This window comes from Peromyscus leucopus, chromosome 2 (assembly GCF_004664715.2).
Source record: "Peromyscus leucopus breed LL Stock chromosome 2, UCI_PerLeu_2.1, whole genome shotgun sequence".
Taxonomy (NCBI): Eukaryota; Metazoa; Chordata; class Mammalia; order Rodentia; family Cricetidae; genus Peromyscus; species Peromyscus leucopus.
In genome coordinates this window covers 117,170,937-117,241,402 of record NC_051064.1, presented here as the reverse complement: position 1 = coordinate 117,241,402, position 70,466 = coordinate 117,170,937, and the positions used below count along the sequence as shown (strand labels likewise).

The window sequence follows — 70,466 nt, the reverse complement described above, 5'->3', positions numbered from 1 at the left end:
ACACACACACACACACACACACACACACACACAGACAGACACACACACACACAGACAGACACACACACACACAGACACACAACACACATATATGAATGCAGGTTTTTGTGGAGTCCAGGAGAGGGTGATAGCTCCCCTGGAGCTGGAGTTCCAGGCAGTTGTGAACTTCTGGACATGAGTGTTTAGAATCAAGTTCAGATCTTCCATAAGAGCAGTAAGCGCTCTTAACCAGGGAGTCTTCTCTCTAGTCCCATCCCCCGACTTTCCTAACAACCTATATCTCCATGCACTGTTCCTGTGTCCTATCTATCTATCTATCTATCTATCTATCTATCTATCTATCTATCTATCTATCTATCTATCTATCTATCTATCCATGCTGCCCAGAAAGTCTGTTGTGGATGTCTTTGGTGGCTGTTAGATTTATTCATGCCTGCAGCTCCTGGGAATGTTTCCTCCCCTGGAATTGTCCTCAGGTGCTCTCCCAAGGCCATGCCCTCCTCAGGTACAGTCTATAGGTGACAGGGTAACGCAAGAGTAGGAAAACATGCTCGGCCCCGTCTCAATCTGTGGCAACTCTGAAAGGCCATCCCAGCACTAGACTGGGCCGAGGAGTTGGCTGAGTCTCTAATATTCACTGCATTACAACTGGACCTCCTCCTCCAATACTGCTGTCCCCCGCCATCACTGCCCAGACCACTCTCCACGAGCTTCCTGCACACAGCCAATATCTCAAAGTCTCACCCTTCACTTTCTTCTTTGTATCTTACATTGGAGGATGGAAGCAGATTAGACTGGCCCATAAAATTATGGTCTGGTTTCAGAAGTTCCTAACCTGGATGCTAGGTGGCTAGGTGTGGATCAACGAACCTTTTACTGGGCACCAATCCTCTGGGCTCCTTTGGTTTCGGTGGGGTAGTGTAGGGAGCCACGTGTACTGAAGCGAGGCCTAAGGTTCGGCCGTGGAGATCCACTCTGAGATCCTGGCCTGAGAGAGGCCTGGGGGAACTGATTGCTGAACCAGAAAGAAAATCCTCATTAAGGGTTTAATCTGGGGTGAAAAGAGCTCACCTCCTGGGAGTCTGGTATGAATGGAAAGGAGAGCTCTGGTTTGGGAATCAGTGCTGAGTAGGAGAAAAGATGCTACATACAGCTGACTCCGAAAGGCAACTGTACTCTAGACTGGAAGATGCAGGTTGACTCACCTGCCTACTGACTGGGCTCTGCCGCTATCCGCCCACCCAAGCCTTCCTCTGCTGGCCTTGGCTTGTTTCCCAAGGAGTCTCTTTTCAAATGTGGTGCCCCACTGTAGGGAAGATGGGGCTTCTGAGTTGGTGGTGGGAGTGTGTAAGAAGGGCAGGAAACACACCCACTGGCGGACTCCTTAGCTCCTCTTGCTTGATGCTCTCTGGGAAGCGAGACCATCCTGGACCCAGGGCCTCTGGGAAATTCTGGCCCTGGACTAACTGGAGATCAGGGACAAGGAACTGGATGGAGTGACCTTTGAGAGTCAGTTTGGGATGTGGTGGTCAGTGGAGGGGACCACTTCCACGCTACTCCCTACGTTTGATGGACAAATGCTAATGATATTACCAGCAATTGACCAGAAACAAATAAATAATTCAGTCTGGCCTGAAAATGGGAGAAAAGTACTTAAATGCTATTGACAAGCCAGTCCCTGGCCTCATTACCCATGCAGACTCAGGCCTCTACATCGACCATGCCCCCAGACTCCTTCCAACCCCACTGTGGGCAGCCTTAGGCTCCCTCCCACCCACCTGGCTCAGGTTGGTCATGTGAAGAGTGACCCCAGGCAACCAGGTGGGGGAGCTGAGGCTCAGGCCAATGGAGCTCCTACAGAAAGGAAGGTAGTTAGTGAGTTACCCAGCCTCCTTTTCTTCTCCCCAAACCCATAGCTGTCTCTATTCATAGAAAAGTGATCTCTGGTTCCAGCCCTGTCCAGGTATACATTCAGGAGGCAGACACAGACATGTGTTCATATGTGTGCATGCAGAGCCGGCCCACAGCTGCTGTAGCCTCTTCCAGGACACGGGAAGAGCAGTGACCCCCTGGGCATCTGTCAGTCACCACGCTGTCAGGGGAATACAAACTCATTAAATGTTTCCTTTCTTGTCACAAGGGTCCTTAGTTCCCAAGTCAGGCCCGAGGAGAAGGAAAACATTGTGCAGCTGATCCTCCGAAGGCACACCCAGTATTCCTGACTCTGGTAAGGCGAGAGGAGACTGTGAAGGCTGTGGGCTTCTGGGGAGCTGGCAATTTTGGCTCCACGGCACATATATGATACAGCTCCTCCAGCAGCAGCAGCTCTGCAGAAGGAAATCATTTCCTTCAAGTCACTGTCTTCCAGGGCCCGCCTGCCTTCCAAGGAATCTCTCTTGGCATCATCTGACCTCTTTAGGGGAACCAGGGAGGCTGGAACATATTTATGTCAGAATCAGAAGCCAACACCATCCACTGGTCAGAGTCTGGGGAGCCTCAGGGACTCCCTTGACCAGTGCCTGGGTTTCAAGCAAGGGTTCAGTGGAGGTGAATCTGGAAGGAAGGTCTGTGACCTGGGGGATGGATGATGTCCCCAAGTTCCTGTACAGTCCAGGCCAGGAAACCAGAGCATCAGACCTGCAGTATGTTGGATTCTGGTGTGTGTTAGGGCGTGTCTCGAGCCCATGCCTCCCTTTTGGTCTCTTCCCTGGTGCTAGAGGAATCCCACTTCACCAGGACGCAGCCCCAGTGTTTTCTAAACCAGCCATTTCTTACCACTTCCGCTACCCTATAGGCTCCAGGGGCATCTCAGTGCCCCTCACCCTGGCCTCTGGACTGGAGTGAAAAACTCCTCCCTGCTGCTCACCATTCATAATGCTCATGTTTCTTCCACCAACATGTCCAATGTGTCCCACGGGGAGTCATTTATCCGGATCGACTGGCTCTCCTCTGTGCAAACATTCGTAGAGCATTAACAAGCCTAAAACCCAATTAGCCTTCAATTACTCAGCCTTAGCCAGATTTTCCGTGGTAGGGACAAGGCTAAGGAATGTATCTGGCATTGCTTGGGTAAAAGCCTTCTATTCCTTTGAGTCAACCTGCTCGCCTTGGACCGCCAGTCCTGCCCTAGCCAGATCGCACCCCCCCACACACACACACTCTGCTTCCTGCCCAATGTAAACATTCTACGTCTAGCCTCTCATTTCTCTTTAAAATTTTATTTCATAAATGTACATAACCAATACATGGCTTGAGAAGACTCAAGAAAACAATGCAAAATAATACAAAATGAAAAACTGACCGACCTGTTACTTCCTATTCCCTAAATCCTACTGTCAGTAATTTAGGGTTCTCATTTCCTTCTCATGTTTGAGTTTATTTATTTTTATTTTTATTTTCTTTTTACATTTTATTTAGTTTAGTTTAGTGTGTGTGTGTGTGTGTGTGTGTGTGTGTGTGTGTGTGTGTGTGTGTACATGCTATGGCCGGAATGTATAAGTCAGAAGACAACCTTCAGAAATTGGTTCTCTCTTTCCATCATGTATGTTCCAGGGATTGAACTCAGGTCACCAGACTTGGTAGCCAGTGTCTCTACCTGATGAGCCATCTTTCTGCTCCCCTACCACACACAGTTTTATTTAAACAGTTATTTTGGTGGGTTTATTTTGTTTGTTTTGGTTTTTGGTTTTCGAGACAAGGTTTTCCTCTGTAGGTTTGATGGCTTGGAACTTGCTACATAGACCAGGCTGGCCTCGAACTCACAGAGATCCACCTGCCTCTGCCTCCCAGGTGCTGGGATTAAAGGTGTGCACCACTATACCCAGCCAATTTTAACATTTTAAAATTAGGACCCCACTATTAGTGTTGCTTAATGACCCGCTCCAGCCTCTGCCCAACAGTGTCTTATTTCTGTCTTTCACCCTCACCTGCCTGCCTTCTTCACCTTTTCCTCACTTCCACGCCTCCCCTTTTCCTGGATTGTATCACCCTCTCCTTGCTTCCTCTTCAGCTACTCTCTCTCCTAACCGCCTTCTCATCCACACCTCCTCCTCCTCCTCTTCTTCCTCCTCCTCTCATCCATATCTCCTCATTCTTCCCTTCCACAACCCTTTTCCCTCCTCCCTGGGTACTGTGGCCGTGGGGGAGGGGTAGCCAACGCAGCTATTAGCTCTGCACCCCTAATACTCCCGAGTCTCTTGCTGCCTCTTAACACCTCCCTGAGCCTGGGCCTCTAAGCCCCATCTCCCTCTAGCCTTCCTCTAATCACTAAGGCTTATTTCTGATTTCCTGAAGTGACAAGGAGCTGGGCTTGGGGGAGGAGGGCTGTCAGCAAGCATCTTCTAGGATTGAGGAGAGAAAGGATGCAGGGAGGGAGGTCTGACTGATGGGACAGCAGCCGCTGAAACCAGCTAGGCCCATCTTACTGAGCAGGTGGCCTTGATGTTCTAGTCCCTTCTGTTTTTGCTTGCAGGTGTGCCTTTAGCAGTGGCTCTCAACCTTCCCGATGCCGTGACCCTTTAATACAGTTCCTCATGTTGTGGTGACCCCCAACCATAAAAATATTTTTTTTGCTACTTTGCAACTATAACTTCGCTACTGTTACGAATCATCATGTAACATCTGTGTTTTCCAGTGGTCTTAGGTCAGCCCCCCAACCCCCCCCGAAAGGGTCATGCGACCCCAGGGGTCGCGACCCACAGATTGAGAACCACTGCTTTAGAGTGTTTGTTCAGGCTAGATTCTCTTTTCTCTGCCTTCCTCTGTAAAATGGAAAGTGACCTCCTCATTTCATTGAGTTCCTATGGTCAGAACCTGTCTTTCTACATCAAACTCTTCTCCCATCCTCACCAGGGGCCTGCAAGTGTCCCCGTCTCCCATGTCCCCACCCTTTGACTCTAGACCCAGGAGAAGCTTCCAGTCTTCTCCTTCCCGCCCTATAGAAACTCAGCCTCCCCTCCCCCATGTCTCAAATGCATTCCTCCCCAAAGGCAGAGAAGTGGCATAGATTTAGGGAGTGCAGCAACTCTCTTTCAGTTTTAGAGACATCTAAGGTTTAAAGCACATGCTTAGAGAATGGAGGTCTCAAGGGAGGTGGGATGAGGGAGCGGTGCCCTGGGGCCCAGTCCTAGCCCTGCTGAGTGACCTTGGATGCTCCCTCAGGTGTCCCCGAGCCTTGGTTTTCTCCTCAGTTCCCTGGAAGTTCTAAGAGGCCCAGCAGGAGTACCTGGCTCTTGCCTGGATGTTCACCCTGTGCTAATTTAATTACATGGCCTGACTGGGCCCAGGCTGGGAAGTGCTTTAATGGCAGCTGCAGAAACAGTGAGTAATCAAGAATTAATTAAGCGTTTCTGGGGATTCTCAAGTCTGGGGTAGGGATGCCTGGGAGCCTGGCTATGGCTGCATGAAGAAAGGTGTGTGTGTGTGTGTGTGTGTGTGTGTGGGGGGGGGTCCTTTGCTCCACTTCTGCCTCCTTAGGAGTTGGGGAAAGAGAAGGCTGCAGACTCAGGAGGCTCTGAGTTTAGGGCCACCCACTAAGGCAGTAGACTCTGGTCAGGGATGTGGAACACAGGGGACAGCAGGTGATGGTTCCTGTGAAGTTGGACAGGAGCCTCTTCTAGCGGATCTGGCCATGTCTATTAAGGGCTGAGCTTGGGTTGACTTTGAGGCTAGTCTAGATCAAGAAATGGAAAGGTTTGTAGTCAAGCAGTCCTGAGTTTAACTATGTACAAATAAGGTGTGCTTGGGCCAGGATCTTCCCATCCACCTTGTCTTTGCCCCAGGTTAGTCCCTTCGACCTTCTCAGCATTGGCTTTTTCCAGCCATCATGATTCAGCTAACACATCTCCATAAGGAGCCTAGGACCACTTCTTATTTACGCTCCCCAACCCCGGTTACTATCAGGTCACTTGGGGGCGTTATTTTTCTGCTCATTTTATTTTACATTTCTTACGTGTCCCTCTGCCTCCACCAGAATCAAATTCCACGGAGACGGAAACAGCTGGCTCACAGTTATATCTTCAGAACTTGAAGTAGGACAGGGCGGTGAGGTCTTCAGAGAATAAGGAAACCCCTCTGGATCCCTTTACTTGTCTCGAAAGTGGGGAGGATACTCTTACAGGTTCCAAGGTGTTGTGTACTGGGGAGGCGAGGAATGTAGTGCATACACAATGAAGGGGCCAGCACGGCGCCTGGCCAAACTTGCCCTCATCACTGCGGCCACAGGACCTGCTTGCAGACGATCACCGGCGTATCTTGGGCTCAACCTCTGGGCGCAGCGACAGCGCCAAGCCCCAAGCCCCCGCCCGCCGCGGGCCAGGCTCCTTCCCAGGCGCCCCCGCGCCGCCGGCGCTTTGAAGTCCCAATCCGGCAAATAGAGTCAATCAATTATGAAGGGAACAATCTGGCGGCCCCTCGGGGAGCGGCGGCCGAGCGATCCCGGGGGATTAGGCCGCAAATCGCGCTGAGCCTCCCTAAGTGACAGCGAGAGAATCGCGCGCGGCGGCGGCAGCGGTGGCGGGAGCGGGAGGGAGCGCGGCCGCTAACCCGATTATGCAGATCCGCAGGGGGCGCGGATTAGGCCTCGGGGGCGGCTCGCCCTAAGCGGCTCGCGGATTTGGGAAAAGTTTACTCGGGCGGAGGGGGCGGAGAAGAGCCGGCGGGCTGGGTGAGCGCCGGCCGGGAGGCCTAGGGAGAAGCGAGCTCCGCCGCAGCCGCGCTCTTCCGGGCACACGCGAGCACACGCGCAACCCTCGGGAGGGCAGTATTCACGCGCACACAAGCCCGCAGACGCGCGCTCTGGCTCAGCCGCCGGCCCGGCCACGGAATCACCCGTGAGCACACACCGGGCCCTGACACCTCACACAGCCAAGCCCACCCACTATGGCTCACACTCACCCTGAGCTGGTCAGGCGAGCCCTCACAATCACAGACGCGATTCAGATGTTGAGCCTCCGAGCAGGCCCGGCATAAAAACCCACCAGTGACACGAGAAGGCATACACAGGGGCCTTGCACCTGCCATTTCGTTTCCCTTAGATCTTTCCCGGCTCTTCTACTCCGAAGGACTCCAAGGACAAATGTGTGATAGTGTCTGTGAGCCTGTGCATTTCCTAATGCGGCTTCCATGGTCTCTGACACCTGGGCTCAGTCTTGGTTGGTTTCAGTGACGGAGGACTACTGGGTATGTGTGTGAGAGGGGAACTGTGGTCCAGCAGGCTTGGAAACAAGCACATTCCTTGGTGATTCAGGCGAGGAGGTCCTCTCTATAGGACCAGCCCAACCAAGATCTTCCTCCCTCAGCTTCTCTGGGCCTGTTGCTTCCTGGAGCAGCTGTCAAGGAGGAGGCTGGTGTGTGTGTGTGTGTGTGTGTGTGTGTGTGTGTGTGTGTGTGTGTGTGTGTGTGTTTCCTTTACACAGCTGGGAAAAGGACAGAGAACCCAGCTCCAAGTGAACTGAAGGCAGGCAGGCTGTCCCAAAAGCTTTTCATCTGTGAAGCTGTCAGGGTGATTTATACACATGCTGGCACTCAGTATATGTCCATTTATGTCTATGGTAGCAATAGGTTTGGGGGCAGTGTGTGTTTGTGGGCAGTAGTTTGTGTGTCTGTAGCTCCACAGCTCCACAAACATCCCAGTCACACACAAAGTCAATGGACACACACTGACTACACACACACAGGCACTCATCCGAGACACTTCATACACACACACCAAACGCCTGAGAAAGTCACCACAGACGACAGTGGATACAGAATTGCTGCCACTCTGGCAGAGAGCAGCTACTGTGACGCGGAGGGCACCCCACTCCATGCCCCAGGCAGCAGTGAAGTATCTTTTGGCTGACCAGATCGATATGGATGGAGGGGTCGGGGTCAATGTGTCTTTAGCAGGCAGAACTCTGGCTTCTGTCCCAGTTTCCCATGCTGTGTGTGTGTTCCCATGCATGTGACTGTGTGTACATTATAACCACCTTTGTCATCACTGGGAAGTTGTGTGTGTGTGTGTGTGTGTGTGTGTGTGTGTGTGTGGTGTTACCCCCAGCATCTGGAATTCAGAGTGAGGTGGTCTGGCTGACCATCGGATCTGGCCAGTAGGGATAAGTGGTACTCCCTGGCAAGGTGAAATGTGTTTTGAGTATTTCTGGTTAAGACTGTAATGGTGGAGCCGGGCGGTGGTGGCGCACGCCTTTAATCCCAGCACTCGGGAGGCAGAGCCAGGTGAATCTCTGTGAGTTCGAGGCCAGCCTGGACTACCAAGTGAGTCCCAGGAAAGGCGCAAAGCTACAACAGAGAAACCCTGTCTCGAAAAACCAAAAAAAAAAAAAAAAAAAAAAAAAAAAGACTGTAATGGTGGTGGTAGGACTTCCCTTCTCTGGTGTAACCACAGCCAAAACCTGACTCTGCAAAATCTGACTCTGTCAGGGTCTGGTTATCTTGTTGGTGTTTTTTTGTTTGTTTGTTTGTTTTGTTTTTGTTTTTGTTTTTTTGCCTCAAGCTTTCTGGATCTGAGTCCCTAGGAGGAGCAGCTGGAGCATTCAGACTGTAGAGGGGAAAATGATGTGGAATCCTCCTTTTCCAGCATCTTCATCCACTGGACAGGACCAACTGAAGTTCTGTCCACATGCCCATCAAGATTCCTGGCTCCACTCAGCATGGTGGCCCACACCTCTAATCCCAGCATTTGGGAGGCAGAGGCAGGCGGATCTCTGAGTCTGAGGCCAGCCTGGCCTACAGAACTGTACCAGGACGGCAGGGTGGTGGTGGCTACACAGGGAAACCCTGTCTTGAATAAAACAAAACAGAAAGATTGCTGTCTCCCCATGGGCTAATCATGCTGAAACAATACTCAGGAGGGATTCCTCTGGTCACTCATGCGACAGTTCTGGTAAGACAGCTTTAGAGAGTGCTTGGTCACAATCAATGACTGGGCTGTGAGGAAAAGCCCACTCAAGTAGAAGCCTCATCTCAGAGGTCTCCAGGGCAAGGGATTCTTCTAGCTTGTGCGGCTGGAGGAAAGAGGATAGGAAAAAGCATCCTCTTACATGCCCAGTCTCTGTGAGACCTTGGCATGTCTTCACAGTTCTTGTCTGAGCTGTGGACTTCCTTCTCGGCCTTGTCCTGGTCCGAATCCTGCTATACCATCTAATGAATGTGTACTCTCAGGAAAAGTCCTTAGCTTCTTTACATCTCTAGTTTCATGTTTAAACTTGGGATAAAAGAATGCCCTCCTCCTCCTCCTCAGATCTGTAGAAATGCTCCAAAAAGCATGTGAGAGAGGGCTTGGTACACAGTAGGTGCTAAAGCTGTGGGACTTTTATTTATTTATTTTGTTTGTTTGTATCCTTTGAGACAGGGTCTCTCTATGTAGTTCTGGTTGTCCTGGATTTCTCTATGTAGACCAGGCTGGCCTTGAACTCACAGAGGTCCTCTTGCCTCTGCTTCCCAAATGCTGGGATTAAAGGTGTGCACCACCATGCCTGGTGTGAGACTTTCTATTATTGTTACTATTATTTGTAGTTCAGAATAGGCATATCGCAGAAGGAATCCTATAACCAATCAGATCTTGACATTCCTTTTTACAAAGAAAGGTGGCTGTAGAGAAGAGACACTGGGGATCTTCGACAATATTCTTTTCCCCATTCAGGCTTCTCACGGAAGGAGAGCTAGGCTGAGCTCCTTGCCCTGTCTCTGCCAGAGTGCAAGCAGGTGGGTGGGGAGGAGAGGCTGGAGCTGCAGCCGCTCAGCGGCTCAGCGGCTCAGTTGGTTCCCAGCAGAAGCCATTACCTTCCTGGAGAGATGAACCTACGGTCCACCTGAGGCCGGGGCAAGGGTAAGGGAGTACAGATTGGAGTGGGACTCCAGGTCTGCCCTGAGGCCTCCTTGCCTTACCCTTTCCCCTCCTGTGCCCAGGTGAGGAAGCAAGGTCTCTGTCCACCTCCAGTTGGGGCGGGCGAATGCTCCACATTGAATCTAGGGGTGGGGCGGGTGGGGCAGCAAAGAGAGAGGGATCCCTGCTCACAGCACCAACTAATTGTGCCTACTGTGTGCTGGGCCCCAAGATTCCTCTGTTTACTCTGTACCCTAGACACAGCTGGAAGCCAGCAGGGGCCTTTTCAAAAAGCCATCCACTTATCTAGCCTGGGGGCTTAACTTGGCCTTGGAAATGGGAGGAATTCCACATGAGAAGGGGGAAGGAAGGCAGGTTGGAGGGGAGGGCTCAAGACCCTGCATCATGGCTTTGTAGAGCAAGCTTGCTATTTTATGAAGATTGCCTGCCTATTTGGGGCAAGAGGATTGCTGGTGATTGAAAGGAAGGCGCCAGGCCTCCCCACCCCCAAGAATTCTTTGATACCACCTCTGGATTTAAATGCAGGCAAAGCACTTGACTACTAGATTTCAGGCCTAGAACCTACTTGAATTCCAGATTTTCTCTCTCTCTCTCTCTCTCTCTCTCTCTCTCTCTCTCTCTCTCTCTCTCTCTCTCTCTCAGGCAGGGTCTCACTAAGCAGCTCTGGCTGGCCTGGAACTCATTGTGTAGAGCAAGCTGGCATTGAACTCACAGAGATCAGCCTGGCTTTGCCTTCTGAGTGGTGTTATTAAAGATGTGGGCTACTATACCTGCCCACCCCATGCTGCTGCTGCTGCTGCTGCTGGTGTGTGTGTGTGTGTGTGTGTGTGTGTGTGTGTGTGTGTGTGTGTGTTTACATGCACCTCCTTTCTTTTTTTCTTTTTTCTTTTAACTTTTTAAAACAGGGACTTACTCTGTAGCCCAAGATGACCTGGAAACCACTATGCAGCTCAGGCTAGCCTCTAACTCATGGCAATCCTCCTGCATAGTTTTCTGAGTGCTGGGATCACAGACATGAGCCACCACATGCAGTCAGTGTTCTCTCTCTCTCTCTCTCTCTCTCTCTCTCTCTCTCTCTCTCTCTCTGTCTTATTATGCAACCCAGATAGCCAAGAACTTAATTTTTCTGCCTTAGCCTTCTGAGTGCTGGGATTACAGGTGTTCACCACCATCCATGTCTTGCCAGGATTAAGATGGTGTCTAGAAGATTCTTTCACAGCCTGCATCCAGAACATTCTGAGAAGGGCTTCTTTGCCTCTTTAATAAGAGCTTCATTGGTCTTTGTCAAGGCTGTGGCTGCTCCAAAGGTAGACTGACTGGGGCCTCTTCCCAATGTGTGCACTGAGTCTGTCTCATGCCCTCCTGTCCCCTGTCCCCTTCCCGTCCCCTGTCCCCTTGACCTTGGCTGCTCTCGTCATGCCTGCTTCTCCTGAGAACGGGCCTGTGTGAGTCTGTCTCCTACTGAATTCCTGTCTATCTTTCTCGGTCTCTATGACCAGGCTTTACCTCTCTGGCTATCTGAGGCTTGTTACTGTTGACATGCCTCTGTGTGGCTCATCTTTACGCTCAGGTTCTAAGGCTGCTGTAGCTAAGAGTGGACAGAGAAGGAAGCTGGCCTTCCTGAGCCCTGCACGTTTAGAGATTCCCTGCGGGGCTCTACATTGCAGAGTCTCCATTTGGACCCAGGTCTGGCCAACACTATTTTTTTTTATCCATCAAGAAGCAGCAGAGATGGTGTTTAAAGGAAAAAAAAAAAAAAGCCAGGTCCAAGTTCTGGATTTGCTGTTCACAGGCTCTACAAGGCCAAATTATTTGATCTCTCCTAGTCATGGACAGCCCTTTCATCTTTAAAATGGGCATAAGAACAGTCCTTGTCTCTCCAGATTGAAATGAAGAGAAAATAAGATAACAACTGTAAAGCACATTGCCCAGAGCTTAACTCAAGAACTAGAAGCTGTTTTTATTACATTTCTCCATTTGTGCAGCTCAACACAAGCACAGCCCCCACAGGAGTCTTCCTGAATGCGTGCACATTTCTCTTGCCCACTTCCTTTTTCCTGCCTGACTCCATTTCCTTTCATCCTTCTCTGTTCCTGAGTGTTAGACGGGGACCATCAGCATTTTTCTTTTTCTTTCTTTTTTTGGAACCTTTTTAGTGATTTATTTATTTTATTTTACATGTATTGGTGTTCTGCCGGCATGTTTGGCGTATATGTCTGTGTTCGGGTGTCAAATCCCCTGGAACTGGTTTACGGATAGTTGTGAACCATGTTGGGTGCTGGGAATTGAACCCAGGTCCTCTGGAAGAGCAGTCAGTGCTCTTAACCACTGAGACATCTCTCCAGCCCCATAGAGGTGGACCATTGGGAGAAGCTCCCAAATCAGATGTGATGGTATATGCCTTTAATCCCAGCACTGGGAAGCCATCCAGATCTACATAGTGAAATCCAGGCTAGCCAGGATTACATAGAGAGACTCTGCCTCAGAAATAATAATAATAATAATAATAATAATAATAATAATAATGTGAGGTAAAAGAAGCATAAAAGCCAAAAGAAGGCCTCTAAATATCCAGGACTCAGAAAAGACCAGCTTCCCCTCTCCATTCAGCTCTTGAGCGCTCCATATGGTGACAGGCTCTACAGATACTAATGAGACCTAAATGTGGGGCTTGGCTCTGAAAATAAGAACAGCCTTAGTAACATCTTGGACTCTGAAAATGGTAACAGACTCTGCAAATTATCACAGTCTGCAACAGACTCGGGAATCAGTGATGAGCTGTGCTCTGTGGATGGCAATTGGCTCTGCAAACACTTATGAGCTTTGCATATGATTTCAGGCTCTGCAAACAATGACAGGCTCTGTAAGCAATGATGGGCCTTCGAAATAAGAACAGGCTGTGAATGATAATGGGCTTTGCAAACTGCGATGCTAAGTTGTGATGGGCTGTGGGAAAACAAAACAAACAAACGGGGCCTTACCTGTTGAGGACAAGAAGAACCGGGGGTCCCTAGAGATAAGCTGTATTAGTGTGTTGGCCAGTAAGATCCCTTTTCCTTCCTTTCTAGGTCCAATGAGAGGTCCTTTGTCCATTTACCTATTGGTGCTGGGGGGCTGGGTGGGTGGAGTGTGCAACAGAGGAGTGGCCAAGAAGACGGATGAGGCTGGTACCAATCCCAAGGCTTTGAGAAGATGAACCGTCAGGCAGGGAGGGGCTTGTGTCTGTGGTGATAAATTTGTTCTCAGCCTAGCTTGTCTCAAGGTGGAAAGTGTCTTTCTTCACCAGAAGCTCTCAGAATGCTAAAAGGGTGTTTAAAACCATTCTGGGCCCCCTAGGGGAGCTGCAAAGTCAGCTTTACAAAGCACATCTTACAGGCTCCAGCCAACCTTAAATTCCAGCTGGCACCTAAATACCTTGGCAGCAATTTAAACTCCTGTTTGTTCTTCCTAGGTCTGGCCAACTTGAACAGGGAGCGCATATACCTCTCAGGACACAGGATCGGAGGAGAGGGGTTAGAAGCAAGACTCTGTTCTTGGTGGGCTGTGAATAACAGTGCTGAGAAGCTGATGTTACTGAAAGCTGAGAGGAAGGTGATGATGGATGATCAGTCATGGAGGTGGAGATAGCCAAGGAGGAGGAGGTGATACTGGTGTGATTGCAGAGGTATTAGGGAAGTGATGGTAACAGTCAAAAGGTGACAATGCTTGCCATCTCTAGCTTGGTGTAGAAGTCAAGAGCACAGCCTGGGCTCAAGTTCTGGGTATGACATTTACTAGCTGTTGTGGCTCTAGGTGTCTTATTTCAGTTTTCTGTGTCTTAGTTTCCTCATCCATAATATAGGGGTAAAAAAGAATGTCTCTTACACAGAACTACCATGAGATTAAGTCAGTTAGCCTCTCTCTGTAAATCCTTAAAATAGCTCTTGGCATGCTGGGTGACAGCTGCCGTTACTATTAAGAAAGGCAGAGGAGCTGATGAGAGGAGTGTGTGGTAGGGATGACAGTCATAGTGGGAGTAGAGATGATGATGATGATGATGATGATGATGATGATGATAATGCCGGGGGTGGTGGAAGGCAAGCAGACCTCTGAGTTCAAGGCCAGCCTGGTCTACAGAGTGACTTCTAAGACACTCAGGGCTATGTAGTGAGACCCTGTCTCAGCCCCTCCCCACAAAAGGTTTAATGGCTGCACCTGGTTCACACTGGAATAATTCAAGCTATTTAGGAGGCTGAGGAAGGAGGTTACCAAGTTCAAAGCCTGCCTGGGGCCTGGATACATAGTAAATTAAAACCCAGCATGGCATGGGTAACTTAGTGAGACACTGTTTCAAAATAAAATGGGGTGAGAAGCTGAGTCCAATGGCTCAGTAGACAAGTTGCTTGCAGCACACGTATTGAGTTCAGATCCCCAGCATTCATGTTAAGTGAAAAAGTCAGTCCTGATAGCTGGGTTTATAATCCCAGTGCTAGAGGCAGACACAGTCTTCTCGGGGTTGGCTGGTTAGCTGATCTAGGCAATTGGCTAGCTCCAAATTCAGTGAGAGACTCTCAATGCAGAAGGGGAGAGTGATCCAAGAAGACAGTAGATGTCTTTCTACCTCTGCCCTCCATATGAGCATATTCCTACAGATGTGCATAGAAGCACACAGCACACACACATACACATATGCACACACACATACACACATGCACACACACTTATGTAATTTTTTAATTCTTAAAAATCTTTTCTAAGGGGTTGGCAGGGTAGGTGTGTTGCAGGATCTGAGGTCAATCCAGATCACTACAAAAGGGGGTGGTGGTGGTGGTGCAGAACAGAAAAGAAAGCTTGAGTATCATGTGCCTTGCACTGCTCTAAGCATTTCACAGGTGGTGACTTATTTAATTACTAAGCCCCTTAAAGTAGCTAATCCCACCTCCATGTTAACAGGGATGGCAATCCAGGCTCAGAAGGGAGCACAGTTAGGAACTGGAGGAGCTCTGGGGCTGTGTTCTTTATCACATGTCCGATCCGGTGATGGTGATGGAACCGGGTACAGCAACGGTAAGCGCTGTGTGTAAGTGAAGACAGGGTTGAGTTGCCGGTGGCAGGAATGCCCATGAGGATGGTGTGGGTGGTGGTTGGTGGCAGTTAAGGAGGTGGTGAAGGTAAGGGTACCGGTGTGCAGGGGCATAGGAACAACATTCATTGTCATCTATAATCCCAGCACCTGGGAGCCTGAGCCAGGAGTATTTTGAGTTTGAGGCCAGATTGGGTTACCTGATGAGACTCTGGAAAAAAATAAATAAATAAAAAACGGGAAAGGCAGTCAGTGGTTGAGCTCAGCTTAATGGATGAAGGGATAAGGCTTCCAGTATTTTTTTTTAAGGGCATCAGGAAGGACTCCTGGACTTTAGTAAGATTCTGAAATCAAGACGTGAGTAAAATATCACATTCTGTTCATCAGCTAAGAAGTGGGATCCCAGGCAGTGAAAAGGAGGAAGACAGACAGTGTTGCAGGGGCATAGGCTGGGGCTTGCCACGTTTCTTCCTGCTTCTCCTGGCGTTTGACACTCTCGGACCCCACTGACTTCCCTGTCGGTCTGCTCCTATCAGCGGTCCCCACTAACAGTGCAGACAGTGCCATAGGTAAGCCACTCATCCCATTATGGAACTCTGCTGGCCTTGCCTGCCCCGTGCAGGCCTGCCTGCCTCTTGCTGGCTGCTGCACTGAGCAGAAGTCTTAATAGAGAATCCGCCTCCGTGCTGCAGCTCCCCACCCGCCAGCCCATCCCTATTATCAGCACCATCAACGGCGGCAAATGACACTCTCGGAATCTTGACTCCAATCTGATGCCTGGTCCCCGGGGCCGCGGAGAGGCGCAGGCCAGCCAGGCTGGGGGGCTGGGGAGGGGATGTGCAGTAATAGGATGTGGCCGAGGATAGTCTATTAGCATCGCTGGAAACGCTGATGAGCCCCCTTCCTGGCCCCTTGTCGTCCCCATCCTCACTCAGCCAGACACCGAGGAGGCCTTGGTTGGGGTAGGGGACTAGTTTATGGGGCTGGGGCTGGGGCTGGGGTAGGCTATCTTTAAGTCCAGATACTAGGCTCCCTTGGGAGTCATGGACCTGAGAGGAAGGTCAAGAAAGAAGGCTATTCAGTCTTCCAGTCTTCTTCTGACTGCTAGTCTGGGAGGAAAAGAGAGCAAGGTCCTTTCTGGGAGACGGTGTGCGGATTTTCCCACTTGGGCTCGGGTCTGTAAGGAGCCTCAAGGAGCAGTCCTCCCACCCAGTCTCCCCTTTCCTGCCTCTTGAACATAATCAGCTCAGTTCCACCCTGGGACACTTTCTTCATAGCTAAATGCTTCCTCTTTTGAAGTTCTGATTGGCTTTTCTTCGTACCAGACTCCTGAGACCCCTAGCGGTCACTTACCCACAAGACAGCTTCCCTGGGTTCCGGAGAGGAAGTTAGGTCTCAAGCCTGCTCTGCTGGACTGTCATGGTTCCTCATGACCACAGATATTTTAGCCAGCGTGTAATGTGTGTACGGAAGGGTAGTAAAAGGCTGGACCCAACCACAAGGTACAAAAGAGGCAGGGGAAATACTGGGCAGAATCCTGGATGAACGGATGCAGACTACTGGCATTCTAACCCAGTCCAACTGCTTTGTGACCCTAGGAGAGCTACACATTGCCACTCTAACTGCCCTCTCCCCAAGTGTCCTTGTTAGAATAGCCCCCAGTGTTGCAGAGGTAGGACCACCAGGGGTTGAAGGTCATTATCAGCTACACTGGCAGTTCAAGGCCAGCCTGGGCTACATGAGACCTCATCAAACAAACAGCTAGACCCAAAATTTGAAGAGATGATGAAACCCCTCAGGAGACTGAGTATTCAATAGTTCGGTGCTCTAGGAAGCCATGCATTTGGGGTTCAATAGCCTATGATATAGTCTAGTTAACACCCTCCCTGTGAAAACATAGAACCAAGGGGATGGGAGAAAATGAGGCAAAATGTAGCATGTGATGTTGGGCCTGACTGTGTGTGACAGGCAAATGGGAGTGAGGTTAGCAGTCAGGGCTCTGTCCTATCCTGAAGGGTGTCTGACCAGCTGGAAGCCAGAGCACTTGGGCCATCAAGGACGAGCTGATCCAGGAAGGGGAGGGAGGAGCCACAGCAGCTCCCCCTCCCCCAAGTCTGGGCTTCTGACCGTCACACTGAACTCAATCTGTTCTGCCCACTGCCTCCACCATGCCCCATAGTCCAGAGGCTGCAGACGTTCAAGCTGTTTGCCTCTGCTGAGTGGCTGCCCCCGGTGCCCCCAGCAGGGGCCTGGCCATCAGTCACAGGACTGGCAGTCCTCAGGGCTGGACATAGAGTCTTATGGGCAGGGATAGATGTCGACTGTGGACGGCAGGCCGCAGGGGGCACTGGCTTCTGCTCATGGCCCCCTTGGTGGCCTCTGTTCCCTTTGCAGCTCTCCTGACCCACTTTGTTCTCCCTCACTTGTGCCCGTCTTTCCTCTGCCCTACCTCCCGGCACCCGTCAGCCTCACCTGTCTTGTGCAGTGTGCTCTTCTCTCTGTGACCCTCTGGCCTGTTCTTCTTCTTTCATTAGACCCCCTCCTCTGCTCCCTGTTCCACAGTCTGTGGGTCACACTCACCCAGGATTAGGTTTTCTTCTCTCTCTCTCTCTCTCTCTCTCTCTCTCTCTCTCTCTCTCTCTTCCTTTCCTTCCTTCCTTCTTTTTTTTTTTTTTTTGAGACATGGTATCTCTATGTAGTCTTGATTGTACTGTAGCTTGATATGTAGACCAGACTTCCCTTGAACTCACAGAGACTCCCTTGCCTCTGCCTTCCAAGTGCTGGGATTAGTCATGTACCACCATGCCTTGCCCTCCAGGCTTACTTAGTTTATAATGAGGTCTCTATTCAGCCTATCCATCTCCTCTTCCAGTTAACTGTGGAAGATTATGACCTCAAGATATGAGAGGTTTTTTTTTTTTTTTTTTTTTTTTTTTTTTTTTTTTTTTTTTTTTTTTTTTTTTGACCCAACCTAGGACTTCCAGAGGCCATGGTGCAAGAGGCCTTGTACCATGGAGGATACAGAAAAAGCCTCCCTGGGCACTTTGAGGAGAATGCATTTCTCAAAGTCTGACAGCAGGGGGCGCTGAATCCTTGGTACTTCTGATTTGTCTCTAGTCTCACAAACTATAGGCAGAATTTACCCAAAGGAACAAGTGTTGAGTATGTTGTAGGTGGAAACCTAGAAGGTCCTCAGCTGGAATGAATTTGTCCTACTCTGATGCTGGCCTCAGGTTGTTAGTATTTAAAAACAACAACAACAAACTTTTACATGCTCCCTAAGATTTTTTCTCCTCTGGAGACGAGTTCATATAGCCCAGGCTGGTCTTGAACTCTTGACCCTCCTGTCTCCGTTTCCTGAGTGCTGAATTACAGATATGTTATACTATGCCAGCTCATAAAACTTATTTATTTGGGATCTTGCAAAACATAAATAAGCTGGGGGCTTTGGACTCCCCCAGGGGAAACCAAAGTGTTATTGTCATTCTTCTCAGCCCTAAGGGAGGCTAGCCATTTGGGGGGAGAGATAGGTAGTACAGATTTCCACCACAAACCCCTAAGAATTCGTCCTGTTATGTATAGGCAGTGTCCTGGACCCACAGACCTCACCCACCCACATCAGCTTAAGAGGGAAGTAAGTCTAAGGCAAACCATGTCCAAAATGTCTCTGCAGACTTCTTGTCAGGTGCACAGAGGAGAAGGACAAGCCTGGGAGGGGAGGGACTTCTCTCTGTGACACCTTGACAGTGTGCACTCATAAGTTGTATGTGCATTATGTGCCTGTGGGGGAGGGAGGAAAGAGAGAGAGAGAACAAGCACCTGAACTTGGGGTGAGGTCAAAGCAACCGTGTGATGTGGACTCCAAGAAGAGGAAGCAGCCCCCAGGCCTGTATTGCCACTGTCTTGGTCCTCAGGGCCTGAAGGGTTACCATCGCAGTCCTCAGAAGAGCACCTCCTCTAGTTTTGAAGTATGGCATTATGAATACTGCTCTGTGATGGCCAGCAGGCAGGCCCAGCGAGGGCCTGGGGAGGACCCAGGCATCTGGAGACAGAGTGGCAGGGGAGACTTCCTGAAGAAGCTAGATTGATTGGGAGGGGGCTTCAGATAGCTCTGTGACCTGGGACAGTCAAGAAAGATGGCCTGCAACAGTCATTTCAGGGCATGGCAACACCTTTCTAGGCCTCCCAGGATGCTGGGAACTGGAATTGAGGCCCCCACCCTTCACCCTAAGCGGGCCATGAGAGGTTGGTAAATATTGTAATCAGATTAGTGAGTAGAGAAGGCAGAGGCGATGGTGGGAAAATACTCTGACTGGGCTAGCCCCCAGTTCTCTCCTGGGAATCCAATGCTTTTGACTTGCCTAACTAACCCTTCCCATGTGCCTCCAAAGCCACACTGGCTCCTTAGCACCCTCTACGGGCCTGGGTAACTCCCTGGCACCTGGCCCTCTCTGGGCCTGGTGGAGATTTCTATATCCTAGGTCTCCCAACCTAGGGAAGATGGGAGTCCGAAAGCCCAGCCCTGGTAACACTTGTTCCTCAGAATGCTGGACTCCTGGGAGCCTCCCCCTCCTCGGGCTGCTCTGCTGCCCCTCGGGGAGATTCCAGGACGCCATGTGTAGTGGGAGAGTTGGCTGGAGGGACACTTAGATTCCTCAGGGACGAGAGAGTCACTTTCCTCTTTGGCCTTGTCCATGGCTAAGCCGAGTTCAGGACAGAGGCACAGGGAAGCCTGAGCTGATGGAATGGGGTGAACCAGAAATATCCAGCGGAGAGACTGGGCCATCAGGCCATCATCCCAGGAGGAGAAGGGCCAGGAGAATAGGTGTTGGTGTTCTATGAAGCTGGATTTGAGGGACGGGGTGATGGAAACTGGAAGCATTGGGGTAGAAATGGGCTGAGCATTAGGAGAGGTAGAGATGGGGTACCTGAGGGCTTAGGAATATGGGGATGGGCTGAGAGGCTGAAGAATTGGAGGCCAAAGGGGTTGGGTCTAGAGTATTGAGGAATGAGATAATATTGGGAGCTGTAGGACTTAGGGTATCAGGAAACTTAAGAGCTGGATGTAAGAACTGGGATGTTAGTGGGTGGGCTATCAAGTCTTAACAGGAAAAGGTTGAGGTGTTTGAGGGACTAGGGGTGGGTAGAGGAGCTGAACCTGAAGAAAAGCAGAGAAGACACAGATTCTTCTGGTAGAGGGCTGCCCAGAGAGCATGAGAGTTCAGGGCAGTCCCCGGCCCGGCCTCCCTCAGCCCTTGTGTCCGTGCTGGGGCCACTGGGGGCAGGCTGCGGTCTCTCCTTGTTGGGCTGTCAGAGCGGGTTAGGCTTGGGGGAATTGGTTCTCTGGATCATCTCCTGGGGGCCAGCCCCTCCTGGCAGCTTTGTTTGGCAAAAGCTCAGGGATTAGCAGGGCTGCCCCCACACCACCTCCCAGCCCCGCCAACTCCGGGTGCTTTCATCCCCGAAAGTCTCTAAAGCCGAAGTGCTTTGAGATTAGGCCCCCACAAAGGGGCCCCTTGTGCTCCAGCCAAGCCTTGGGGGCAGGAAGAGGAGGGGGTCCCAAGAACTCAGTGCAGGCCAAGCCCTAGAGACAAATCCTCTCCCTTCCCGGAACATCCTAAGTGGTCCTCAAGCCAAAGGAAGAAGACCTCCTGTCTCCCTATACCAAGGCTGCCTCCAACAGAGCCTTTTGGAGGAGCATCCCAAGGGCAGCCTGCCTCCCACAACATTCAGCATCCACGGGTTGTCATCTCCAGGTACAAATGGGAGGTGGAGTAAGGCCGAGAGCACTAGGGGAGCGAAGCAGAGCTGGAGCAGAGCCAGATCACGGATGGAGAAGGGACATTGGTCTGGCCTGTTCCATGAGCAGTCAAGGAGACCGGCCTGGAAAGAGGGGCTTGTCCCGCGTGTGACAGAGCTGAGACAAGAATATGGAGGGTGTCGCTATTCACCAGGTGTCTGGGCCCAAGGACAACAAGAACCCTGGACAAAAAAAGATGGACTCGCAGAAGAGTAGCTCCTGCATTTCATAGGCCAATCCGAAAGTGTTTTAAATGTGGGTTCCAGTGTAAAGGTACCAGTTAGTATTCTTGCCATATAAAGGCACAAAGGGGAAACTCCCAACTGCTATAGGTATCATTTCATAAAGGAAAGGCTATTTTGGCATAAAAAAAATACTAAAGATAGAATCCCAGAATAGAGATGCTTCAATTAATGTACCTTTATGAAAAATTTCCCACCAAGGCCTTTCTTATAGTTTATTGGTATTTGGGGGACGTGTCCTTGGGACTCTAAGAGCTGATGACTCTGAAGAAGGTACCTGCTTCAAGGGGCCGAGGCTCCTGGGTCTGTGCACTCATGCCTCCTAGACGGAAACTGTCCACCCCTCACCGCAGCAGGAAGTGGGTAGGGGCAGTTGCTTGAGGCCTAGCGCTGGGCTCCCAGGAAAAGCTGCTGCTAGTTGAGCTCAGATGGTACTCTCAGCTTTGGCTTTCTCATTGCCACAGAGACTTAAGAGGAGGGGGAGGGAGCAGGTCTGACTGCGGTCGGTCGATAGAGCGAAATTTCTTCCTGTCTTCTTGCCCATAAAATGTTTGTGGTCAACATATTGCACAGCATTCCCAGAGAGGCCACAAAAGGCGGTGCCGGGCTGGCAGGGTCAAATGGAGCACGTGGAGTCTGGTCTGGGTAATCGCTCCACAGCTGGGTCACCTGTGGGGCTAATGATGGGGGCTCAGGGTAGTCGAGGTGGTGGTGGATACATGAGATCAGCAGGAGGAACATCAAAGGTGCCCAATGAGGCCCTCGTGAGAAGATGACCCTATAGGGGGCTGCCAGTGAGAGGTAAAAGCTGGTAGAATTCGCCATTATGTAGCATTTATCAAATACTAGGCACTGTGCTGAATTTCAACCTGGTTGAAATCCTTATGACAATCCTGAGGAGTAAGCATGGTTATTTGATTATTTCTCCCATTTTATAAGTAAGAAAAGATAAGCACAGAGATTAAGTGACTTGTTCAAGGTCATATGGCTATTAAGTAGCAGACCCTAGCTGGGCTGGCTCTGGTGCCCACATACTAGTAAGCAAACATGCCTTGCCAAGAGCCTAAGCAAAGGTTCCTTTAGAGTTGCCCCCGTTCCCTGGCCATGTCCTTCCATGGAGGACAGCTTCACTCTTTTCCTGGGGTTTAGAACCATCAAGAGCTATCATCTTGTAGGCACTGGGTGGAATGGAATGTATACTTGCCTCAAAGTGGAACTTAAAAAAAAAAAAATCATGTCCCCGGCAGTAGCGATGCACGCTAATCCTAGCACTAGGTAGGCAGAGGCAAGTGGATCTCTGTAAGTTCAAGGCCAGCCTGGTCTACAGAGCAAATTCCATGACAGCCAGGGCTACACAGAGAAACCCCATCTCAAGAAAACAGAAACGAAACAAAAATCATGTCCATACATCCTTTTTAAAAACCTGCTAATTGAAATTTTCTTTCGAGAATTTCATATATGAACACACTGTATTTGCATAATTCCCACCCATCTCTTTCTCCCACCTCCAACCCTTCTGTTCTTCACACACACACACACACACACACACACACACACACACACACACACTCACACACACACTCACACACACACTCACACACACACATACACAAACTTGTGCACAAGTGCGCACTGAGTCCATTCTGTGTTGCCATGTGTACACATGTTTAGGGCAGACCACTTGGGACTGGATAACTTTATCAGGGGATTTGTGCCTGGAGAAAACTGATTCTCCATTGACCATACCTCCAGTTCTTCACCTACAGATGGGCACTCAGACACTTTCCCCCAGCCCTGGAGGCATGTCTCATGTCCATAAATCTGTAATGTAACTTCTTTTGAGAGGTGGAGCTTAATTTTATTTCTTCCATGTATAGACTAGACTTAATTACTTGCTTATAATGAACATAATTGGGCCGAAGAAATTAAAATTACAAAATTACATTACATTGTGTGGGTGTCTGTGTGTGCATGTGTGCCATGGTGTGCGTGGAGGTCAGAGGACAATTTACAGAAACTGGTTCTTTCCTTCCACCATGTGGGTCCCAGGGATCAAACTCAGGTGGTCAGGCTTAGGGATGAGTGCTCTGACCACTGAGCTATCTCACTGGCCCAATAGATCACATTTGAGAACAGTTTGTTAACTTCACATTCTCTCTCTCTCTCCATACATATATATATATATATATATGCTATATATATGTGTGTATATGTAATTATACAGACTCCTTGGAAGACAGACTGAGCATCACAGCTGACAGTATTAGCTGATAGCCAGCACCAGCCACTAGCCACAGCCATATGGATGAGCCTTCCTGGAAGAGGACGGTCCTGCCCCAATGGAGTTTTGGGGCAAAACAGCCCAGGCTAACAGCCTGACTGCAGCCTCACAAGCTCCTGAGCCAGAACCACCTAGCTAAGCTTCTCCTGGATTCTTGACTCTCGGAAACTGATTTAATAAATGTTTGTTGTAGGTTTCTATGCAATCTTGTTTCTTTCTTTCTTTCTTTCTTTCTTTCTTTCTTTCTTTCTTTCTTTCTTTCTTTCTTTCTTTCTTTCTTTCTTTCTTTCTTTCTTTCTTTTCTTTTTTTTTTTCCGAGACAGGGTTTCTCTGTGTAGCTTTGTGACTTTCCTGGAACTCGCTTTGTAGACCAGGCTGGCCTTGAACGCATAGAGATCCGCCTGTCTCTGCCTCCCGAGTGCTGGGATTAAAGGCATGTGCCACCACCGCCCGGCTTGTTCTTGCTTTCTTGAGGTTAAATGTAATATAGCTTAGACTGACCTGGAGTTCGAGGAGAACCTCCTGCCTCAGCACCCCCTAACTGCTGAGTTATAAGCTTGTATCACCATATTTAGTCATAACTGTCCTGGAGGAGAGTTGAGTTCTTTGAGAGGTTTGAACAGGGTCCAGGCTCCATGGATCCTATTATGAGCCCCTTCTGTTCCTGGGACGCCCCCTTTTCCTGCTCTGTAATGCCCATAGCGGCATTTATGGGATCCCTCAGCATTTTTCAGCTTCCCTTTAGAGTCTCCACCCAAAAGTTCACACATGACTGTGTCTCATGTTATGATATGTGTGTCTATGTGTGTGTGTGTGTGTGTGTGTGTGTGTGTGTGTAGCAGGAGAGATGTGTGCAGTGTGTGTTAGTGGCCTTCATGTAGCATGGGTTTGATTTGTGAGTTTTAAATGTGTTCAGCTATATTTCTATATTATTTGGGAGAGAACATGGCTGTCTGCAGGACAGCTGTATCAGAGGGCCCAGGGTACTTTATCTATGTGTCTGTGTTTGTTAATTCTGGGATGTATGTCTGGATTTTCACAGGCAAGCATTTGAGGAACCTGAGCTGTGGTCCTCAAAGGGTTAAAGGAAACGGGAGCCACCATAACTCTTAATCATAGCTTTGCAAGCTTAGCCAGTGCCCCTGTTGAAAAATGTTTCAAAAAGCAAAATAAATGATCTTTTAGTTACAGAAGTATTGATTTTGCCCACATCTAGTAATAAAGAGCAAGTCACCTGTAGCTAAAACTCTTGTAAAATATATTTTATACTCTAATAGTCTGCAGATAGAGTCACCCGCTGAGCACAGATGACAAATCTCCCCAGTGCGGCCTGCGCCCCCCATATTTCACGTCAGGGACACAGTGGTGGCGCGGGCTGCAACAGAGCTGGGCCTCCCCTCGGGTGAAGACGTGGTCTGGTTGGCTGGAAGAAAAGAAAAAGAGCGCACGCAGTCTCCCCCTTTCCCCGCCTCTGCCCTGGGCCCTCAGTACCAGCTCGGGCCATGATGGAGGCTTGTAGCAGATAGGTCACTTCTCTTACATCTCGGTGTCACAAAAAGAGCTCCCCCATTTTCTCCAAACAAGGAGATGTTTCTCCGCACCACTCAGCTATAGAAGCTGATAGTTTGGGGATGTGGAGGCTGGATTTATGAGAATAAATTGTGTGTGTGTGTGTGTGTGTGTGTGTGTGTGTGTGTGTGTGTTAAAGAATATTGTCCTAGGTTTGCTCAGTCACGTTGTTCACACATGTGTCATGGTTCGGTCTTTTCCAAGCCTCTGTGTTTGCCTAAAGGGATATACTTGGCACCCAGTACACACTTGTACAGAATAACCCCTGCATACATTCAGAGGGACACACTTGACACTTTGGACATGTACATGGCACATGTACCACACTTGGCTTTATGCATTCATTCAGACACATTGGACTCATCCAGTCCCTTCATATAGATCTGACACTCATCTAAGGAACCAGGCTACTTCCACACTCACCTGGGATTACTCGGCGAATTAGACTTCTGTCTGAAACGATCAAATATCAGATAGTTACTTTAGTTTGGGGTCTGGAATGTGTCCACACTCTTCTGCCTCTCAGTAGACGGGAAGAGCACATACACCTGTCACACGCCCATCTCCCCCAGCCTTCCTTACCAGTCAAAGGAAATTGCTCAGTGAGGCAACCCGGCCTCTTTGTCCTCTTTGCTCCCCAGAGGGGATGCAGCCAGGGATGCAGCCTAAACTGGGAGGCCACACACTTGGCCCGACTCCTTCTTTTGCCCCAGCCTGATGTGTATACTAGAGCGGGTCTCAGCATTTCTGCAGTTTTCATTAAGTCCACCATCTTCTCCTGGCAGAGTAGTCTCCCCTCAGAGAAGGCTCATCCATTTTTGCCATCTTCTGGATGATGGCAGCTTTAGAGAAGCCAGCAATCTCCCCACCTTCCCGCCCCTGTGAATTCTTATATGTCTTCTGTCTGGAACACTCAGAAGTGTCTGCTCCATAGCATTAGATGGAGAGGTTAGGGGTCACCCCACCATTCCCACCGTAAGGTTATGTGGGGCGAAGTAGGCAGAAGAAACTTGGTACTCAAAAGCACTACAGGGTACCCCCAACATGGGAATATATAGAAGTTCCTAACCCTTGCTGATGGAGGCTGGAGGAATAAAGGCATGGAGTTCCAGAGGAGGGGAGGAGATGTTAGGTAGTATTGGAGGTCAGGGGTGGACAGGAGCTCCTGGGGGTTTGGAGCACTCCGGGAGTGGGAGTGGTGGAGCAGGCAGCAGTTTGAACGAGGGAGGAAGGCACCGGCAACTAACTGGGTGTTTTGAGGGTGTGTTATTGGGTGGAAAACATAGGAGAATCTTTAGCACCAGGGGCAGTAGCCGGTCTAAAGGAGGGGACAGAGCAGGTAGCTGCCCCGTGCTGGGATTGGTAGGTGTGTGTGTGTGTGTGGTTTAAAGGGGTGGGGAGGGCTGTTTAAGCGGCGGCCGCGCTAATAACCTGTCCAGGAGATGGCTCGTGGCAAATTGCTTTGTTAGTCTTGTCAGCGCGGCCAGGGCCGCCGTCAGCGCGCGCCATGGATCAAGATGATGAATCGCCGTGGATGGCGCAGATGCGGGCGGCCGGCGGCTGGGCCCCGGGTAGGGGTGGGCTGTGGAGGGGGCCGCAGGGGGCCGGGCCACCGCCATTAACTCCCGAATTAGCTCTAAGCCGCCCACCACCCAGCCACTGCCCTGGGGAGCACCCGCCGACCACAGGGGCGGGAGCGAGCCCCTGATGCAGAGAGGCGGCTTGCAGGCACACCCTGAACCTGGACCCTGGCCCACAGAATTCCGCGGCTCCTCTGGATGCCTGGGGATTCCCCTGAGCGCCCTAAAAGGGACAGGACCTCCTGTGGGCCGGCAAGTCTGCCTCCATTGCAGCCCTGTGCTTGGCTTCTTAGGATATCCTTTGCTAACCAGCTGGGTCCCACTCCCATGTACCATTTTGTAAGTCCCAAACCCCAACATAGTGGAGCAGATGAGGAATGCGGGAAGGTGTGAGTTGGAGTTCTCTTTCAGTGTGTGTGTGTGTGTGTGTGTGTGTGTGTGTGTTATTGTTGTTGCTGTTGTTGTTGTATTGGGATGGCTTTGGGGGGTGGCAGGTTTGGGGTTTGGCGTTGCTACTCTACATCCAGCAGCCCAGAGACCATAGATGGCAGAGTTTAGGGGGACTTAAGGCCCTCACTTTCCAGATATGTCAGTAAAGATTCCTGGGACCCCTAGAGTCCATGGGAACCTGTGGGTACTCACTTCTCCCACGTTCCTAAATGGGCTCATCCTTGACCACTCCTTCTTGGTTCAATTTAGAAACATTACATACATGCATACCTGAGCAGAGTCTGCAAGTTTCCATATGTACATATTTAAACACACATCACGTATAAATGTGTATATATTCATAACACATAACAGGTTAATGAATTGAGCAAACCTACAGGCACATCCAGAAATGCAACACTCACCTGTCTCTGTCTCCACCCCACCCCCACCCCTGAAGGCAGGGCAGTTTATTGGGGGTGGGTCCTAGTTTTTCTGGGGATGCCTTTCTCTTAAGCTCTTTGAAGGTATCAGCCACAGCCTGGGGCAGGTGGGTGAGGATGCTGTAGGAACAGTCTTGGGAGGAAGGTCCTGAACCATTTTTTATTTCTTAGCTTCTGTCTAGACAGTGGCATTTTCAAAGTGGTTTTGTTAAAGCAGTAGGACCCCCCACATTGTGATATGCCAAGTTTCCTGCCACTGCAGGTCTCCCCAAAAGGCACAGTCCCCTTTCCTTGCCCTATCCAAGCAACTGAGCTCATCAGGAATTTTGTGCCTCTCCTTTCTGATCCATAGTAAACTTAGGAGCCAGTACCTGGGCTGCATCGTCTATGGAAACCAGGGTGATGGGTAGGGATGTGACGGAGTGACAGCAGCTCCCTCTGTCCCCTCTATCTCCTTTGGAGGTCTTGCCTGGCAGTGTGGGCTTCTCCAGGCAGCTGGAATTTTGAGTTGTATGAGGCTTGCCTTGTTTAATGAGAATGAAGCATGGCCACTTAGCCACCATCTCCAGACCTGGGACAGCTGAAGGGATGGGGGTCTTGGCAGCCCGGGATAAGAGGAATAGAAGAGGAACTCAGAGTATGTGGCAGACAGATAGCACCAAAAGCAGGTGCTCGGTTGTGCCCAGTGCTTATCACCTGCAGCCCCCAGCATAGAATCTGTCCTAGCCTTAACCACTCTGGCCTCTTCAGCCCAGAAGCCATTGCCCCCAGCTTGCCCAGTGGTCCCTGGTCCTGTCCAAGGTGGGGAACTAGGGTACGGTTGGGTCGCTGAGTAAAGCAAGGAGATACTTGCTTCACTGGAACAAGATTTCACATTGGATAGGGGAGGGGAAGCTCCATTCCTGGCATTATCAAGTAAGGCTTGCTAGAAGGGAGGACTCCACATCTGTATTACCTTGGAAAGGGCTTGCACGTCTCTCTGCATATGCACTGGTGATCTGAGTTGTATGGTAGGATAACTATATGTGTGTGTGTGCAAAGGTCTACGATTTTCTCCGGGATGATCTGTGTGCACGCTGTGTGTGAAGGGCAGTTGGGTGGAGGTGCAATGTGGAGCTCCAGTGGCAGTCTTGATTATCTAAGCCAAAGAGGCAGCCTTCACTCTCCCCCACCCCCCACCCCTCTCTGCACTGGACCCAGATCCCTGAAGAGAAATTAAAAGGTTATTTAAAGTCCCGCCTCTGCTGTTTTTGTCCTTTTAAATCGAGCCTAAACGGTTTTGCTTTGGCAGAAGAAACCTTTTCTGGAGCATTGGGGTGGGGGTGGGGGGTCCTGGTGGGAGAGAAGGGCCTAAGCAGCCTAATCCTCTTATCCCTCCCCTTCCCTTTCTTTGGAGCCTGCCCCCCCTTCTCCCCTCAGGCACCCTGCCTCTAACGCTGGGCTGAAGATCGATCCAACCCTTAAATCTGCCACTCCTTCTGTTCCACCAAGGCCAAAATTTCTGACCCTCTCCGCTCAACCGAGGATTCTAAAATCTACTGTTAGTATGGCCGAAATCCGCATCCCCATGCCTTAGCCCCCGAGAAAACAGTCCAGTTTCTCCGGGCTAGAACAGAGAGCTTTGCTGGTAGACTGGAGCAATGCCAGGTCTTGGATCCAGCTGCCTACTTCCAAGAGAAGTGCCTGTTCTGTCCAGCCACCTGGACGACAGTGCACTTGATCTGAAAATCACACAAGGCTTCTTTACCAACACACAAGAAACCCCACAGTTATACATGGACCGGGTTGTGTGAGCACCAGTCACAAAGATACAACACACTCTGGGCACAGCCACTGAGGCCAAAGTTACGTTGCATGGAGTACTAGCCACGCAAGGATATAACACACATCCTTCACTGGCTTGGCCAAGGGTCTCTCCAGCTACCACCACCAAACAACCACATAGACACAGCCTCCCAGAGCTTCCATTGAGTCAACAGCCACAATAGCCAACCTCACATTCGAGGTGCCCACTACTAGTGTGAACACTAACCTGACCCCTTGGCACACACTTCAGACACACAAGGCCTTGCCTGGTTCCATAGCCTGCTCCAGAACGTCCTCTTCCTATGAATCAGTTGCACCTGGAAGAAGGATGCTGACAAGAACCTCAGACCCTATTCAGGGATTTCCCCCCTGTGAATCATTGGTGTGTGTGTGTGTGTGTGTGTGTGTGTGTGTGTGTGTGTGTGTGTGTCTTCCTCCTACCCGAGACAGATGCATGTATGTGCATGAAGAAGTGAGGACGACATACTAGGCCTCCCAGCCTCTCTCTCAAGGTGCATCTTGCTGTCGGAAGCTCCACCCTATTTGGGTTGAGCTTGGGTGGTGAGTACTGAGTGCGGGTTGTGTGCAGGTGTGTGTGTGTGTGTGTGTGTGTGTGTGTGTGTGTGTGTGTGTGTATTCCTGTGAGCGCACACGCGCCGCGCTTTCCCAGCTCAACCTCGATGTGGCAGCGAGGGTGGGAGACAGTCAGAGCGACCCTTAAGCCATTGCAGCGCACCCCAGGGGTCAATCTCCAAGGAAACCAAGAAGGGCTAGGTGAAGGATTCTCAGGGTCCTTCAAGTCCACAGGAATTGACTTGCGGCTTCGCCCGCCCAAGATCCCGAGACTGGGAGCCAGCAATGACCGACCGATGTTCTGGGGAAATGATGAACGCGGGCGGGGGTCCCCAGACCCTCTAAATGTTTGACCCTGGCTGCCTAGGCCCAAAGCTGGGCAGCAGCTCCAGAGGGGCTGGGCGGGGCCGGGGCGAAAGTGGCGTGTGATTGGCAGCCACGGGGGCCAGTAGGGAGCGCGCGGCCCGCGCCTTGCGCCCGGGAAACGCTGTTTAAAACTCCAGCTCCTGCCGCGACGCGCGTAGATGGCAGCGGCGGCGGCGGCGCGGGCCGGGGAGACCAGGTGCGAGCGGGCGGGGCTGGCGGGATGCAGCCGGGAGGGGCCCGGGGCCTGGCGGGGCGGGGAGGGCGCGGACGGTCAGCTCCGGGGACCTCCTCCCCTTTTGCCGTCCTTCAGTTTGGGACCGGGTGGGAGGATCGGAAAGTTTGCAGAGGGCGAGAGACTTGCAGAAGGCTTACAGACTCTCGAGAGCGGAAGGGGCGACGAGATCCGAGGGAGGCGGAGGGAGCCGCAGGGGGAGAAAAAGGGGGTGCACCCCCAAGGCTGAACATGAAGCTGGAGCTAGCAACCCAGGGAGACAGAAGGAAAGAACTAGAAATTCCGAGGCTGAGGGAAGGGCTAGTCGTGGGTAAAAGCGCTGAGGCGGAGACGGAAGCCTCGGCGGTCGAGACTCAGGCACCCGCAGAGAACGCTTCGGATCCGTCACGGTTTTGCCTCATTTGGAAGATATTACTTCGCCCCTGAAAAAAAATAAATACAAAAAAGGTTTGGATATTAAGCGGAGACAAATCCTTTTCAGTTTGGAAGGGGGCGGCGCGGGGAGGGGGATGGCCGGGGTAATGCAGAGCAGATGCGCCCCGAGGCGTCGCGCAGCCCGCGGCCCGGGCTGGGGAGGGGGCGCAGTCATCCGCCTAAATCTCCCCCGGTCGCCCCGGCCACCTACAGCTCCCAGTTTTCCTGTTCCCGCATACCCTGCAGTGCTGGGATCTAGCTCATGTCTCATCCTCCGTGGCTGCCGAGGGCTCCTTTTCTCCTGGGATTGCGACTTTATACGAATTCTTCAGCTGGGGGCGGTTCGGCGCTCAGCTAACCTCTGTCCTTCTAGACGCGACCTCAGGTTAGGATCTTTCAGGTGGGTTTTTGGTCCGCAATGGCCTTAGTTTTCTGGAATTCGTTTGGCCTCCCACGGCCTATTCTGGCGTGAGTCGGGCGAACTCCAGTAGGGAATGAGGGCTGGGGCGGCGCTTGGGGGCCGGGGATCAGAAAAATGAGGGGCTCTGCCAGGGTCTCTCCTCTCTGGGCCTCTCATTCCGGTGGCCATAACCCAATCTTGGACGGCAACAAGCTAGGGGCTCTAATGGACCGTTCTGGATCTTGGCTGAACTTTCCTAAGTTCCCAGACGTTGCTCGGGGGCCGCTAAGGCCTGGACGGTGCATTTACAGCACTTGAAAAACGAGCATCTTCGCTCTCAAATTCCTATCTGGGGACCCAAATCCAGGTAGGGGCTGAGGGCTCTCGGTGTGGAGACTTGTCGTAGAAAGGAATGCTGGACTCGGGAAGGATTGTATTCTGAAGCCCAGACTTTCGCCCTTTCCGAGTTGGAAGCATTCCAAAGCTGGGAACCCGCGGGGCCTCCAGCGTAGCCTCAGCGCGGGTTCTGCCTGGGACAGTAGAAGGACTTTTTCGTTTTAGAAAGGCGAGCGGAGGCCAGGGGTCCGCTGGGCTAGTATTGGGTTTCTGATAGCAACTCCGGTTTAGGGACGTCGCGGAGTGCGGAGGGCTATACTTTTTTGGATAGGCCTTGGGGCAAACAGTCTGTTCGTACCACAGAGGTTGCAGGCCTAGCTGAGGAAATTGTAGGGGCTCCTGGTCCGTGGTGCGAAAGTGGGAGTTGGAGAAATGTCTTTTCCCTTCTCTTGCGCCAGGGATCCCGTGCGTCGCAGGCGGGTTGGCTCTACCGAGCGTCGTCTTAGGAAATTCTGTGGCCTATCAGTTTTAGATGGGTTGCAGTTGGTTTCAGTTTTGCGGTGGATCCCCGCTTTACTTACCTGCAGCTTCAGGTCTTAGAAGGAGAAAGACACTCTCGCCTAAACATAAGTTCCTATTACCCCTTCTCTGCTAACCAGCTGTGCTCATGTGTGTGTGTACGCGGTCAGGGGGGGGAAAAAGTGGAATTTGCTGCCTAGTGAGAGCAAATTATCCAGATAATTGGCTCCAATTTCTCTCCTCTGTGTCCGGGTCTTTGGATAAGAAGCAAAAGCATCGCAACTCAGGACGGGGATGATCACCTTAACTCATCCCTTCAGACCCCAGGGGCACCGACTCCTGCAAGGACGCAGGGACTTGGTTGCGCAGTCCGAAAGCGGAACTGAAGGGCAAAAGTGCGAAGATTGGAAACCCGCCCCAGGCGAAGGGCACAGGAAAGTGAGCTCGCTGGTCTGGGTTTTAGGGTGGACTCTGTTGGTTCCAGGGTCAGTTTCCTGGGGCTGCGGGTGAATGCTTGTGGGACCCCCTCCACCATCCTCTCTGACATTTCAAATTACGATGATTCCACGTGATGGCGAAATTCAGAGGCGTTTTTCTGGTTAAAATAAACAGCATGAGTTAGGCATGTGGTCTGAACACACAGACTGAGCTGGGAGGAGGTTTCCACCGGAACCGCTGGCTAGGATGATCGCTAGGTCTGAAAAGGGGAACGGACCCTGGCTTTTGCTGGGGGATGTTCTGGTGGCTGGGGTGCTGGGGAGCCACGGAGATGGTAGGCTCAAGGGAGCTCTCCCTCCTAGAGTAGCCTGTGGGCCTTGAGAGCAAGGGCACTGCAGTTACTGCAGCACACTCCTCGCACGAAAATAATACGGAGCTTGCCTCCGCTTCCCCGCCTTTGAAAGGTGGCATCCACGTTGACTGCCGCACCAAGTGGGACTTCTGGCTTACCGTCATCTGGGCTATGGATAGCACATCGACACACTCAGGTCACACAAGAAGCAAGATCTTTTGGACTCAAATTCTCAGAGTCCCCTGAGAGACACCATTACAGGCTCCCAGGTTAAACTCTCACCGACACTCACTAGCAGGTAACCCTTAGGGACACCGGGCACAGCAAGACAGCCTGGACTAGTGACCTCGCCCTGACAGCCCAAGGACAACGCGCCTACCCTTTGGCCAACCTCCACTCGCCTATTTCTTTCTCTCTCTGGAGCCTAGCTGAAGCACTCTCTACCCCTCTACCCAGCGATAGTCCTGGAGGAGGAGGCATTCTCCACCTCCCCCGCGTTCCCATTCCACACCCCTCCTCCCTGGTTCAGCCCCTTCCCCACGTCCCGCTCGGCCGCCCCGCGGTGCCCATGTAAATGACAGCAATAAATATCTAATCAAGGCCGCGGGCGACGCCGCGGCCCGCCAAAGCCCATTACGAGCGGGGCAGGCTGGCGAAGTGGGAGGGGTACTGGGGTGATGGTGAGCCTTGGGAGGGGCTGAGTTCTGGCCTGCACATTCATCCTGTCTTGAGTACCCCTCATCTCTGACCTTGAATGTGTCTCAGTTTCCCCTTCTGTGAAAGGGCACCGTGCTGGGCTCTCCTAAAGCTGGTCTACTCCTCCCGTAGTCCTACTGGTTTTCTTTCGGTTTTCCCCTTCTCCCCCTGCCCCCGCCCCCCACTCATTTGGTTAGGCCCGGGTCCTGCCTGGTGGTCACTCTCCCAGCTCGCAGAACCCTGATCCCAGCTTTAGTCTGATCCCCGACACGCACACTTGGCCTTTGCCAGTCGCGGTCACTCCGGTCTCCGCTTAACACCTCTATGCGCGCGACAACCGCGTGCCTCTAGGTCCTGGGAGCCCACTCTGTCTCCTAGCCCCATCTCAGCGTCACCGCTCCAGCTATCAGGGTGTTGGCGACCGACCACTCCACCGGAACAACGATCTGCGTGCAGTGCGCGAATTGCGCGCCGCGCCGGGGCGCCAGGACCGCAGGCCCTTGCCGCGGACCCCCACTAGCTTCTGGAGAAACCATCTCCACGGGGCACTCTACAGTCAGGACAACCTTCTCCACAGGGGAACTCTACAATGACTGCTCCGGGTCTGCAGCTGGAGTCTGCCCAACTACAGAGCGGCCCGGCTCATGCCTGCGGGACTCCGGGTCAGGGCAAACCCGCCGAACCCAGCCGCCTTCCCGGAACACCGGCATGTCTGACCGGGTTCTCCTCCTCACCGCTGCACCCAAGTCTCATTGCTCTTGGTCTCCAGCGCTCGCTGCCTCTTTGGGAGAGGACATAGGAAGCGGAGAATCAAGCAGTTAACAGAGATTGCGGTCAAGTTCGTCCCAGGGTCCTCAAGAGCGGACACTTGACCAGACTTGAGAAATAAACGAAACAACAGTCTCTCCGCCCTTTTCCTCCCGCGGTCGCATTTCGCTGTTTTATTTTATTTTTATTTCAACCGCCTGAATTCTTAGCACCCCCCAACATTAAGGACCTCGGAAAATCGAGGACTATAGGCAAAAGGGCCTCCCTCAGTCTTGGCCCATTAGCCTGTGGGGGGCTAATTACACCAATTAGCGGCTGATTTATAATTAATGGCTCGGACCGAGGAGTAATTGGATGTTAATGGATAACAGTGTGTGTAGGGGACTTTAAGAGTCTGAGCTTCTCATGGGGACAGCAGGCTAGGTCATCCTGAGACACCCCCCCCCCACACACACACACACTCCCAGACTACTTCTGCTTCCACCCCTGAGCAAAGAGAGATGGTCAGAGTCTCGTGTGAGCAGTGTGCCGGTGCTGGGTGCCTGTGGAGTCCTGCACCTCCCCTGCCCTGCTCTGGTAAAGCCACACCTTATGCCCACCTGTCTGCTTTTTTGGCTTCAATTCCAGGACCACTCAGGAGGCTGGCCTGCAGTGAGAGGGTGATTGGGATGCTGCTACCTCAACAGCAGTGGCCAGAAGGCGGCTTGATGTCTGTCTGTTGGAGACAGTGGATTTTCCCTGCTGGGCTGAGACAGAGAAAGTAGAGTGGAGAAGAATCGGGGCCACCAGCTCACTGCTCTGGGTTTCAGGCTCTTCTCACATCCTAGCCGGTTTTCTTTCACCCAGAGCATCTGTCGGCCTATAATTCCTGTGTGCTCTGAACCCTCACACTGGAACTCATTACACCCAAGTGCACTGTAGGCCAAACAGTGGCTCCATGTTTATTTGTGGAATCAATGCCAGATACTCCATGTGCTGCATTCTGGGTGCTGAGTGCCAGCTGGGAATTCAGACCTTGCTGGAGAGGGAATCTCAGACTGGCCAGGACTTAGAACTCTGGTAGATATTTAGTTCATTCTTTGGAGTCAAATTTCCTGGATTCCACACTGCTTAAGCTGCTTAGTTATGTGGCTTTGGGCAGGTGATTTTACCTCCCCGTATCTTGGCATCTTTATCAGTTAAGTGGGAATTACAATGTTGTGGTGAGGATTCCAAGAGGGTTTGTGTGAACTTTGAGCTTCTGAGCTCCTCCAGGGGGTGGCAGGTCAGGTTGTTCGAAGACCTAACCACTCCCCAACCCACAACTTTCCCTACCTGTCAGGTATCTACAAGCATGGTTGGTAAAAAATTGTTGTTGCATCTTTGGTAGAGGACAGGCAAATGGGTCACTCACTGTACAATCTGGTGGAGTCAAGTTGTGACCGAAATTTAAAGAAGGCATCTGACTCTACCAAGAGAATCGATTGGGGGAGGCTTCTTGGAGAAGGCGAGTGGCTAAGCCTAGTATGAAGAAGCATGAGTTCTCCAAGTAATGCGGACGCTCTGGGGACAGTATCCCCAGAGGAGGAGGCAGTGGCAGAGTGGCTTTGGGGAACAATGCCTTCTTGACTGGGTGAAGGTGCAGTGCATTAGCAGGGAGCAGCAGAGGAGCAAAGGAGATGAGTCTGATTATGCAATTCAAGAAAATTTGGCTTTGACGGGTACCAGAGTTGACTGAGAGATGGATGATAGAATAGCATTAAATGTACACTAAAGATTTAGTGCCTCAAAGGTTGGTGGCACAGGGAGTGAGGGTCTGAGGGAAGTGACCATGCCCCAGACTTCTCAGTTCTTAGACAACAGAAACAAATGATGCCATGTTTCTAGCCGTTAGCTCTTACCTCTCTTTAGAATGTCTCCTTGTCCACTTCCTGTGACCGGAGCCACACTGGAGCACGCATTTATCCCATGTCCCAGTGGGGAACATGGCGGGGGGAGATCAGGTGCCTGGCAAGGAGAGAATGAGGCTGGCCTCCGGGCTTTCACCACCTTTGAGTACCTGATTTAGATTAAAAATTTGGGGAGCTGGGAAGGTTTGCAATGACATGCCAGACCTGGGGAATCACTGAACTCCTACAAAGCAAACAATATCTAAGAAAGAGTAACTGGAATGTCTCTCTGCCAAGCCTATACCCAGATGTTGTGCCTGAGGGTTTTTGGGTTGGGTAGGCAGGGGCTCCACATCCCGCATATCATCTACTCACTGCTGCTTCCTCACAACTGAGAACTAAGGACAGATGTGGGAATAGGGGCACTTACTGGGGTCAGACTCAGCTTTTCCAGCTTCTAAGCTGTGAATTCTTTCTTAGCCACAGTTCTTCATCTGCAGAGTGGGAGTAATGAAACTACCTACCTAGTTGAACAGGGAAAGAAATGAATGAGGTTCCTGAAGCCAAGTGTCTGGCAGGTGTCAGGCACAAAACTCTAAAAATCTTGGGCTAAGTGACTCCTAGGTGGAAGATGTAGAGCTTATCTTGTGTAGTTACTCCACAGTGCAAGTGCACTTAGGCACTCGCCTAGGGAAAAATCTCTCTTCTTTGGCCTCCCTTAGGAAATCTGGCCAGACTGAGTTAAAATACTTTCATCTCAGTCTTCCTTTCACAGTCTCTCAAGTGCTGGCGTTACAGGCATGGGCCACGACGCCTGGCTTGATCACACTTTTCATGATAAAGATCTCTTTCTGCTGGGGTAGCCCAATGAGTCAATGTCATATCAGAACAAGTAACAGGAACCAAGGTCACAAAGCGGGTCATGGTGGGTGTGTATGTGGAGCTCTGGCCGCATGTTCTATATTCATGTGTTTATATTTTTCTACCCACCTGGTGCAAAGGTCCTTTGGGAATTCAGACTGCTAGGTAGGAAAGGTAGCTGCAGAGGGGTTCTCCTAGAACCTCCAGGGCTAGCAGGACAGCAGCATTTCTCAGAGAAAGAATTCCCCGGCAATAGGCTCCACCGATTTCCTCCATCATTGGTACCCAGGGCTGGTTCTCACTGGGGCCTACCTGACTCTTGGTCCCATGCTAGAAATTAATGCTAGATAGCTCCTCAGAGACTCAGGCTCCTGTCCTGCCACTGCCACTTGCTAGCTGTGAGATCCTGGGCAGTGGACATTTATCTCCCCGAGTCTCATTTTCTCACTGATGTAATAGGGACAGTAAATTTCTCACTGATGTAATGGGGATGGTAGTACCTACTGAACAAGGCTTGTTTTGAAGTTTCTTCAGTGAGAGACCCATAGTGCTAGAACAGAACTTGGCTCAGAGTGAAGCCCAGTGAAAGATAACCATCATTGTTAATGAGGTGGCATGCCTCAGGATGCCTGGAACAGTGGAGGAGAAGGGATGCTTAAAGTGTTGTTTTCTACATGTTTTGCTTTCTTTCCTTGAAACAAAGTTTTTCTGCTCTGTTCTCCACCATGTGTGGGAAGAAGAAGAAACTGAGGGAGAATTAAACGTGCTGAGAAAGAGGCACAGAGAGTGATGGAGCTGGCCTTTGGGGTGGCTGAGCAGGGTGTGACCAAAGGAAGGGTCCACTTTCCTTTTAATCAAAGACGCTTCACATGTGGTTTCCTGGGAGTGCTGCTGTTAATTTATAAAAAATGCCCCCTAATAAAATTCTGCTTGATTCTTCGATTGGCTGGGCATTAGGCCGCAGCCAGCAGCGACGCGGGGACATAACGGATGCATTTGCAGATTTGGAAAATTAAAGCCATCTATATGGCGCCTGTGGCGGGAGATCCGCCGATCTGCTTGCTTAATGAAATATAAAGATTCTTTTAACCAATGTAAGCACAATTCGACAGCTTGTGAAACGCGGCCGCACCATGATGGATGGCTCTCCTGGCTCGCCAGGAATTGCAGGGCGGCACCTTTTAAATATATAATTGATTCTGTTTGGAGTGTGCAGTGGGCTGAGCCCATGCAAGGCCCAGCCTGGGGCTGAGAGTGCAGGCCCCGGTTTAGAGACTCCACCAGACCCTGCCAGGCCCTGCAGAGCTTCCACTTAGGTGGCTCTCAGCACTGGATGCGGAAGGGATTCTAGCTGCTGGGCGTGGCTGAAGAGTCTAAACAGGTCCAGGCTGTCAGTGTTTCGGGGAAGGGCCCACATAGCATGAACCTTTATCCGTCAACCATGATTCATGGAGACGGGGAAGGGAGTAGGGCTGGGATTCTGAATCATCATTCCCTTCCTGTGACCCGTAGTTTGCCATGGTGGCTTTGCTTCCCCCGTCATATCTTGATCTAAAACTCTCACCTATTTAATACTTATTATTTACAAAGTACAAGATACCTACCAGGCTCTGTATTAGATATTGCAGAAAAGAAAAAAAAGAAAAAGAAGGGTAAAATAAACCTGTGTGTTTTCTCTACATTGAACCTTCTACCTCCTAGATTCCTTTTTCTTTTTTCTTTCTCTCCTGGTCTCTTTCATACCCTGTTCAAGATAGGAAGAGCTGTGATACATTGGCAGGAGATGTGGACCGCATGATTTCCTAGAGTGACATTTAGAGTACATTCCTCTAGTTTTACGCACACACACACACACACACACACACACACACACACACACACACTTAGCTGCAGAGGCATGTAAAAGAACAACAGATACATAAGCACAGACAGATGCACATACAGTTCTGTGGTAGAGTCCTATGTGTGGACGCACATAGTTACTGACATAAGCTGTGAGTATGAATGCAGCTTGGATGGGAATTAGCATTCCTAGAAAAGGATCCCTCTGGGGCCTGAGAGGAGGCTGAATCCCTGATGTCCAGTTCGAGTGAGGAAAAGAATATGAGATTAGGCACTGGAGAGGTGATGAAGTGGTTAAGAGCATTTTCTGCTCCTGCAGAGGACCCAGACTTAGTTCTCAGCACCTTACATAGTGGTTCACAACCATCCATAATTCCAGTTCCAGGGGATCCAACATCCTCTTCTCACCTCCACAGGCATTGCACGAACATGGCACACATATATACATGCAGGTACAAATAGATACATAAGGTAAATAAATCTAAAAAGTATGAGACTGGAGAGACAGGAGCTCATCTGGAAGACACATGGCGTCATCTCAAAGTGACCATGTACATCCTTATGTACACACACACACACACACACACACACACACACACACACACACACGAGCATATGTGATGGTGGGGAACGAGCATTTTCTGACTGTCCTCCTGTTGCCTTGGATCCACTCAGAGATGACAGAAGTTGAAGAGTGGCATGTGCTGAGCTGACATCCTGCACGCCGGGCATGGGAGAGCCTGGCTGGCGAGAGAGACTTCACCTGTGGGAACACGCCATTACTTTCTGGGTGCTTGGACTTCAGCAAATTATCTGATCATTCCTATCTCCCATTTCCATATATATAAGATAGGGATAATAGCAGTTTCTACTTCATATGGCGTTGGAAGGATTGATGGTGATGTCTGTGTTTCAGAGCTACTTAATAAATAGTTGTCATTAATTCATTCATCAAATCTTAATCTCCTGAGCCCTGGTATTGTGTGAGACCTGGTAATCTGGGCTAGAGTTGGGGTGTCCTGAAATGCATGAGGTATAGTCTCTGCTACAAAGGCTCTGTCTAGTGGGGGAGCTAGAAGTATCCTGATCATATTCTGATGTGGGAGATAGAATTCAGAAAAGCTGTGTAAGGCTGGGAGTGTGGCTTAGTGGTAGAGCCACACCAGCATGAACAAGGTCTACAGTTACATCCCCAGCAGAGAAAAAAAAAATCCACGTGAGGTCCATAGTATTGTACTTGGTATAGAATGTGTGTTATGTAAATGGGAGCTGCTGTTGTCCTTGTCACAAGTTTTGTGCCTCTGGTGTTCTTGTCTGGAGCCTGGAGAAGGAAGAGATGCCTCCTCATAGGCTGCAGGGACAGCCTTTTCCAGGGAGGAGTCCTTGAGCTAGGATTCCTGAAGAAGTAGGCGTTTGTCAGTCGAATGGGAGGAAAAGTCTGCGTTTCCGGTAGAGGCCTATAGGAAATTGACAAGGAGTGGCAGGTTGAGGCATTGCTGGGTGCTGAGGAAGAGGCAGAGCATCAAGCTGGACAGAGAAGTGGATGGGAAGACAGACCGGCAAAGTCTTGGGGACCAAAGGCTGCTGTGTTGAGGCATTTATGGGGCTGAGTCATGTCTCTCTTGGCTTACTTCCTGAAGATGCTTTGTGCTGGGATGAGAGCACACGCCTTTAATCTCAGCACTTGGGAGTAGAGGCAGATGGATTTCTGAGTTTGAGGGCAGTTTGGACTACATGGGGAGTTCCCGACCAGCCAGGACTATACAGAAAGACCCCAGCTCAAAAAACAAAACAACAGAAACCCTGACTCTTTGTGCGTCAAAAACCGTGAGACCAGAAATCATTAAGTAAATTAAAATGCTGCTTACAATAGTATGCTATTTTAGTCAGTAAAGCCCTGAGTTTTGTGGGGGAGTGACATTGCAGTCATAGGGTGAGGAAGAAGATGGATAAAATCGCTTTTTCTTCTTCTTTAAATTTTGTTTCCTTGCCTCATCTGGAGCTTGTGACACCCTTTGAAGCCTAGTTCCATCTCTACATCCATGGGACATATAATAACCCTCCACTCACTCACTCACACCGCTCCCCAACAACAAGAAGAAGAAGATTATAAATATAATAAATATATAAATGTGGAAATTTCCTGTAATCCCATTTACTATCTCTTAGAGATAACCTCTGTCAACATTTCAGGGCATAACCTTCTAGACTTTTTCCTATGCATATGTATTCATACATTACAAAAATGAGATCGCATCAGGCATCCAGTTTGTTACCCATTTCTTCCACCCAGCCATATAGTGCGAACATCAGCACATATAGATACATATCGTTGTTTTAAGCTATGCGCTGTATTTCATTGTGGGCCGTGACCATACCCTCATTTCCTGAACTAATCCTTTCTCGATGGACAGTTAGTTTTCCAATTGTTTGCCATCATAAGCAGTGATGTGATAAATATTCCTGTACACATATCTCTGCATACTTGAGGGATAAATTTCTAGAAATGGGATCGTTAAATGAAAGATGATATACTCTCTGAAGGCTTTGGATGCAGAGAATAAAGAGTTTTTTCCATCACTGAGGTAGGAGAAGGACCATTTACCACTTCCCTGTGGAGTAGCCCTGGATAATAATTGTTCTCTGTGTTTGATAATCTAGCTGGTGAAAAATAAATTACTGTTCTTCTTTTCTGTCTGTGGTTGTCGCTAAGGGTTTTGTCGTATGTCAGTTGTGGCTCCTCCCATTATTTCCTTAAGGAGTTATTTCTTCATTTCCTTAACTTGACTTTTCTTAGGTATCTTACTTCAATACTAAAACTCCGTACATTAGGGCTGGAGACAACTCAGTTGGTTGAGTGCTTGCCTAGCATGCCCAAGGCTCTGGGTTCAAGTTCAACTGCACTGGCAGGTGGAGGCAAGAGGACCAGCAGTTAAGGGTTACAGAGTGAGTTTGAGGCTAGCTTGTCTCAAACAAAACAAAACAATAGTTTTGGAATATTCTTTTTTTGTTTGTTTGTTTTGTTTTTTGTTTTTTTCCAGACAGGGTTTCTCTGTGTTGTTTTGGTGCCTGTCCTGGATCTCGCTCTGTAGACCAGGCTGGCCTCAAACTCACAGAGATCCTCCTGGCTCTGTCTGATGAGTGCTGGGATTAAAGGTGTGTACCATCACTGTCCAGCTGGAATATTCTTTTAAATTTTCTATTTGCTATGTCATCGATATGTTTATCAATTTTCTAAGTTTGTTGAGCTTTGTGGCTTAGCCTATCATATTAACTTTTTTTCTTTTTAAGACAGGGTCTCTATGTGTAGCCCTGGCTGTCCTGGAACTCTCTCTGTAGACCAGGCTGGCCTCAGACCCAGAGATCCGCCTGCCTCTGCTTCCTCAGTGCTAGAATTAAAGGCGTACACCACTACCGCCCGACAATACTAATGTTTAAACATATTTTATCACCACGTCTTTCCTTCTCTTCTCTTAGATTTCTGCTCACGTTTGTGGCACGTAGCCACATCGATGGCTCAGTGGGCTTCTGTAACTGTTGGTGATGTCAGCCACCAGCCCCAGGCTACTACACCCAGCTGCCAGTCCATTCTTACTTGGAAGTTAGATTCACATTTCACATTTGCCGTGACGTCTCCCAACCTTAGTTCCTTCCTCAATGCTTCTGATTCTGCCAAGACAGCTTCACTCAGATGCTAGGGCCCAAACTACAGTTAAATCTACTCCCCACCCCCGCTGCACTCTCCTTTCCTCACCTCTTGTAACTAACCTATCAGCAATCTTGTCATGCTGCTTTCAAACTGTATCTAGAAGCTTACCTCCTGACACCTCCCTCCCACCAGTGAACACAGCGTGGATAACATCTGGGACTCTGCAGCAATTGTCTGGCTTTCCTTCTTGCCCCTCCAGTCTGTTCTGCATACAGTAACACAGTGGGGTGGAGGGGCTTTTTTGCTTGTTTTTGAGACAGGGTCTCACTATTTAGTCCTGGCTGGCCTGGAACTCACAGAGATCTGCCTGTCTCTGCTTCCTGAGTGTTGGTATTAAAGGCATATGCTAGGATGCCTTGTCTTACAATGAGCTTTAAACAAACAAACAAACAAGCAAGCAAGCAAGCAAGCAAACAAACAGAAAACAAAAACAAAAACAAAAAGCAACCTCCCAGGGCTGGTGGGATGGCTCAGTGGGTAAAGGTGCTTGCCACTAAACCTGGCAGTCTGAGTTTCATTTCAGATCCCAGATGGTGGAATGAGAGAATGACCCACAGATTGTGACCTACACACACACACACACACACACACACACACACACACACACACACACACACGGGGGGGGGGGGGGGGGAGGGAGCTCCACACTGGGGATTGAATTGAAGGCATTATGGGTACTCATCTTGAGCAAGTGTCCTACCAATGAACTATATGCCCAGCTCTTTTTTTTTTTTTTTTTTTTTTTTTAATTTCAGACAAGGTTTAACTAAGTTGCCAAGGCTGACCTTGACCTCATGATCTCAGGCCTGAGTGTCTAGATAGCTAAGATAACAGGCCTGTGACGTCAGATCTAGTACATTTATATATTTTTTATTTTATCATTACTTCCTTGAAATGTAAATTCTGTGGAGCTAGGAGCTTTTTTACTTGGTAGGTGGGTATTTAATAAGTAGTTGTTAAATAAATGTACAATGCGTGTGGTATAAAGTCTGTGTATAGATGAATCTGCTGCATGAATAGACACCTATGAAAATGTATGTGGAACTTGGAAAGATGACATTAAATTCTGTGTAGGTAAGATGGCTTCTGTGAATGCTTGGCCAACAATGCCTTTGTATATATGTCTGTGCAGGCTGTCTGTGATTGTATGTGTTTGTATGCATGCTGTGGATGTTTGGCTGTACGTACATATGTCTATTTCAATAAGAATGGGGAGCTGAGATGGCTGGATGTGTTCCCCTAGGAAAAGAACCTGCATTACCTCAGCCTTCCCTTTCTACCTCCTGTATCCAGGCAATAAAAACACCTTTGTGTCTTTGAGTGGCTGAAAACATGGAGTCACTTTCCAAAACGGACATTTCAAGTTGATGCAGGGTGGGTGTTCACAGATAAAGATTGCAATGTGTAGGTGAACTAGGGCTGATAGGGCCTGGACAGCCTCTTTCTCATACAAGACATCTCACTAGGAGAGATGTGTTCCTTGATGCATCCTTCTTGAAGCAATTGACTGTAAAAGAACACAACCTCAGTGACTTGTAGCAGGGCAGACCTTGGATTGGCTGTATGCCTTAACACGGCTCTTTTCTTTTCCAAAGCCTGCAAATGGGGTTTGTGGTTCTTGGCTTGCTTGCTTTTTGGAGATTTGTGAGAATAAAGGAGGTAATGGCGGTGAATGAGTAACAGTAAGAGCAATAGTTTTATGTCTGTGAAGCATATTAGGGTTTTAAATTACTCTCTCATCAGAGCAAATGCCTCAGTGGGGAATCCAGCTCTGGACTTTGCTCCAGGGAAATGCAGTGGTGTTGGTTGAATAGATACATGTGCGAGTAAGTCAATGCATGTACACATGAGTAAGTGCTGGGGAATTCAATGAAGAGAGGGTTATATAATGCAGCAAATGGACTGGGCAGTCACAAAGACTAACTTGTTTGTTTTATTTTGAGACAGGATCTCATGTAGTCTGGGCTGGCCTTGAACTAGCTCTGTAGCTGACGATAATCTTGAACTTTGATCTCCCTGTCTTCATGCCCAAGTGGTGTGATTAAAAAAATGGGCCCCATGCTTAGCTAATACGAACACTTTTGAGCACATAGTACCCCAGGCCATATCGTAAATGCCTCTTAGTCCTCAGTAACCCCAGGAGGTTAGTCCTACTGTTAGTGCCCTTTTCTGGATACAGAAACTGAGGGTCCGAGAAGTTAGGTGAATTGCCCAGAGTCACAAAGCTCCAAAGGGTCAAAACTGTGATTCCAGCCCAAGCCATCTAACTGTGCGTCCAAGGTCCTGCAGAGTCCTGGATGAGTGAGTGAATGAAAGAGGAGTCCCAGGGCCATTCTGTGGGCAAGGTCGGGCCGCCTTCTCATCTGGTGTAGACGTCCTTGGGATAAAGTTGGCATTGAGGCTCTGGGCTGGGGTTGGGGTCTCTCCCAAGATGGAATTCAACAGCCACACCTCATGATTCTTCTCTCTCTTTCCATCTGCAGGCGGATGCCGCCATGCAGCACTACGGGGTGAATGGCTATTCCCTGCATGCCATGAATTCACTCAGCGCCATGTACAACCTGCACCAGCAGGCAGCCCAGCAGGCCCAGCACGCCCCCGACTACCGGCCATCAGTGCACGCGCTCACGCTGGCTGAGCGCCTAGCTGGTAAGATCCCTGGGGACTTAGCCATGGGACAAGACACCGGGGAATGAAAAAGGAGGCTATAGAAGGCAAAAAGAGGAGCAGCTTATTCTCGGTATCTTAGAAAGCCTTAGGTCACTTAGTAACATAGATGATGAGTCAACATCTGTGCTGCGCTGGCTTTGGCAGCACATTTATACAACATCTGTGCGAGTCCCTGCAGAATACTGCTTGCTCGCCAGCACTGTGCTGGGGCCTGGAGCTGCCTCAGCCTTCAGTTTCCGATAACAGACCTGCAGAGAAGGTGTTCATTAGGCCTGTCTCATAGGTGCAGAGACTGGAGCTGCAGGTACAGGACTAGCCCAGGGAGCTTCCCCTGGGCAGCAGCTGGAAGACAGCTGGAGTGCCTCAGGAGGAGACTGAACATGGGGAGATACAAATAATGATGGCTCTCATGGTTTGAATACTGGTTAAATGCCAGGCAGCTGTGTGGATCACCCCCCCCTTCTCTTTTCTCTCTCCCTGTCTTCAAGCCCCATGAGAAGGTTACTACTTCACTTCATAGACAAACTGAAGCTCAGAGAGACTAAGGGCTGGAGAGGTTGGGGGTCGGAACATGGCCGTATGGTTGAAACTCTGGAGTCAGACTTGTAGTTAGTTGTCTGCCTATTCACCTCTCTTCTCAGAACTCAGGTTTCATTTCAGACAGCAGTAGGGCTTGGCCAGCTGGCAGGCGGTGTGAATTGGTCAGCAAAGCCTAACTGTGCCTACAGTCACTAGGACTCAATGCCCAAAGCAAGTCCCAAGCATCCAAGAGAAAGTGAGCTAGCTGTAGCCCGGTCCTGATTGCCTCTCCGCTGGTTTCAGTGCCAGCGCTTCCGTGGCTGTGATGAAATATCAGAGAGAAACAATTTAAAAGGAGGAAAGACTTAGTTGGGGTCAGTCTTACAAGTCTCTCGGCCATGGTTGACTGGCTCCATTGGCTGTGAGATTGTATCAAGGTATCCTGTCAGAGAGTGCATGGCATAGTAAAGCTGTTTACCTCATGGGAGGCAGAAAGCAGAGAGGAGAAGATGGGTCAAGGATAAGATAAGTCCTTCAAAGACATGCCCTCAGAGGCCCATTTCCTCCACCTTAGCCTTGTCTCTTAGCAGTCCATTCAGCCATGGATTCGACAATGGATTAATCCATTGATAAGGTCACCAATTTCATGATCAAATCACCTTTTACTGGTGCCACAGCCAGGGACAAAGTCTTTAACACACAGGCCTTCAGGCCATTTTATATCCAAATAATATCAATGGGTATGAGAAGGAGTTAACGACATCATGGCAGGCTGGATTTCCTGGGAAATGATGCCACCTAGTTCATGATGTTCCAGTCCAAGCCCATCCTGGTGCACGTGGGCTGATGTTCATGCCAGGCAGTGGTAAAGGACTCCACAGAACTCCTTGGAAGACCAAGAGCCCACAGATCATGAGAGAGCATGGTGACCAGAGCCACTGGTGGACAGCTCAGGGAAACATGATGGGCTAGTGAAGAAAGGAAAGCTGTTGGCAGGCCAGGAGGCAGACCCGTTCTAAAGCTGCTGCCAAGGGGGAGACTGGCATGAGACAGGGCACAAGAATGGGAGAGGGTCTGAGGACCATGCCTGCCTTGGGTACCAGACTGGCAGGGAGGATATGGCAGCCAGTCCTGAGTCCCTAGTCATCTTTCTTAGATCAGTGCAGACACTAGTGTCCAGTGTGGTAGTGGTCAGTGCAGACCTGCTCCAGCTAGGGTTGCTTCCCTAGTTTGGAGTGAATTCTCTTTGCCCAATGTGACATCTACCTCAAGGACTGTAGCACAGAGAGGAGTCAGGACAGAGGCTCATGCCCATGGAGAGGAACAGAGGAGCTGGGGTATTTAGCCCACTTTCAAATTGTCAAAATTAAGGAGGCAATGAGCCCTACTAGGACATTCTTATGGAAGTCTTACCTTCCATGGCAGGTGCTGCGCTAGGGAGCTGGTCTCCCCTAAACTACCCCAGTCCTTGAAGTCCCTGGAGCTAGCGGCAGGATGCTGAGCTGCCCTCTCCCCACCAGAATGGATGTGACTAAGTGGTCCCCATTCCCTCTTCTGCCCGAGAGTAACACCCATGACCTCAGGTCTGCCTGGGCTAGGATTGGGACAAGTTATAAAGGTTCCTCCCTTTAACTGAAGAAGTATCCAAAGTCTAGGGTTTGCTGTACATGTCCCATTTAGGGTTTTGTAGAAAGCTTCCCAAGCCCTGGGATACAAGAGGATGAGACTGTGGTACCGTTCAGAGGCAAAACCAACTTGGGTCCCTCCAGCATGGACAGGGTCCATTTTTGTGTGATTGGAACTTACAGCCCAGGTGCCAGTCAGGCAGAAGGGGAAAAGACCACAGACCCTAGCCTGAGAGAGATACCATCCTGGCTGGGTTTCATGTTACCAAACACAAAGACAAGTCTGCGGAATCAGTGGTTCACCATCTGCCACTGCCCTCCAAGCTTGCAGTGTGGGGGTTTGTTCTCTTTCCTTGAAGAAGCAGCCAGAGAGGGTCAAGACTGGGTGTACGAAGCCTTTCCCATGTGCTGAGGGCCCTGCCAGGGCTAAGCTTTTTGCTTAGGAAATGAGACCAGGAATCTCATGTTTTTCCATCAGAGATATATAGACCAAGGAAGAGAATGAGAGGTAGTGTAAAAGACAGAATCAGTATGCCCAATGAGACTTCCCCTAAACAATCCTTGGGCTCAGCACCAGTTGACAAGCTGACTTCTCATGGCTAAGGGTCAAATTCTGGTGCTAGGGAATCTTAATAGCCAGAACCTAAGGCCCACAGGGTATCAGAATCATTGAGACATGGTTTTTTAGATCATTTGCATCATGTCATCTTAGAATATTATAGCATCTTGGGGCTTTGTTTTTCTTTTTGAGATATGGTTCTACTGTATAGTTCAGGCTAGTCTTGAACTTGCAAGCCTTCTTGCCTCAGCCTCCTGAGTGCTAGGATTGCAAGTTTTCATCCTTGGCCTACTATGTTGAGACTCCAAGGATCTTGGAGTATTAACCTATCTACACACCTGATCTGCTATTTAGATCAAGAGGACACCCCCCAACACTCACGTGCCTGACAGCCATGCTTGGGGTTGAATTAGCCCTCTGTAATTCTGAGAGTGGAGGTTGATAGAAGGGAAAGATTTTCAATACCGACCAGTGGAAAGAGGATAGGTGTTTTCCAAGGGCCAGGGGTCAGCTCTGACGGTTGTTTGGGTGTCCAAAATGGGTCAGAGCAGGATCAGATTCAAAACTTATTTCCCATAATTAAATGGGCCCCCTCTGTTTGCCCTCCAACGGCTGTACATTTCAAGACATCATCTTGGAGGCCCGCTATGGCTCCCAGCACCGCAAACAGCGTCGTAGTCGCACAGCATTCACAGCCCAGCAGCTTGAGGCCCTGGAGAAGACCTTCCAGAAGACTCATTACCCAGATGTGGTGATGCGCGAGAGGCTGGCCATGTGTACCAATCTGCCTGAGGCCCGTGTGCAGGTAGGGTCTGGCTCCCCCAACTGTACCTTGTAGATGAGTGCTAGCCATCTGTCTGGTGTCCAGTTGTCCAGGAGCTAGCATTTGCTTGGGCGGTGCAGAGATACACACCTACTTCCCTCATGCCTATTTGGAATGGGGGATAGATGGGGTTGAGTACAGTCTTCCCCCCCCCCCCCAACTGCTTCTCTCTGTGGCCCACCAGGTCTGGTTCAAGAACCGCAGGGCCAAGTTTCGAAAGAAGCAGCGCAGCCTGCAGAAGGAACACCTCCAGAAGCAGAAGGAGGCCGAGGGTTCCCACGGAGAAGGCAAGCTGGAGGCCCCAGCCTCAGACACCCAGCTGGAAGCAGAACAGCCTCCCAGTCTGCCCAGTGGTGACCCCCCTGCTGAGCTTCAATTGAGCCTGTCGGAGCAATCAGCCAGTGAGTCGGCCCCTGAAGATCAGCTGGACCGTGAGGAGGACTCCCGGGCTGGGGCCGAGGAGCCCAAAGCTGAAAAGAGCCCTGGATCTGAGAGCAAGGTGCTGGGCTGCAAGAGGGGCAGCCCCAAGGCAGGTGAGGCTTGGGTGGGAGGTCACCCACAGGTCAGGGAAAGCAGCCAAGTCCAGCTGATGGGCCTGAGTATGTGATGTGGTCAGAGCAGGATAGTCAACCACTGGCGTTCGGGAGCATGACCAGTTAGGCATGACCGGTTATAGCAGATCCGTGACCCTTGTCCACCCTTGAGTTGCTGAGTCATTGAATGGTCTACAGAGATGGTTCCAGCAGAAGGCTTGGGTGGCAGGGAGGCTCAGGAGGGAGCAGGTGAGGGGCTGACTAGATCCACGTAGCCATTTAGCAATTATTTCAGCTATTCCAATATTTTAACAGCCGGTACAGATGTACCGGTGTGTGCTGGGTGAATACCATACCGGTACTTGGGATTCCCATGTACAGCAGATGTCACCCTGATTCAGACTTCCCTTAGGACTTGGCACACGCTTTTTCATGCCAGGGGTCTAGTTCACTAGGAACTCTTGCAGAAGAGGCATCTGTTGAGAGGTCTAAAGCAGTGGTTCTCAACCTGTGGGTCACAACCCACTGGCAGGTGGTCGGAAGACCCTTTCCCAGGGGTCACCTAAGATCATCAGAAAATACAGATATTTACATTATGATTCACAGCAGTAGCAAAGTTACAGTTATGAAGTAGCAACAAAAGTCATTTTATGGTTGGGGGTTACCACATGAGGGACTGGATTAAAGGGTCACAGTGTTAGGAAGCTTAAGAGCTTCTGGTCTAGATGCTTTTTTAAAGCTAGGGTCTCACTATGTAGCTCCAGCTGACCTGGAACTTCCTGTGTAGACCAGGCTAGCCTTGAACTCAGAGGTCCACCTGCCTCTACCTCCTGAGTGCAGGGATTAAAGGTGTGCACGATCACTCTAGGCTGGGGATAGTTCTTTATAGGGCTGGGCATATCCATCCACAAAGCTGCTCTGGGCTGGAGTCCCCATCCATAGCAATGGTTAAGAAGGAACAGAACTCTGGCACGAACTCTGTATATTCAGACACAAACCCTAAGCTAGGTGAGGAGGGTAGAGGGACTGTAAGCTGAGGAATGGAGGGAGGAGATGAGAGTCCTGGATATTCCTTGAAAAGATTAAGGGGCTCCCCAGGAACTCAGGCATGGGTGCCCAGGCAGGAATCCTGGAGCTTCATTAAGTCCCTCCCAACCAAATTCTGAGGGTCACTTCAGAGGATGCCCAGGCTGATATGCGGTGATGATGGTGTCAGCCAAAGACTATCTTCACTGCAGGACCAAGGGAATAGGAAGCCAAGGGACCCTCTCCCTCAAGGCCAATCCCCTTGTTCTGAGTCCTTGGTTCTTGTTCTGTCCTTGCAGATTCCCCAGGCAGCCTGCCCATAACTCCTGCAGCGGCAGGGGGAGGCCTCCTGGGCCCTTCCCATTCCTACTCGTCGTCCCCGCTCAGCCTCTTCCGTCTGCAGGAGCAGTTTCGCCAGCACATGGCAGCCACCAACAACTTGGTGCACTACTCGTCTTTTGAAGTGGGAGGTCCGGCGCCTGCTGCAGCTGCAGCTGCGGCTGCTGCGGTACCCTACCTAGGTGTCAACATGGCCCCACTGAGCTCGCTGCACTGCCAGTCGTACTACCAGTCCCTGTCAGCAGCTGCGGCTGCCCACCAGGGTGTGTGGGGGTCCCCATTGCTGCCGGCGCCCCCTACAGGCCTGGCGCCTGCCTCAGCTGCCCTGAACAGTAAAACCACGAGCATTGAAAACCTTCGCCTCCGGGCCAAGCAGCACGCAGCCTCCCTGGGACTCGACACACTTCCCAACTGACTGGCTTCCAACCCAGCCATGGTCTTGTGTGTTCCCCCGTCTCAGACCCATGGTTATTCCCAGAAGGCTCTCCAAGAACTAATCTTGAGAGCTCAGGGATGCTGGGGCCTGGAGTCCTCTCACCCCGTGCCCCTTCTTCAGAGTCCCAGCCCCAGGTGAAACCCACACACCCTCTGCATGACCCTGCTTGGACCCCGTGGAGGTCAAACGGGGAGGAGGTGAGCACCTGGCTAGATCCCCTCCTCAGTATTGCCTCCTCCCTCCTGGCCCTCCCCACTAGTAAGTTGATGTGTGGAATGTGAGATATAAATATAAATATATAAAACTATATTTTCAGGCATTGCCTGCCCCCGGCCCCTTTCCCTGCTCCCATCACATTGCCGTTGCTACCCTTGCCTCTGAAATTCTCTCTCTCTCTCTCTCTCTCTCTCTCTCTCTCTCTCTCTCTCTCTCTCTCTCTCCCTCCCTCCCTCCATCTTTCCCTCTCTCTCTTTCCTCCCTTGATTTCCCCTCAGTCCCACGGCCTCTGTCTCGATCCTGTCTCCCTGCCTACCTGGCTCTAACCGCTAGGCCATCCCTCCGCCTCTGGTTTCTTCTGTTGGTGCTGGCTGTGTTAGTGTCCTGTATTCTCAAATAGTGTTTTGTTTGGGGGTTGTGGCTTTTGGTTTTAGAAATTTCGTTTCTTCCTGTTTCTCTTCTGCCCTGCCTGCCTCTCTCGCCGCCTAGCCTGAACCCTCTCTAGGTGGCTCTTCCACTCTATGCCCCAAGATTCAAGTCCTACTCGGAGGCCCTGGAGCAACAGGCAGGAGGTAACCCCAGCCCCACAGCGTCTCCCAGATATTAGGAAGGGCTCCAGCCACTTTTTCTTCTCTTACTTCTTGTCTTGGAAGTACCAGCTCCCCACACTGTAGAGCGGCATGTGGCGGCATTGGCCAGGCTTGCAGTAGAACAGCTGACGTCATTGTAGGGCCCTAGAGGTCCCTGTCAGTGAGTGAAGCACGTGGTCTCAGGATTTGTTGCCTTTCTGTCTCAGAGGCAGTTGTGGGAGAAGGAGTTGTGTCTAGTTATCACTGGCACGGTAAGGGGTGTTCTTGCCCGTCTAGGCAACCCTGCTCTGCAGACTCCCTGTCAGGGTGGTGTGACCTTGGGCAGCACAGTGTTTCCTGGGATGGTCTTGGATAAGATGACGTAGAAGATTCTGTCCGTTTCCAACCACCCAGCATTCTGTGCCCACAGGTTTGGAGGGCAGGGGCTTTTTTATTTAAATTCAACAATAACGACTCAGCACAGACACTTAGAAAAGACTGATGTGTAAGTTAGAACATTATTGCTGTTTACTGAGGAACAATGCATCCTGTATACATGAAGCTCTCTGTGGATGCTGCCTCAGTTTCTCTGTAAGTGTAATGGATCCTTTCTAGGTTAGATCATCTGGATTTGAGCCTATTTTTCTTGGATTCCAGTGCTAGCCTTGGGGGCTACTCCATTTTCATGCCCATGGTGGGGGTGGGCTTAGATCCCTGGTTATGATTCCCCAGTCCTTTGCCTCGCCACTGAACCCTGAATCCCAGGCTTAGAGGGTGGCCTGGCATGTCTGGCCTACAGAGCCAACAGTGCCCACTTTAGCAAGGTCAGTCTGGACTAGGGTAGGAGGAGAAGGCTCCAGCCAGTAAAAAGCAGGGAGGTCAATAAAACCTGAGCTGGGAAAAGGACAAAAGCAAATAGGAGAGGTGAGCATGAGTGGACCGTTGAACAGGAGGGGACTGGCCTCGTGAGAGGTGGGCCAGAAAGGCCTAGAATCTAGCCTCACATCCCACTTCCTGGCAGCAAGCACCAAAGGCAGGCAGTCCAGGGTTTCTGAACAAGGGGTGTCTCCCTGGGATCTGGAATCTTGAAGTTGAGTCCAAAGCCATGGGAACATCAGAGAAGAAGAGACTTGGCCAGGGAGACAGAAGGGGCTCTGGGCTGAGGAGGGTTCCGTGGGCCATGACTAACGGATTGTGGTGAGCTTCAGGAAGTTGTGTTTCTAAAGCATCTCATCTGGACCAGGCACAAGGCTGAAACAGTTTGTCTATTCCTGGGTGCAAATGACTGTCGCTGGGACTTGGTTCGCAACATTTCTAGGCATTCATACCCAGAAGGAGCAAGGCCATCTGGAGTTGTATTCTGTCATGGCAGAAGCCAGGGCTCTCTAGGCTTTTCAAAGCTCTCTCCGATTTGGCTGGTAGTTCTCCCACAGTGCTGACACGAGCCCACAGGCCAGAGAAGAAAGGGAAGACACATGCAGCGTTTATCCTCGAGGATCTCAAGGGAGTTTAAGGTGCCAGAGTCAGGTACTTAAAGCAACTGAAAGAGAAGGGGTTCGTGAGATAGCTAACCATGCCTCCTTGGGAAAGGTTAGAGGTACAAGCTTGGGTTGGGCCCAGCTGACACTATTGATGGACTCTCTCCCAGGCCTTCTGGTCACCCAGGGCACAGAGCCTGAGGATCGAACCCTTCCAAGCCCCTCTACAAAAGAGTCTTGTAGCTTTCTGCTCCTCCTGTTTGAGGTCTCCTTCGCCTTGCTTCCTCACTTCCCTGAGCATGGTCCAGGGGCCTGGGTCCCCACCTCTAAGCAGAGGCTGATGCGCAATATAGACTGCTTTCCAAACCAGCTATTCTGTGACCATTTGTGCTTAGAGGTTGTACCAGCCCGTGGCAAAAACACCGTGTATTGTATTTATTTATTCTGTTAGTTGAAGAAACAAAACGCAAACCACTCTCTCTCCCTTATCCTGCCCCCCTGCGTAGCACAGCATGATGCTCTGTCCTGTGTATCTGTCTGTCAGTCTTTTGGTCTTACTTCCTGTGACTTTGTGACCTGTTCTTTGTCCTAATTGGCTAATAAAAGAGAACCTGGCAGCACAGCCCTTGACCCATATTCATTCCCGGAGATGCCTACAGTGGGCTGAGTAGGTGGCGTTTCAGAGTCTCACAGTGACTGAAGGGACACGGTGCAGGTTTGCCTTGTGACAGGCGGCTTCTCTGCTGCTCTTGCAACAATCTCCATGACTCTTACTTGCCCATAGCTCATGTGCCACTTTGGGGAAGTTATCAGGAGAGTATGGTACAGTTCTATTTTCTCTGGCCTTTTTGGGGTCTCACCCAAGGACAGGTGGCAGGGCAGTCTGGGGCAGGGCACACTTACCACTGTTTGGAGTAGCCTGGGGGATAGTTCTGCAGGGTGGAGAGACCAGAATAATATGTGAAGCCTCCAGCAAGCCAGAGCCAAAGCTGAATACCAGGAATGCACATTTGAATTTCTAGGCACGGTGGCCCACATGTGTCATCCCAGCACTTGATGTATGGAGGCAGGAGGATTCTGAGTTCAAGGCCAGCTATACAGGCTACTTGAGACCTGGTCTAAAAAAAAAAAAACGACTTTGGGTCTGGTTAATTTTGGTGTGTGATGTTTTTATTTATTTGCAAGAGTTTTTGTTTTTGATTTTTTTTAAAATAATAAAGTTAATAAAATTAAAAAAAAAAAAAGCCAGAGCTGCTCTCCAGTGGAACAGGGACCTTTGAGTGGAGTGAGTTCTTTGTCATCAGAGGCAAGCAAGAAACATTCAAGGCATGCAAGAGATGGAGAGGGTGTTGCTGCAGTGGTAAGGTTGTGTGTATATATATTGCTGGAAGTCCACATATAGGAATGAGAACCTGTGTGTCATGAGCTCAAGGGTCTGCTGGCATTTATGTACTTTGGATGAGAAGGAAATAGTGATAGCCAGGGGACAGGATATACAGGTAATAATTGCAGAAAAAGTGCACAATTCAGAAGTTTGTGTTAGGAAATATTGGTTTCTCCTACTTCATTTCAAGAAAAAAAAATCCAGGTTATGGTGGTACACGCCTTTAATTCCAGCACTCTGGAGGCAGAGGCAGGAGGATCTCTATGAGTTTGAGGTCAGCCTAGTCTACAGAGTGAGCTCCAGGACATCCAGGACCACAGAGATCCTGTCTCAAAAACAACAAAAGAGAATGAGAGATACCTGCCTTTGGGCCCTCATCGTACTGGCCCTACCTTCCTTCTCTGGGCTCCAGAGTGTCTGCACAGCACCCTTGACCAGGAGGAGTTGTGCTACCTGGAGCTTGGGGCTAGGAGTTGAGAGCTCCCTCTACCAGGTCTTCTTGGTAGAACCCCAGCAGGCCTGAAGAGTATGCAGGCAGGCTATCTACTGGATTTTCCAGGGTGGGTCCTGATCTTTCTACTTCCCAGGTCACTGTGACCCCAGGAGTTGCATTCCTCTCCCAAGTGGGCCTGAGGATTAGGACAGGAAGCATCCCACTTCACTGCCTTGACAGATCAAATGTCGCCCCAAATCTCCCACAGCTCCTACCAGGGCCTTGAGCCACCCAGTGCTTCTTACATACCTCTGCATTGAGAGACACACCTTCCCTGGCACAGAGGCTGTCTGGTAACACTGCAGTTCAAATCACTCATTCACTCTCTCAGCATTGACTGAGCACCTGCTCTATGCCTAGTCCCATGCTGGGTGCTGGGTACAGAGAAACAAGTATGAAAGAAACCGTGCCCTGACAATCACAGCATGGGGTGATTCAGAGTTCAAAAAACAAGGAACTGTGGACACAGAAAAGAGAGCCTTTATTTTAGCATGGGGGAGGTCAGAAAGGTGCTTTAGGAGAGAGACATAACCTGAGCACCACATGTCATGTGTTTCTTGGGAGTTCAAGAAGGAAGGGTCCTGGGAGAGGCGCAGTCCATCCAAGATTCAGGACTGGGTCCTGAGTTCAGAAGGAGCCAGGGTGGGACTGGAGGACAGTGGTGCTGTGCCACTAGATGAAGCCGGAAAGGGAAACTGGAAATATGTGTGGTATGATGCACACCTGTAATCTCAGCACATGGGAGGATGAGGCCAAAGAGGATCCTAAGTTGGAGACCACCCTACGATACATAGTAGGTTCCAGACCAGCCTGGGCTATAGTGAGACCCTGTCTCAAACAAAACAAAACAAAACAAAACAAAACAAAACAACCCAGAAAAAACAAAACAAAACCAAAAACCAAAAACTAGAAGACAAACAACAAAAGGAAACTGAATTTAGAGTCTAGCCCAGGCTAGAGCCTAGGACTTCGGAAACTGCTAAGTGGAATGATCAGACTTGTATTTTAGCAATTACATGTTCCTCATCGTTTGCATGATGAGTCAGAACAAGGAGCAAGATGGAGCGAGACGATGGAGCGAGACCAGAGAGGAGGCCACTGCTATGTCCTGATGAGGGACAGTAGCATCAGTCTGGCCTACAAGAGCTGGGAGGAGAAGGGCTGATGAGTGAGAGATGTGGGAGGTAAAATCACCATGGTGACAGCAGGTTGGGAAGGCCCAAGAGTGCTCCCAGGCCTTTGGCTCAGCTACAGGGTAGATGAGTGCCCTACTGTACCGGAGATGAATGACTGTTGGCTCTTGTTGGCATGAAGGAGGGGCTTTCCACATGCTTAAGGGAAGATGGTAGTGTGGACTCTGCTGTTGGACTGAACTTGATTCGACATGTTCTTCGTGCAGCCGCTTACTCCTGGCACAACTGCGAGGCAGAGTTTATTATCATGCCCATTTGACATTTGGAGAAACCGAGGTACAATGTGATTCCATAGCTTATCCAGGCCCACCAGGCAGCAATGACCACCTGAGGTCAGGACCCAGCTGACATCCATACTCTTAACCTTGGTGGTTGTCAACACAGAGATGGCCATGGGAGCCACGTGACCAAATGAAATGACACAGAGAAGTTTGAGGTCAGGTCCTCCAGGACAGAGTCAGGGCAAGCTCATTACAACTTGCTGTTTACTGTGGGCCCTGCTCCGGCTCTCAGCCTCCTTCGTCTGTTGAATGGGAACCGTTAACTGTGTCTAGCCTGCTTCATAGGATTCTCAGATGAGGTAAAGAGTAAGAAGGCATTTGAGGAGACAGAAGCTGAGCAATGGTGTGCCCCACCATAGTGTTAACAGGGAGCGAGTGGGCAAGAGTTTTCCTCGAAGTGGAACCCGCAGTCTCCCTTTTTTCTTAAGGCTTGGCCCATGTTCCTTCAGAGTAGGAGCCTGGTTCCTTAGCCCAGGTGGAAGGAACACCTGCTGACAGGGCCTGGGCTGGATCCCTTTAGGGCTGGGGAACCCTTCCCCATCTCTTTCCCACAGAGCTGCCCTGGGCTCGAGCCCCCACCCCTAATCTCTCATTCTCCTTTCGCTTCTGGGAAAGCCGATTAGGAGGCGGCCTCCTGCCCGCCCCCCTGACAAGTTTGTCTGAACTTCCAACAAAGGCTCTCAGAGGGCTGAAGAGAGAGGGCTGGGGCACAGGGAACCTGACACCACTGGCCTGGGATCACCCCAGCGGCCTAGCAGCTTGCACTGTGGCTCTGCCCACCCTGTGGTGTGCAAGAATGTGCCTCCAAGGGGGCCGTGGCCCCACAAAGGCCTGGGGGCTGCGGTGGGGGTGGGGCTCTTCACCTGAGAACCCCTCATAATGAGGAAGACAGCAGGGAGGGGGGCAGCCAGTACCTAGGCAAGCAGTCAGGGAAGTCATGCATTCTCATACACACTTCCAATTACACACATACTACGCCCCCCACGCCGCACCCCCTCCCCCATGCACCCATATGCTGACTTCCAAACTGAGCCACAACTTCCTGGGTAACTCTCTGTGTCTCACACTCGTGCATGCATACTCTCCACAAATATCAGACACAGCCGGCTGTCTGCCATCTAGACACTCCCGCCCCCATACCTGCATTCTTCCTGGTTTACTCCCATCCAGACAGCCCACTGAATGCTCAGAGGTAACTGTAAGGTCCCCTCTCTAGACAGGCCTCTTGAGCAAGAGGCCTGCTTGGGCCCAACAGTTCCTTGGTGATGGGTGCCCTGTGCTGGTGAAGATGATGTCCTGGGGCCCATGTGAGGGCCTACACCAGCCCTGTTGCTATTTGTACACCCACAACCACTCCCACACACCCATCCAAGGGGCTTCCCGGAACCCACCCCTTCACACACAGCAGCCTCCCCTCTTGGGGCTGTCTTCATGGCCCCAGTGAGGGGTCACAAAGGACCCTGGGCTCAGGGGCCTCATGACATTCAGATGTGGCTGTCTTTGAATTCCTTATTTTTTAATTGGCTTTTAGAGATTTCTCTTGCTTATTGTTTGTGTGTGAAAGAGAATGCACACGTGCCCGGTGTACATGTGGACGTCCGGTGATGAGCTCTCAGGAGTTGCTTGTCTTCTCCCACCTGTTTTTCCTTTTTCTGAAGCAGGGTCTCTTGTTTCCGCTGCTGTGAGTGGAAACATCCGAGATCCCCTTGTCTCTGTCTTCCATCTTGTCAAGGGGTGCTGGGATTGCAGACAAGAGCCACCATATCCAGGGATTGAACTCAGGACTCAGGCCATTAAGCTTGCGCGATTTGCCCTGAGGCATCTCCTGCCCCCCTCCCCTTGTTACAGACAAGATCTTACTATTACAGCCTTGGCTGGCCTGGAAATCACCATGTAGACCATCTAGCCTTGAACTTAGGGAGCCCCTCCTGCCTCTGCCTCCCAAGTGCGGGGACTAAAGGCGTGAGACAGTGACCTGCATCTTCATTTTATAATGGCCCCACGGATTATGTAGTTTCCCCACAGCTTGCTCCTCGATGTCTCTCTCAGCTGACTCACTAGGCTTTTAGGAACCCTTGGCTTCTCTTTGTTACCCAGATTCCTCCATTTCCCCTTCTAGCTGGGCTTCCCTCTCTACTCCCACACCTTACCATACAACTGAGTCTAATGAGATGGGAACCACTAAGGGCCTACTATATAGAGTCACTTGGGGCTCAGGGTCCTCATCTGCAAAATGGGGCTAATAATGATGCCAAACACTAGGGGTTTTGCCAAGGTTATTTCATGTCTAGTAGATTGTCTGTAGACCCTTTAAGATGCTTCACGGGGAGAGATGGCTCCGCAGTTCAGAGGCCCGGGGTTTGATTCCCAGCACTAGCATGGTGGCTCTCAACTGTCTCTAACCCTGTCTCCAGGAGATTCGAGCCCTTTTCGCTTTCTGCAGGCACCAGAAATGTGTGTGGTGCACACACATGCGTGCAGGTGAAACACCTACCCATAAAATAAAATAAAAACGAATTAAAAAGAAGCTGCCAGGTTTCTGGGAATTTGTTTCATGGCCTGTAAAATGGGGAGTTCTCTACTGCCCTGCCTGGCTTGTGAGAACCCAGAGAGCTGATCATGGAAATGAAGGATTAAGCTGCCTGCTGTCACTAATGATTCTAAGCCTCACTTTGGGTTTCCTCCCCCTTCCAGGGAAGTTGTGCAGCCCTCTACCCTGCCTCCAGCTGCGGGGAAACTGCCACCTCAGCCTGGGATCTTTTCCAAGACAAGTCTGGAACAACAAAGGCCACAGGAGCCGTATTTCCTCCTGAGGGCTGACCGCCCGGTGGCTCCTTTATCTTGGCAAGAAAGCTGAAGAGCGGTTCATGGAAAGAGCTCGTGTGGGGCGTGTGTGTGGGTGCGTGTGAGCCTGAGCGTGTGTGCACAAAGCTGCTCATTGTTGCCGTCCCTACCTGAATGGGCTGATAGACCTGCAAGTTTGGGTCCTTTGCAGGTCATCCCGATCATCTCAGGGATTCCTCTCAGCATGTGCTGGGCAGCCAGGAGGGAGAGGAAGCGTTCTTTCTCACTTAAGAGTCTCCAGAAGAGGACAACTGGAAACTGGAGCCACAGTGCTTCAGAAAGAAGCCAGGTTAGCCGAGGTGGATGAATGACTGACTCTAGGGAGAGATGAAAGAGTGATTTCATTCTTTGAGAAGGGGCAGGGCACACCTCAGTCCCGGGTCTTCCCAGCACACACCGACCTCTGGCGGCAGGGCCCACCAGAACTGGATGGCTCCCTTCATTTATTTTACCTTCAGCCTGCCCTTGATGAGCTATGTAGAGAAAGACTATGCAGCTGAGAGTCTGGCCTGGCTCCAGGACTGAGGGCTGCCAGGGAAAACCTTCTGTGGGCTCATGTCTATTGTAAGTCTGGCGTGGACTTGAACAGCTTTGTGACCCTTGCTTAAGTTCCCTGGACTCAGGGAGTGGCTGGAACTGTCCATACAGTGGTTTGGCTTGTCTCTTTTCTTCTTTTCCCTCCCAGCAGCCACCTGAACACGGACAGGTGGGGCTGAGGTTGCCTGCTAGAGGGTCAGGTCTGTTGGTAGTCTGGGGAATGCTAAGTCAGATCTTCAGAACCGACATCTTCAGGGCTCTCTTCAGCCCTAATCCAGGGCAAGAGTCACCAATACCCTAACTACAGACCTAGAGGAGTGGGGATCATCTTCCACCCTCCACCTTCCTGGACAGCCTGCTTCAGGAAATTTCTTTACACTGAGCCGAAGTCTACCCACCTAGCAGTCTCCTTACTGGGCTTGACCTGGTCCAGTCCAAGGACCATGTAGGACCAACATGCATATGTAAACTGTTTTGGGACATGCCACTGGACTGTACCAGGCGGTGTTTCACATACTTAGTGCATCCTTCCCCATGAGTCTTTGATTCTGCTGATTTCTCCTCCTGGGGAAAACATATTCACTCTTCAGATCACCCACTCCAGGAAATACTGCCCATGGGTGAGAGATGGTGTCCCCTCCTTCTCCTGCCCTTCTTGGCTGCTTGTGTGCAGTTCTTGCCCACTACCCAGGTGAAACTCCATGAGCAGCACTTGGCCTGGCACAGGTCCTGGCCCAGAGCTGGTGTCCAGCCAATACCAAACTTGTTAAGCTAAATTGGAACAATCATGTGACAGATAATCTTGCCAGTCCCCTGGTGAACCTGGTTCCTGTCCTGGCTTTGCAATATGGCCTTGGGCAAGTCCTGACTTTTATTGGGCCTCTGGCTTTTGGGTAGAAGTTGGACAGAGTGCTCTCCACCTGCCTCAGACAGACTTAGTTTCCAAGTATCTTGCTGGATCTTTTTTCCTTCTGTATGATAATCACCTCCAATCTCCCTCCTTGTTCTGTCTAGGATCTCTGCCCGGGCTGGGTACTCCCAGGTGTGTCTATAAATGGGGCTTAGAGGTACATACGTGGCAAAGCCCAGTGGTGGCTTGACAAAGCAGGTCAAAGCAATCTCAAGGGATGGCACTCGACGACAAGCGAGTCTGTCTGTCCTTTTTCTGGCCTGCCTCAGTAATAGCATTCTTAAGTGATGAGGCTGGGCCTAAGGCAGAGGTCATATCACAGTCCCCATCTCCTTCTGAGGACATGGCCTTATCCTAGCATAGGCTTTAGCTTTCTCCTTTCAGTCCTAAACATCCATGTCTGGTGTTTAGAGACCACATGTCAGCCTGCAAGGTAAATGGGAGTGGGTTCAGTGAACTAATAGTTATGGAGCATCATTCATTCACTGGCCAGATGCATTCCATGCACTGATAAGTCAGCAGTGAACGGGATAGAGTCCCTGATACTATTATGCTTTTGTATTAGAGAGGATCCAGACAGCAAATAGGTGAGCAATGAAATATATACATTTGGGGTACTGATTGAAGGTTATAAGGACTTGGGAGATGGAGGCATGAGGATTGAGGTTGAAATCAGCCCGGGCTACACAGTGAGACCTTGTCTCAAAGTGAAAACACAAGAGTATAAATATATTAATATATATATTAATATATTAAAACAGAACGTGAGGTCAGGTCTTAGCCCAAGAGACAGGCAGAATGATTAGACCAATAATTAGAGATGAATAGACAGATCAACAGCCAGGTAAACAGGCAGTGGGGGAAGAGGCTGGTCCAGGCCTGCGGCAGGATGGAGCCTTCAGGGGCAGAAAGAATGGAGAAGGGAGGCAGGGTCTATTAAACTGATGACTCCAGGCCCTAATCCTGTGCCAGGCCCAGGAGGGCAGTGTGTGTAGGGGGAGGGGAGAACCCCTGCTGGGGTGTAATTTCACGCTGAAGGGCCTGATGGGGCATCCCATGGACTGATCCTTTCTGGATCAGAAAACCTACTTCCCTTTGTCGCATGCAGGGCGATTAGCGCCTTAACCCTTTGTAGGCTGGCTCACAGCCAGTTCTGCCCCATGTTGCCTCCTGGGGACCTAGCCCAGAGCCCTTCTTTGCTTCTAGCCTAGCCAACTCCTGGATCTGCTCTTGTATGTGTGTGTGTAAGGAAGGATGAAGCTTCTTGAGTAAGCAAGGACTGAGCAAGTCCAGGGGGTGGATTCTAAACAGTTTCTGTCCATGTGCCTGTTCTCCGGCACCCAGCTTCCTCTGCCTGCCGTTACCTTAGACCAGCAAGCTGGCCACCCTATCTACAGGGTCCTCCATTTATTACATTTAAATTTACTTAGTGTGCATGTGTGTGGGTGTACATGCATGCCACAGTGCACATGTGGAGGCCAAAGGACAGTTTGTCTTTCCACCATGTGGACTTTGGGGATCAAACTCAGGTTATCAGGCTTCATGGCAAACCCCTGTACCCACTAAGCCATCTCATTGGCCTCATAGGTGCCTCTAATGGCTCAGTCCAGTCCACACGCCTTCAGGAAGTCTGGAGTCCAGTTTCCTCCTCTGCCTTACTCAAAGACTGCAAACCCAAGTTCACAGCCTTCTCACACACTTTGCACTGGGCAGCTCACTAACTCCCAGGCAAGAAAGCCAGAATCTTCTACTCCCAAGGAGTCCCATTGGCCCTTTAGGTCAAGCCCTCTGAACACTCACAGGCCATGTGTCAGTAACATCCCGGAGACACCCCTGGCCACTTTTTCCAACAGTGACATTCCAGGACTAAGCAGACCATCACAGTCAGCCTCCCGCATTTATGTCCCCTTTTGCTGATGATCTCTTTGTGTCTCTGCTCAAAGGCGCACCAGGAAGTGGCCTCACCTTTGCCTCTGTGTGTCCTTGCACCCTTCCCAGGCTAACTTCAACATAGCCAGGGCCGCTCCCTTAGCTTGGGGAGAAGGGCAGGGGCCAGACTTGGTGTTTTTTAAGCTCCCTGGGTCTCTAAAACCCCAGCCCCATTAAAAGAAAGCCCCTAAATGTTATTTACACTTCGGAGTCTTAAAAACCATTAACAAAAGCCACTTAATTCAATTATCTTCCCGGCTGGCTCGGTTCTCAGCACTGAGCACTGGCCTCCCCTTACCACCCCTCCCCACCCCCCCACTGTCATTGTGTCGGGCTAATGAGGTAAACTGAAGCGAGCCCTGTCCCCCCTGACAGGTTTATGAGAATTTAATAAAGCGTGGCCGGGACCAAATGAGTTGCCTCAGCCTTGGAGAGCTCATTGTCTTCAGCGTCAGCGTTTTTTGACTCAAGCTGCCCCCCCCCTTCTCCGCCCCAGCTCTTGCCTGGCTCAGCCCCCACCCTCACCCTTAGTACCTCCCTAGGTGAACCCAAAGTCCTGTGTGCCTGGCAGAGCCTGGTGTGGCCCTGCAGGGGCAGAGCACCCATCCCAGTCCCCGGGAAGGGTAGAAATGAAATCTGTCAGGGTCCCTTTGTGGGCCTCCCATCCCTAACACACATCAGACCCCAGAAACAGAGGCCTTGGGAGACCTGGCTCAAGCCTCACTTCCTTCTTGGCCTGCTTGGAGTGACCAGGCAAAGGGAGCTTCCAGAATGAGATTTCTCTTCCTGCAAGGGCACGTGGCGGGGATCTGGGGTCTTCATTATGGCCTGGATTTCTTCTTGACATGGAATGTCACCTCACATTTTCTATGAGAGTGGAGCCCAGGAAGCAGCAGGGACTTGTCCGAGGTTCCAAGGCAGCCATAGGTGCAGAGAGAAGAGGCTCTTATGCGGCTTCCCACCAGCACTTGGGATACCTTGAGAATCCGAGCTGCCCCTCTTCCTTTGTATTCCAGATGTCGTAGAAGCAGTCTTTCTCTGCTTACCCTGCCAGAGACCCAAGGACCTGAAGCTTCTGGGCACACCAGAGCTCTAGAATTCTTTTTGGTCCCTGCAGAAGTGCTTTAGGCGTTACTTACTTTGGGGGAGGAAGCTTGACCCGACAGGAGTCTCCGCCTATCTTCACGTCAGTGGAGTGTCAGGAGAGCAAGGCATAGTGATCAAGACTGGGTGTGAGCATGATAAAAGTTCCATCTTTGTCAAGTGTCAGAGGTCTATGACCAGAGTCAGGATTGGGGTTTTGTCAGTCAGGGCTCAGCATAAGGACCAGGGTCAGGGCTTTTTTTTTTTTTTTTTTTTTTTTTTTTTTTTTTTTTAAACCAGGGCCAGAGCTCAGTCTATAGCCCAAACAAAAGCTGATGTGTGTTCATGAGCAAACCTCAGTTCGTATCTAGGTCCCAGTTCAATATATAATAAAGGTTGGGGGACCAGGGCATATAATAAAGGCCTATGGAATAGGATCAGAGAACTTGGTAATAAGGACCAGGTTCAGAACACCGACAAAGCAGGATCAGGGCTCAGAGTGTGACCAGACTCAAGTTCATCTTAAAATCAAGGACCAGGGCTCAGTATGGACCAGGGTGAGCGTTCAAGATCAACGTTAGGATTCAGTCTATGATAGACTCAGGACTTATTTGTGACCTTGATGAATTCTATTTCCAGGTCAAGGCTTCCTCGGTATCATCTAGTCACAGAAATGGATGATTTACTTAATACAGTTAGGTGACTAACGCCCACCTCTGTTCCCTTGATTTCCCAGTTCCTCTGGGTCTTCGGCCTTCAGAAGAGAAAAAGTCAAAATTCCGGAGGCTGGAATTCCCTGTCATGTACTCAGGGTGCCCTCTGGTGGCAGTCTCTAATAGTGTTGATTTTTCTCAGGCTTAGCCTTCTTTCGCTTTGGGAAGCCTGCTCCTCTGGAATAGCCATGGAAGCCTATCCGGCCATCTATATGCTCTTGCATCCCGGCACACAGATGTGGACACACAGGAATCTGCAAGTGGGCAGTGGACACTCCCACAGCTTGTCTACCTTCCTTGCCAGTTGGCATCTATAACCTCTGTTGTCAGGGACCCAGGTCTTAGCTGTGTGATGAGAGTCACATCTTTAATTCACTGGCTTGACAGGTCTTATTGTTCACCTACCTGTGTCATGTGTAGCTGTGAACATGATGAAGATCTCCACTTCCTGGTTCTCAGTCCTCGTCTTAATCCCTAACTCTGGCCACCATCCTCATAGAAACTCTCTGGCATCGGCTGAAGGTTGACAGAGCTTCAGAACATCCTAGAGTCCTTCTCCACCAGGTCTACAGGTTAGAATAAACTAGGCTGGAGGTCTCTGTCTCTGCCTCTCCTCGCACACTACAACTCATAGGCCGGAGGCTCCTAGGTCTACATATCTGGGTCCTTTTCTCCAGATTCCAGGCCTGCTCCTTCAGGACTGCTCTTCTGGGCTGACAGCTCCTAAGAGTCTCCCAGAATATGGCCCTCCAACCTATACCCCAGGGATTGTGCCAAATATTAGTACTTCCTCCCAGAGCCCTTTTTTTCCCTTCCCCAGGAAATCCAGCAGGTGACTGTCCCATTTACCTCAGAGACAGGTGCAGTTGCTCACAGTGACCGCTCAGCCCCCATCCCCCTCTCAACTTTGCAGCCACCTCCTAACCTACCCTGTCATTACCACGGCTCTCCCCTCAACACTGTCTCCATACAGCAGGCAGGGCAGTCTTTACAATCATAAATCAGCCCAGGCCACTTCCCTGCTTAGAGCCCTCCAGTGACTCCCATCTCACCGAGAATACAATCCTGACTTCTCACCCCAGCCTTACGAAGCTTGCCGTGGGCTGAGCAATAACCCCTCCACCCTACTCTAATTTCACTCCCTCCAATCTCCATAGCCTTTCTCTCTGTTTTGACACACAAGTTCATACTTCAGGGCTTTCTCAATGGCCATTTTCCTGAACTTGAAATGTTCTTTCCCTAGACATTAGCATGGCTGACTCTTGCCATTCCATTCAGAACCTAGCTTCTCTCAGAGAAGACCTCCCAAACTACCCAGGTCCCTAAGACACACACCTTCCCATTGTGATTTCCAGCAGAGGACTGTTTACTGGTGTCTCTTGGTCTTGTGTGTGTGTGCACGAATGTGACATATGTGCACATGTGGACATGGGTGCCCACGCATGTGTGTACAAGTGCAGTGGCCGGAAGAGAATGTCAGATGTCCTGTGCTGTCACTCTCTGCCCATTCTCTTGAGACAGGGCATCTCAAGCTGAATCTGAAGCTTCATTGGTGGCCAGCCAGCCTCAATAATACTCCACGCCTCCCAGCAGGGCCCTGCGTTACAGGTTCATAAGCGTGGCCAGACCCAGCTTTCTCCGTGGGTGCAGGAATCTGGTCTTAGGTCCTCATGCTGCTGTAGAAGCACTGTTACCTATGGAGCTTGTCTCTGGTCCTGTTTACTGTCTGCTTCCCCAAGTAGAATGTACACTCCCAGCACTGGGCACACGGCAAGGTTCAGAAATTATCTGTTGGATTCATGGGTAAAAAGTAGCTCCCAGTGGCCACCCTCATTTCTTCCAAAGGAACTGGCAGGAAGAAACCCCAGTTTCTGACCCCTTATGGGTTCCCTAGTCCAGGCCAGCAGCAGCTTCCTCTGAGAGGCAGGATTCCCTGGACCACCCCAGAGTTCCCCCATGGCAAGTCCTGGGTAGCATTTATGCATTCAGAAGGATCAGTTCTGTGTCCTCACTGCAGCCCTGGACCTCTGGGGGACCAAGAGGGTCAGGTTAGAGGGTTTGGCCCTCTACAGTGCCCCTTGCAGGTGTTACATAGCCCTCAAGGACTCCTTACAGTCAGGGAACTTGCTTTTAGAATCCCATCCTCACCTTGACAGAACAGTCTCCCAGTGGCCTGCCTGGGAGAGGCCTGCAGAGATGTGAGGGCAGAGCTCATCTTTGGTTCTACTGTGTCTACGGAGTGCGGCTGCTCCAGGATCTCACTGGCCATACTGCCCTGAAAGGGTCTGTCCCTTAGCTGTCACTGGAGAAACCGTATGAAGGGAGGAGACCCTGGTGTGGCAGGTCTAGAGACCTGAGGGTTCTTTGCTGGCACTGATTGGGAAGTGGGCCCTAGGGAACTTGTGTGACTGAGGAGATGGAGGGAGGAGATGGAGCTGAGATAATCTTCAGCTGGGGGTGGCAAGAAGGGACTCTAGAGAGTCTATATGTCCACTTCAGTCTCCTCACACCACTGGGTTGTTTTGTTTGTTTGTTTTTGTTTTTGTTTTTTTGAGACAGGGTTTCTCTGTGTAGCCCTGGCTGTCCTAGAACTCACTCTGTAGACTAGGTTGTCTTTGAACTCATAGAGATCCACTTGCCTCTGCCTCCTAAGTGCTGGAATTAAAGGTGTGCGCCACCACTGCCTGGCTCACCACTGATTTTCTGATCTGTTGATCCACTGATCAGAATCCTTATCTGAAGTCCATTCCTCCTCTCCAGTAGCGAGCTACGCAACAAGGAAGTCTTCATGTGTGTGTGTGTGTGTGTGTGTGTGTGTGTGTGTGTGTGTGTGTGTGTGTTGGGGTGGTGGTGAGGGGAAAGAGCCCTGAGGGTGTAATTTGGGGCATCTGTCAACTGGGAGGGTTTTGGACTGGGCCTAGCATTGTAGAGTGTATGGGGTGTCTCCTTATAAGGTGTTGGGAGAAAGGAGGTCCAGGTCACACCTAAGGCAGCGTCACTGGAGGTCTCTCTCTTTGGCTACCTTGAAGGAAGTGGAAGCAGATGGTGTTTGGGACTGCAGAGCACTGATCCACACGAGTATGAGCCTGGGAATGACCAGACATACACCCACACACGTATATACACACATGCATGCCAACAGATACTCAATAGAGGTGACAAGATGCTGTAAGAAGAGGCCATGTGTTTCCAAGTGCTGAGTGCTTCAAAGATTAGGGGCTCCTTACCCATGTGAACTAATGGGGATGACTCACTCAACACCTGCTGGTAAATCTGCTTTCCTTTATGTCCCTGGAATGGGGAGACTGGAGGAGAGAAGTGTAGGACAAGGCAGTAGATGGAGGAAGAAAGGGCCTCAGAGCTGTTGGGAAGTACCTGGTCCATGGCAGAAGAGCATCAGAGCCCACCATGGAAAGAGAAAGAAGGCTTGTGAAGCCCAGAGTGGATAGGCAAGGAGTTACCACTGTCAAGGGATGGTGGGCCAGCACTGGATCCCTTAAATGAGAGGAGAGGCTGGCTCAGAGTCAGAGTCTTCCCAGGCGCTCAGAAGCCCCCAGTCAACCCCTCCCCCCACCTGTGCACCACAGAGTACTGACTCGGAAGGTGCTTTATTGAGGAGCGAGGCACAGCTAGAATGCACAGTGTGGCACAGCCTTGGTGACGGGTCTGCTGGCAGTGAAAATCACATTGGGCCCTTCAGGATTGGAAAGCCTCCTCACCACTGAGGACCCCGGCCTCAGCTCTCCTTTGGGTAGGTATGCGCCATCCAGATTTCCCCAGGGACCATCCTGGAGTCAGAGCCTTTGTTCCCCAATCAAACCTAAAGGGCAGAAAGAAGGGCTAGATGCCTGTCACAATGCACAGGGTCTGGTATAGCAAGTTCAACCTTCACTGCTCTTTCCACCCCGAGGGCCATCTAGATCCTCTCAGATTTGGAAGAGGCTTCCTCCACAGTGCTCAGACACCATGGGGAGGGACAGGGTCAATGTGGAGAGGAGAAGGGGGGGATGAAGCAGAGCTTAGAGACCCCCTCCTAAGAGGTCAAAGGTCTGCTGCCTTCTTAGGGGTTTGAGAGCCAATGCCATCACTACACTCTCCCTTTTGGAGGTTCCAGAGATGAGACAGATGAGGCCACTTATGCTCAGTCCTTGGCGTTTCCCCTCCCCCCCTTCTCCTGGCCCACTACGAGGCAACCAGGTCCCTAGGGAAGTTGAGCTGGGTCCCTTCGGTGTGCGGCAAGTAGCCGGCCGAGGTTGCTGGCACAGGAGGATCCAGGGCGAAGAGACCACCGGGCCCTGGGCTGGAGTGGCCGGAGGACGCGGCCGAGGCGGCAGGACTGAGCTGCACCGCGGTCGTGTCTTGCGCTGTGCGCTCGCTGCTCTCCATTTCCAGTGCCACGGTCCCTGCGCGCCTGCCACCCTGGCCCGCGGTGGCTGAGGAACGGGCGCGGGACACCGGCCTCTGGCGGCTGCACACGCAGCAGGCAGCGAAGAATCCAAGCGCCAGCACGAGCAGCGCCGGCCCCACCACCAGTGGCGCGTTGTGCCCAGGCAGGGAGGCTGCGAAAGCTCCCACCAGGGTCACGTTCAGGCCCGCCAGCAGCACGCACAAGCCACAGGCGCAGCACAGCGCGGGAGACAGCAGGCTCCGCAGTCGGCCTTGGACACGGCCCGGGGCCGCTGGGGTCAGGGGCGCTGTGCTTTTCTTCTTTGCTTGCGGCATCTGCACGCTCACGCCCTGCACGCCTCAAGCTCTGTTTGGCTGCCTGCCCAGAATAGCACACATGTCAAGGCAAGCTCGTGGTGGTCCTGTGGGCACACAGCAAGAGGGCGAGTCAGAGGGGAGGCGGGTTATCAATTTCCAACCTGGGCTCAGGTCTGTGGCTGTCTGCACTGTCTGCAAGTTGCCCAGGTAATCTTGAACAGCCCTGGGAAACAACTCATCCAATGTGAAGAATCTGCAGATTGTTTTCCCACCCAGTCACCTCTCTTCCAGGAAGCCTCCAGGCTCTATTAAGAGGCTGTAAAGTGCTTGGCAGGTTTTGCTGGTCAAATGATCCTTCTTTCCTCCCCCTATTCCATAGTCCTAGTCAGAGGACAGCTTTGGGGTTTTACACAGTCCTCCACCCCCACCCCCTGACCTCCAAGTGATGGAGACCTGGGGATAATCTGGTCTAGTTTCTTCTTGCTTGGGTGAAGAAAATGAAGTATGGAGACGTCTAGCAGTTTACCCAGACGCAGACCCAGGACCTATGAGACCGGCTGCTGCTTCACATTATCCTTTGGTTGGTGTAACAATGGTATTAACTTTTTTAAATATTAGATGAGGCTGGGTGAGAGTGATGAAGCTTTTGATGTTCAGCTGTCCACTGAAGGGGCGGTTTTCCCATGACTGGACTCCTGAGCCCTTTCTAGACAGTGCATTCTAGTAAATTCCAGGTCCATCTCCATTCCATCACCCAGGGTGGATTCTGCAGTTGGATTTAGTTTCAAAAGCCTCATCTATGGGGCAATGGCTCAGAAGGTAAAAGCGCTTGCTGCTCAAGCCTGGCAACCTGAATCTGATGCCTGGAACATAAGTAAAACGGCCCTGAAACAAGCAAAATGCCAGATGTGGTGGGCCAGCCTCTGTAATCCCACACCCTGATTACAAGATGGGAGGAGGACCAAGAGAATCGGCCGGAAGCTCACTGTTCAGCTAACCTGGAGTACACAGCACAGTGGCAGAAATGGGAGAGTCTACATCTTAAAGCAAGGGGAAAAAGAACCAACTGAAAAGTTGTCCTCCGACTTCCATACACACACATGCATGCATGCACCCACAATTGCACACATCCACACAAAATAAAATAAGAATAAAAATCCAATCTATGGATA

At 50.7% G+C, this 70,466-nt stretch overlaps 2 protein-coding genes across 2 annotated transcripts; one reads left to right on the top strand and one right to left on the bottom strand.

Moving 5' to 3' along the window:
• Positions 1-44,925: 44,925 nt before the first annotated feature.
• Positions 44,926-51,356, top strand: Dmbx1 (diencephalon/mesencephalon homeobox 1). Its single transcript, XM_037202312.1, has 4 exons — positions 44,926-45,077; positions 48,413-48,608; positions 48,811-49,159; positions 50,485-51,356. Exons 1-4 carry the CDS (start codon positions 44,926-44,928, stop codon positions 50,937-50,939), a joined length of 1,152 nt encoding a protein of 383 aa, XP_037058207.1. The 3' UTR covers positions 50,940-51,356.
• Positions 51,357-68,191: 16,835 nt separating this feature from the next.
• Tmem275 (transmembrane protein 275) lies at positions 68,192-69,424 on the bottom strand. The gene has a single exon (XM_028890518.1). It carries the CDS (start codon positions 69,310-69,312, stop codon positions 68,773-68,775), a length of 540 nt encoding a protein of 179 aa, XP_028746351.1. The 5' UTR covers positions 69,313-69,424; the 3' UTR covers positions 68,192-68,772.
• Positions 69,425-70,466: the final 1,042 nt, after the last annotated feature.

What these genes read in the sequence shown, in the direction of transcription:
- Tmem275 (XM_028890518.1), bottom strand. Translation starts at nt 69,312, where the DNA reads ATGCCGCAAGCAAAGAAGAAAAGCACAGCGCCCCTGACCCCAGCGGCC.
- Dmbx1 (XM_037202312.1), top strand. Translation starts at nt 44,926, where the DNA reads ATGCAGCACTACGGGGTGAATGGCTATTCCCTGCATGCCATGAATTCA. An exon ending in TGCCTGAGGCCCGTGTGCAG is followed by an intron (nt 48,609 to 48,810) that starts GTAGGGTCTGGC and finishes GTGGCCCACCAG; the next exon opens with GTCTGGTTCAAGAACCGCAG. An exon ending in GAGGGGCAGCCCCAAGGCAG is followed by an intron (nt 49,160 to 50,484) that starts GTGAGGCTTGGG and finishes CTGTCCTTGCAG; the next exon opens with ATTCCCCAGGCAGCCTGCCC.